This window comes from Myotis lucifugus, unplaced genomic scaffold, assembly GCF_000147115.1.
Source record: "Myotis lucifugus unplaced genomic scaffold, Myoluc2.0 scaffold_79, whole genome shotgun sequence".
Lineage (NCBI taxonomy): Eukaryota > Metazoa > Chordata > Mammalia > Chiroptera > Vespertilionidae > Myotis > Myotis lucifugus.
The window spans coordinates 4,045,965-4,118,053 of record NW_005871127.1 but is presented as its reverse complement, the minus strand read 5'-3'; the positions used below and the strand labels follow the sequence as shown (position 1 = coordinate 4,118,053).

The window sequence follows — 72,089 nt, the reverse complement described above, 5'->3', positions numbered from 1 at the left end:
ATCGTAGCGTGAAATTTCATAGCCAAAATTTCGGCATTAGCTTCATAAGGCAGGAAACCCACAAATTCCTCTCTCAGGTTATGAGCTTCGTCAATAAACCTCACCAACACGGGCAGGTGCTCTTCCCCTGCTAGGTCCACTACATGGTCAGTGGTAACCGAAAAGAAGTGTCTCTCACTTCCCTGGGCGTTTCTTCCCGAATGCAGCTCTCGCAGATCTCTAGCACCTGCTTCTGCTGTGCTTTTGAACAGAACAGTGCGTTGACTGCTGTTGTCTCAAAGTGCTTTCTCAGAACCTCTTCACCAGAATTTATCAGGTGCTCCAACAGCGCCTGAACGTTATCAGCAGTAAAGAGACCTTCTGGCATTTCATCAGCTTATGTCCATCTAGAGAGGTATGTTTTGTTTTCCCATAAGAATCAAAATTTCAAATAAAGATTGTAAGTATTCTTTGTTTTCCTTCTCTTCAAGGGTTAAAGGTAAAATGTCTTCATCCTGTTCTTCACCCCTTCTGTATTGGAGTTCCGAGCATTGCTGTTGTTGATTTATGTTTTTGTTCCTGTTCAGCAGTTTGGTCAATTGTTTTCTGTTTCAGTGTCCTGACTTCATCTTCATTCAATTCTTTTATTTGTTTTCTGTGTCTACTATGTGGATTGTTCAAATGATGATCAAATATTGTTGGTATTGCATTATCTCGAAGAACTGGCCTATAAGGACTAGTTCTGCAGATCATAGAGCTCTCAAAGTGTTTGGCCCATAATCAATAATGTTTATTTAGTGGATCAGGTGTTTTCTAATCTGCTCTCCTACAATTTTCCACCCACTTCTGGCATCTGGCCAGATCCCTCCGGAACCTGAAGAAGGCCAAATCCCACTGCGCGCTCTTCCACTGCAGTTGGGGGCCTCGCAGAAGTTCGACATCATCGCCGCCCACGGGTTGGCCCAGCGCTCCCCTCCCCACCTCCTCAAGGCAGTCCACCCGCCTGTCAGGGCTGGGGAGGGGAGCCTGGCCAGCTGGCTTGGCAAGGCAGGCTAGATGAGATGTTTTGGACGGACAATGGAATTGTGTGGTGCACAATGTGGGTAAAGGTTGATTCCACACTCTGTTCTTACAGCATATCCTGCCCTTCCTAAAAGTTGTCTAGCGTCCATGCACAAAAACCTTTTGTACCTTAAAATTCCAGAGTAGATCTGAGGCAAAGGGTAGAAACATCACCAGTGCATGGGTCATAATTGAAAAAAAATGTTTTAGAACATCCCCATGCATGAAGCTTTTATACTTTAAACTCACCTTGTTTTCAAAAACATTAACCAGACATTTTTTATGTCAAATACTGAAATTGTAACTTGTATTGTTTACAACAGAGAATAGATCCTATTAAAACACTGAATAAATGGGATTTCTAAAAATATGTTTAGTATAGACACCTTAAAATTCCTTAAACATATAAATATAGCATTCATGATAGAAGAAATATGTTTTAAAGCTATTACTGATGAAGTTGGAAGGAAAATTACATTAATCGAGCATTTACTATGTAATCATAGTGTCATCATTTATGCAAATATCTTCTGATTTAATCATCACAATAACTCTAAGATAGTTATCATCATCAAAAATCACAAAACAGAGGAGGGAATAAAGCACCACAAGTGAGAGTCAGAAAAAGATTAATAAAACTACAGCATCAAACCTCCCAAACTGAAGATACGGCAAAGGAACAAAGTGCCAAAAACTTGTAATGAAAAAAAAAGCAACAAGCTCAATAAATAGGGTATACGTTCAGCACATTCGACACTTTACAGAAAAAGAAATAGGGATGGGCACTAAAAGATGAAAAGATATTCACCTTCATCAGACATCAGGGACATATGTGTTTAATCCAATGAGATACATTTTTAAAAATCCATCAGATTGGCATAATTTTGCAAAGTCTAACAAAATTAATTCAAGAATATAAAACAATAAATGGCTCCTATAGTGCCTATGAGAATGAAAACTAAAATAACAACTTTGAAAAAATAACTTGATATTATCTAGCTATTTATATCATGGACACATACATATATATACATAGGTATAAACCCTAGGGCGTGTTTGCAAATATGCCTCAATAATGTCCAAAGTAGCCTTGTTTGTAGTACATAATGGAAACAATCCAATTGTCTGTCAATATGAGAAGTCTAGATAAATTGAGGCATGTATGTTTAATACTACACATATCAACATGCATGCATTTAAAAACACCATTTAAAGTAGAAGAAAAATAAAATGGAAGAAAAGTATATATAGCATAGTCCTCATTATATCAGTGTCAAAACATGATAGAAGTCAGGGATGCTGCTAAACATTCTAGTAGTCAAGACATAGCACAGCCTATGCCACAAAGAATTTTCTAACCTAAATGTCAATAGTACCGAGATTGAGAAAACTTCTCTAAAGAAACTTAAAGCATAATTAATACAAATTTCAGGGGGAAAAAATAAGTAAAGAAACTATCACATTACTGACTTTTTTCTTCTTAATTTATATTTTTACTGACACCATCTATTTAAAATTTTGGCATGTTTTTCATCATAGCATGTTTCTCATAAATTTTGCTTATGTTAATATGTTGCATTAAAATATTATTTATATTGATTACTGAACTTTTTGGTGCCACCTTAAATTTTGGGTCTGAAGAATGTGACTTACTGCTTCACATTAGTTCCAGCCTTGGGGAGGGCTGCAGGTAGAAGGAAAGACACACAGAGCTTCAAAGACACTCATATCCTATTTCTTCTACAGAGTTGTAGGTATTGAGGGATTTTTTAAATTATTTTTCTTTGAGCTGTACATATAGATCATATACAATCTTTGTATCCATAATAGAAATTAAAACAAATGTAAGTGATCAACTAATTATGGTTAAATTATATACCAGTGATGGCGAACCTATGACACGCGTGTCAGAGGTGACACGTGAACTCATTTTTTTGGTTGAATTTTCTTTGTTAAATGGCATTGAAATATATAAAATAAATATCATAAATATAAATCTTTGTTTTACTATGGTTGCAAAGATCAAAAAATTTCTATATGTGACAGGGCACCAGAGTTAAGTTAGGGTTTTTCTAAATGCTGACACGCCGAGCTCAAAAGGTTCGCCATCACTGTTATATACTATAAATATTTATTATTGATGTATAAAATATTAGAAATCTACTTTATATATGCTAATTAGAATAAGCTATTATTTAACATATGAACTATATATATTTGTTTGGGTCAAAATCAAGAGGACACTAAACTGAAGGCAAATAACAATGTTTACTCTTTAAATCCACAAATATTATAAATTTATTCAAATACTCAACTTATTTCTGCACAAAATAGAGCTTCCTTGATTTTTTTTCTGATGGATTTAGAAATATGAGGAATAAATGTACTCCAACTGTGGTTTATTAATTCCTAAATTCTTGAAAGCAGTGACTTGACTTGCAAATGTAATATTTCTACCTCTCCCTCTATTTCATTATTAAATTCTCCAGTCATCTTGTTCATTAGAGGGATGAAAGTCATTCACTCAATTTCTGCCTTCCATGGGGGTGTTCATTCCAGCAATAGCTTCACATTCTTTCCTCCCACTGTTTATTCTTTTTAGGTAAAAAAAATAAACATCAAGGACACATTCACAATACAGTTATTTCTTCTTTAGTATTAATGGCCACACAACTGTATTATTACAACTTGGAAAATAACTATCACAACAAAGGGTTGCCTTTCCTTCCTCAATTAATTGACTGTGTTGTTCCTTATTTCTATTACCTATTATTTCTGTTATTATGTGGCATTGAAAGATTTTTCATTACTGAAACTGGCTTTCTACCAGATTTTTCTTTGCTTTATTCCAAAAGTCAGTACAAATTGCATTTGCTTTTGAAAATCATTTAAATGGGTTGAATTTAAGTTATACTCTGCTACTGGCTTATCTGGTGTTGGCACTGTATTTTACTATTCCCTTCCAAGCCGACATATACATGCATATACACAAGCACATACACACACACACACACACACACACACACACACACACACTCCACAAAAGTTAGTCTCTAAGATCTGAAAACAAATTAGAAGCTCAACCCAACCTCATTCTTCAAACTTCAAAGCAGGTTAGTGAGGGCAGTGTGAGCCCCACAAAGCAGAGGACCTGGAACAGGGGTGTAAACAGAAGGCAAGTATATTTCTGTTAACCTTTTTCCACCATAGCAAACACTGAAAATTGATCACAGTACTCTTTCCATTTAGCCATGAAAATGCATCAAAATACTTCTCAAAAGAGCACAGCAGGAGGTCACTACCGATTCATCTGAGTTAGTACTTGACAGAGTCTAATTGCCTTCTCTGATCCATGAGAAAAATGGCAAAGGCATTGCATTACATATCCTAAGTCTCCTGGTCAGATCAAGTCAAATCTTAATAGTAGCCATCACATAAGAAATCATAATATTGACATATTATATGTCTAGGTCAGTGGGATTAGCCAATACAGGTATCCATTTAGGAAGGGGATTCAAGGGCAGTATAGATGGCAGAAAATGCTATAACCAAGAAAGTAGGGCGGCATAAAGAGCTTCCAAGATCCTTTATTGGTCCTTGGAAACTTATTTTTTAAGCAGAAATGGTTCCCTAGTAGCAGTCAAGTGGTGTGAAAAGCTGACTTTCTTCATGGATGTTCATGTTTATAAGATTTATTGTATGACCACGTAAGATGTACCAGTTCTGTGGGTTTTTGTTTGGTTTGGTTTTGATTTTGGTTCTGAGGTGTTATATTCTATTGTGGCTAGAAATGATTCGTTTTCATTATACACAATGGAAAACAGGGAGTTGGTACTTCTGAAAGTACCCTTTGCATAACTTTGGACACTCTTCTTACATATAAGGTATTTGCAAAGCAGATTTTTAAAAATATTAACAGTGGAATAGATATGTAAATCAGGCAGACAAGCAAAAAACAGAAAACCCAAACAGTAACTGAGGTCTTCTCTGAACTTCCCTATCCCTATACCTACTCTTCTCTTAATCGTCACAACTCAAGAAGTTTGAAAGCAAAAGTTTGGTCACCTTTATTTTTAAAATGTTGGTTAAATAATTAAGATTTTAAAATGTGTTATGTCCCTTAAGGAAGCAGTTTAATATTTTACTTTTAAGTTTCAAGCTTTTATTTCTTTTAATTGGGCAATGAAGTTGATAAACTTTATCCAATAGAAAAGCCATTTTATAAGGCTTTAATTAAGCAAAGCCAATCACTTTTAGAGATATGGTGTTAACAACTTTGCATTAAAGTGAATCACTAGAATCACACCAGAGTATGTAGTCTGGATCTATTTACAGAATAATTAGAGTTTATCTATATACACACAGAAATGTCTGGAATGATGATTATGGCACAAACTCACTGGTTACTTCTGGATAGGGATTCTTAGAGATTTGTAACATATTTTCTTGTTCTTTTCTGTGTTGCTTAAATCATTTATAATAGTCGCATATTCATTATGAAAACAATAAGGTTGTTCCTAAAATACAATGTGTTAACAGCCAAATCTTGGTGTTAAATAATATAGTAAGAATACTGCATTTGACATAGCTAACCATATACAAAGAGAATGTTAAAAGTAAATAAAAAAATATTGCTGCATTTTATTTTCCCACTAACCTTGTGCTCAATAACGAACTAGGATACCACATGAAAAATTAAAGCTCAAATTAAAATCTGTACCAGAAACTGAACTACTTAATCAAAGATGTTTCCAAATAATGATATCTTAGAAAAGGGTGAAGAGAGTTCCAATAGGCATCTTCACTTATCTCTCAAGTGGGGAAAAAAATGGACGATGTGTAAGAAAACTCAAACAAGGCTGTTCAAGTGAATTCTCCAATAAATAAAACTCTCAATATTGTGTAAAGATTTATAGTGAAAGTAATTTAAGATAAAAATCCATTTCAAATAGTCTACCCCTAATTTTACAGCACATTTTCTAAACATTAACATTATGAGTTCCTGCTGCAAATATTTATTTGTGCCTGCTCTTACAGCAATGTCCCTTATTTATGAGTCTGTCTGAAACTCTTTTTCCAGCCGCCTGAGATGTGGGAGCTAATTTGTATTGATGCTGAAATCACTGACATTAATAGAGTTTACCCCTTTCTGACTTCTGTGCTGGCAAAGAAATATACGTAATTTACATTCTAGGAGGAAGGAGAGGCCTATTTATGCAGCGTTAACTCCTTCAGGGTAAATAAGTGGGAGGGAAGGCTTCTGCAAATTGTGTAGCAAACTTTTAGAAAAGGCTTTCCTAAATTGGTTCTGTATTTTTTATTAGTCAGATAAATTCTAAAAAACAACTTTCAATTAAAAAATATTAATTATGTAGTTTTTTAAATAAAAGAACAAGTAATTCCAAATCTCTATCTAGTATTTTAATGACTTTACTACAGTTTGTAAACTTTTGCTAAATCGACTTTTAAGAACTACACTTCACTTCCCTTATTCAGTAAAACCAGAATGCTCATTTTATTAGAAACATAGAATCATTTTAATGTGGCAAAAGAGCCATGTCTTAATACACAATCTGGAGAGAGGCATGTCCTATGAATCAAGTAGACATTATTCCTCAAGAATCTACACAGAAGTAACAAACTTTCATTTATTTTACAGTTCATTGGATCTTCACAGAATATTATTCAAATATACCTTATTATAAAGATCATGATGCAAACAGGATTAAGATATTATACCCATCCTTCTTGCTAAGTTATTGGTAGTTTTCTAATCAATCTTAATTCCTCCAAGAATCCTTTAAAAACACCACCCTGTTTTCCTATTTTCCGGCTTTTACCACTCCACCTATTCTCAAAACTGAATTTCTCTTTTACTGTGATCTCACAGTGATTTGGGAAAAAAACACAAAACACTTGACATTGTGTAATTTTTTTCTTATGCATCTCATACACCAGATTGAAAGCATCTTGAGAGTACGCACAGTGCTCACCAGTCTGAATCCTTAATTTTAGCATAAGAGAGGTTACAGGGTAAGCATTGGATCAATTTTTTTATAATAATGGAACATATGAATACAAAATCAATTTAAACAATCGAGAACGTCTGGTTGACTCCTAGGACTCAACATGGCCAAGAATACTCCAATGACTTCCTCATAGTCAGGGCAACCCCATCACACATGAGCTATCCTGTCAGTAGCAAGGTAGCCATTGGTAATGGTGTAGTATGGATTGGTTAGTACAGGATTGGCCCAATGCAGAAAATTCTAAGACTTGAAGACCATGTTTTTATCAGTCTGGGACTCATCTTTCCATTTTCTCAACTATGTCATTATTCCAGATGAGATGTGATGTGCACTGCTTATAAACCCCAGCATTCAAAATGAGACTCCAACAGTCAGTGTAAGAATTGTGACACTTTTATTACCCTGGGATTTGAAACACAAATCAATCTATTCTCTAAAACCATAAGGTTAAAAAAAAGTTTCCCAAAATATATCCAAAAAGATCTTTCATAAAAGAACAAAAGATACGTGTAAAAAAAGATAAAAATATGCAAAAGCGATACTTTTCAATTTCAAAGGAGGATAAAGAAATATACAGAAATGTTCAACATCAATTTATTTCTAAATATTTACTAAAGTTAAGTTAGGTTGTCATTTTAGAAGGAGTCTAGACATGGTCTCCAAATTATTCATATCTTAGTATTTGCTTGGACATACCATTTAGCATAAATATCTTTATTCTAAATAGGACAATTTGATTTTATCTATTCAACTCTAGAGCATTCATGAACTAATTACTATTGTTTGGATATTTCATGTCTTGGATTTCTTCTCCTGCTCCATTTACCTTTGTTTAGGACCTATAAATTAATTACAAATTCACTGCACACTATTGTCAATAATTAACTTTAAAATATTACATTTGGGTCTTCTGGCAGCATTGATATTTTTCTTAAGCTTTGATGAAACTGTGTGGTGAAATTATGCACAAAAATGAGAAGGTTTTACATAACTCTGGATTACACCTATCATATACTCCAGTTCCACCAGGAACTTACAGAAACAAAAACATGGCTTTTATTCAATAAAATTATTGGGTAACTACTTCTGAAAACATACTAAAAACTTGCAATAAAGCCTAAACCTTTAAACAATATAAACTCAATATACTAGATTTGTTGAAAAAGCCTTTACATTATTTATGAAGTATGTAAATGATTCTCATAATTATGAAAACATATATAGAACCGAAAGATTCCCAATGGTTTTTAATAAATTATCAGTAAAAATGCATGCAGATAAGCTGCAGGGCATTTCATCTTTATTTGATCTACATTTCTTTAAACTTTATTTAGAAAAACTGTTCTTTATAAACTAGAGTATTTACTTTTCATATTATAATAGTTTTTTGGTTGAACAGAATATAAACAACTAATATTTTGTTGGGGTTTAGACAGATAATATTGAACTTTCATATATTCTCCACACCTAGGGTTACATATTCCAGGCCGCCACAGTATCTGGCATCTAAAACATCAAGTGAATGAATTTCCACACTGATAGGCATGGCATACACTGCCTACATTCCCTAGTTATTCTTCACTACATCTTCTCTATTTTCCTACATTCTTTATTCTTTATTTTGCCCTTTAGGCCAAGAAGATATTTGCACTGTGGATCTTGTTCTAGATCCCAAAGATCTGGCTTTTCTTATTCTTTGAAAACAAGCACAGAATTTTAGAGTTGAGGGAAACTCTACTTATCAAATAATCTAGGTAGTGTAAAGCCACTGGCCAAACAAATTAAATAATATCAAAATGCTTCTAAAAACACTTGGAATTATATAGTCCTCTACATTTACTGTAAACTCCCATTTAATTTGCATCTTGTAATTTTAAAACAACTGAAGAAAGTAGAAATAAACTAAAATCAAAAGAAAATGGTTCATATCCACTGAACATTTTATTGGAAGATAATTTTATATAATCTACAGGTATCCTTTTTGACTTGTATTTTTCTTAAATAGTATTTCAATATAAAGAAATAAAAATGTACTTTAGCATTAGCAATCACTAATTTAAATATTGACTTTAAGATTTCTCCTATTTAGAGCATTATGACTAAGTGAAATAAGCCAGTCAATGAAGGAAAAATACCACATGATCTCACTCATTCATGGATAATAAAGGCCATTACAAACTTTTGAACAATAATAGATACAGAGGCAGAGCTGCCTCAAACTGATTGTCAAACTGCAGTGGGAAGGCCAGGGAGGGTTGGGGGGCAGAAGGGAGGGGAGTAAGAGATCAACCGAAGGACTTGTATGCATGCATATAAGCATAACTAATGGATATAAGACACTGGGGGGTAAGGGAGGGCAGGGGATTGTCAAGGGCGGGGGGTGGGGGAAGGACACATATGTAATACCCTTTGTAATACTTATTATAATATTTTTTTAAAAAAGAATAAAAAAAGATTTCTCCTATTTGTAATTGTACTGAATAATAAATTGTAATACAACTGGCCACTGGTCAAACAAATTAAATACTGGAGCATATTTTTATATTCCAAGTAAAAAAAATAATAATGACAATAAATTAATAGCATTTATTGAATGTTTACGACATGACAAACACAATTATTGATTTTGCATATGTTAATAATTCAAGGCCTCCTTCCACCTTACGAACTATTTATTGAAATTATGTCCATTTTATAGATTCGGAAAGTGAAAGCCTAATACTTTAAGTCACTCACCTAAATTTACATCAGGAGTAATTGGTGGAAACACAAAGAGCATTCAGACAGTGTGAATCTAGAGTTCAGTTTTTATTAATTCTGAAAAAGTAAACACTGGCCTGATCGGGTAGCTCAGTTGGTTGGCGCACCATCCCAATTCTCCAAGATTTCAGGTTTGATTCCCAATCAGGGTACATACAAGAATCAACCAATGAATGCATGGATAAGTGAAACAACAAATCAATGTCTCTCTCTCTTTCTCTTAAAGCAGTAAAAACATAATAATGATAATAAAGTAAACACTGAGAAAAAATTGACCAAATAACTAGTAAATTCCAAGTTAGATCCATCTTGCAACTGCCTAAGACATAAAATATTCTGGAACTTCATAGAAACAATAATGGTGCAGTGTATATATTTTTATGACATATTACTATAAAATATATAATTATGCTATACACAATATTAAATACACAAACACATATAATTATATTTATATGTGTGTGTTCATATATGCACATAAACATTTATTGTCTGATACTCTGAGTTTCCTTTCTATTGAATTTATACATTGAAGGGGCATTTAGATTTACATAATTTTGAAGTATGGCACGACACCCAAGCATTGGTGAGCACTTAGAAAATAAGCGAGAAGGTTTAGACCACAAGGAAGCAGTGGACAAAATAAACAAATAATTTATTTATTGAAATATATTTAAAAAGGGGTAAGGGAGGGCAGGGGCTTGTCAAGGGCGGGGGGGAAAAAGGACACTTATGTAATACCCTTTGTAATACTTTTAGCGAAAAATTAAAAAAAAAGAAATATATTTTAAAAAGGAAAAAAAACAGTACACACAAAGGCACTACAAAGAGCAGGTACAATGTTAAAAGTAAGAAGAGTTAGAGAGCATCTGAGATGCTATGTTCTTTCCCTCCACATGGATTTAATAAGATGTGCAAGCCAATGTAATCACAGAGTTGAAACTCGTCAGGAAAAGACATTGGCAAAATATTTCCCTATCAGTGCCTTTGGACACAAACATGCAAAACTCAAATGAGTATTTTGTTACATTTGCTATTTTCTCCCACCAATGGGTATGCAGTAATAAATCAAAGAATTCACAAATGGGAGGTCCGACACACACAAACACACAAACACACACACACACACACACACACACACACACACCACTTATTAATTCCTTGAGGGATTCTGTCTTAATTTTTCTTTGTATTATCAGCTCCTAGAAGTTTGATTATCCTATGTTTAGGTTTGATTCTGAATACATCTTCTTGAAATAAAATTGATAAACGGGAAAGCCCAAAACAGATCACCTGACCCAAAAGTTACTGTAACCCAACTCACCTCACATTCTGCTTATTTTTATGTGAAATCATTTTTAAATGTACAATGTAAGGTTCACTGAAATTGTACCTTTTAATAGCATAAACTTAAAGTTAAATATAAGTCTATTCTTAGTGAAGGGAAAACTTTCAACTCCAGTCTTTCTCTAATGATTATTTTTCTATATATGATCATATGGTTTCTATGGAAACTTTAACTCATTTAAATATAAGAGACTTTTGGGACTTAGGCATCATGATAAATTTAACAATTTTTCCTCTTAAGAGAGTTGATAGCAAGATTTAAAACTTTTAAACTTACTGCTTTCAAAGCAGTCTTAGCCATACCAATGCTCTATTTTTTATTTGCATTGTGCTTCTTCTCTCATGATTTTTAGACTCTATTGCTTCTATTTCTTGTTCTCAAGTGGAATAATTTATCCATACCTTAGGGACCCACATTTCATACATGGCCCATGAATACTAGTATACATACCATAAATATGCAAAAAAGAGAAAGGAATTGCACTGTATACTCAAGTTGTACATTGTGCGAAGAATATTTAGAGAAGTCTATAAAACATGGATTCCAGAACAATCTTTTCCTCTAGGAGAGTTTTTAAGCTCCTGATTTTCATTATCATTTCCATTTCATTTTCATGTCAATAAAAGTGAACATGTTGAACACCAAGTTTTTAAGGTTTTTCTACAGTTCTGAAATGGTAATATACAATTTACTATTCATCTACTATTCCTTAGAGTCCCCAAGTCCACTGGTATACATTTATTTTTCTGAATACATTAAGAGTAATACTGCATATAATGTCTTTATATTAGAGTTAAGGGATTGCTCCCTTCTGCTGTGTATAAATAGATATGTTTTTAAGAAGCATTAAATACAACTACATTCCTTTTAAACAGATTTTTTTCTAATCTTTATAAAGCAATATATAACAACTAAGTTATTAGTCCAGTGTTCATGATTGCCATCAGTTATTTTTTCTTTATCTCACCTCCCACCTGATATATCTGTATAATACCAGCAATTTTGAAAGCAAATATTGAGTAGTAAGACCATAAACACTTTGATTACCTTCATCTATAAATGTTCTTTTTATATTAAACTTGGAAAATCCTACACAATTAGAGATGACAACAGTGTTCTCTAACAAATCAAAAATTATTTATAGCAGGGATATAAATTTGTGAGAAAAAAAATACCTACTCAACCTTCAGGTTAGAGAAGTTTAAATTTCCCATTATCACAATGCATAAAACCACAGCTTGTAAAATCTATTTTTCTTTTATTACTGGAATTGACTATTTTGAGAGTTAAATAGATCAGAAAATATTTGTACTAAGTTATTTTTAACTCAGACTTTTTCCTCTTATCTGTGACAACTTTTCAGCTATGAAAAATTCACATATGACAAAGGAATAGTCTTATAGAAATATATTTGCTATACTTTGTTTATATAGAGTAATTATAAATCTATGTGTATCATAATATTAATGGAACTTTCATCCTGTTTGTAAAACAAAAACAAATCAAACAATAATTTTGGTCACCTTTACCTAATTTTTCTAAGCATTTTAATAGCATTCTATATGTTCAATATCAGTCTTTATTTTGTTTCAATAAAGCTGGCTGTCAAGCATTTTAATGTAATGATATTCATTTGAAAATGTCTTACAATTTATAATATATTTTCCTATTAATTATGGCATATCATTCTTACCAAACTGTATTAATATTTTTAATTTATTTTGTAAAAATCCAATGCATAGAAACCATAAGAGATTTACCTAAAGAACTCATCCAGGAAAAGGCAAGTATGAGTAAAAAAAAAAAAAGTGAGCCCTACCAATTTGGCTCAGTGGATAGAGCACCGGTCTGCAGACTGAAGGGTCGCATGTTCAATTCAGGTCAAGGGCACATGCACAGGTTGTGGGCTCAATCCCCAGTGTGGGGCATGCAAGAGGCAGCCGATCAATGATTCTCTCTCATTATTGATATCTCTATCTCTCTCTCTCTTCCTTCTTCTCTAAAAATAAATAAGAAATAAATAATCAATCTAATATTTAAAAAAACAAAGTGAAATGATTTTATCCAGTTCCTAATAGGTGTACTTCTGCAATGTACAAAACACTTGGTAATTCTGTGCTCTGACATAACAATAAACTTGCAGTTTAGGAAAGGAAAGGAGGAGAGGGGAGGAAGGATACTTCCTTCCATTAGGATACTATTCACCAAGCTTTGGAAAATCTCAAGCAAAGGTAAAAATGTGCTGTTTTTATATGTTTGTATTTGGTTGTTTTGGCCAGGCTTGGAAAGGGTAGAAGATGTCGAAAAGGAAGTATCAGGGTTATATACCAGGCCAGAGGGAGAATAATTAAAATCTGAGACTGGACAGAGAAAAGAAGCAATTGTGGGAAGAAAAGAGGCTCATGTTTATTTATTTCTTTGTTGTTGTTGTTGTTGTTAATTCTCGCCCAAGGATATTTTTTCCACTGATTTTTAGAGAGAGTGAAAGAGAGGGAGGGAGAGAGAGAGAGAGGGAAGCATCAATGTGAGAGAGACACATCTATTGGTTGCATTCAGAAAGCACCCTGATGGGGAGAGAAGGGGTTGGCACCTGCAACCCAAGTATGTGCCCTTGACCTGGAATTGAACCCATGATCCTACTGTGTATGAACCGACACTCTACCACTGAGCAACACCAGCCAGGACTCATTTTTATTCTTTTTGAAAAAAATTTCTGCTCCATTCAATTATTTTGTTTGCTTTTGTTTCCTTCTTTTCCTCATTTATTTTCCTAATGTGGTTTATCTCTTTCTAGTCTATTTCTTCTTTTTAAAATGCCCTTTTTTATTTCCCATTCCCCTTGTTTTTTATGGGTCCATATCCCAGCATTAAACTAATACTAGACTGAAAATTATAACCACCTGGTGTTCTTAAATTGTAAGTTTTGGTTATTACAGCAGTTAATCCAATTTATTCCTTAAACAAACAATAAAAAATCTAGATAGTATATGCAAAAGCAAATTGGAATTTATTTGTAATAATAATCAGCTCCTATGTTCTTGCAAATCCTATAAAGAGCTAAAAGCAAATATAAACAATTTAATCTTCCGCACTAGTCTTAATCACACTAAGTACACACTGATTTAGATTTTATAACAGTTTTGCATAAACCAGAATCTTCTTACTCCAGAACTTATTAGCACATGGCTAATATTATTCGTTTGATTTGAATGTTACTATAAGTTAAATCAGACCTTCTGAAGCAGGCAACAATAAATGGCAAAATCCTCATATAATGGTAAGTGTATAATGTGGCTTTAGATACCTCTTGGGAATAATAAAACCAATAAAAATATTAAGAAGAAGAATCTCATACTTTATTCTATTTGTTGAATGCACATTATACCAAGAACTCTCTACATTATCCCACTTACAAAACTCCTCTGAGGTATATATGATGATAAGTTATTTAAATAAAGAATTTTCACGTGTGTTCAGTTCAGTTATATGGATTATGAGTGTCAGAGGACAGATCCATACCAATATCTAATTAATTCCAGAATTTACCATTGTCTACTTGTAAATAAGAGTCAGGATCAAACTTTAAAATTCTATAAGGCAGCATAGTTTAGATTACCATGTAATTTTCTCTCCTTCAACCTTCATTGAATAATCAAAAATCATGCCATGCCTTTCCATTTGTGATATTTTAAAATCTGAAGTTATTTAACCACTTTTTCATATAATATTGATAGTTTCATTTTAGAGGGAATACTGTAACTATTCTATAGCATGAATCTATAGCAGCAAGTCATAAAAATGTTAATTTCAAATTTGTCTTTTTTTCAAAACACATTGTCACATATAATTGAATTTTATTAATACTGTATAATGAATAGACATTTTATAAAACTTCGTTTGTAAAAAACACACACAATAATTTGATTTTATATGGTTATAAATTTTAAATATACTGATACAGCAAAATAAGCTACTTTATACAGGTCTAAAGTGCTGACCATCATAATTTGTTTCCCAGGTTTAATATAGATAGCCTTCCTAAGCATGATAAAAGAGGTCATATTAATTGGAAGTCCCCTTCTAATGACTGTCTTCAGAGATAGCCAATTAATGACTAGTGAGCTTGTGTTTCTGGTGTAAGAGCTATGGGGGTTCAATAGGCAAGCACCACTTTGCTGGCTAGGGTATGGAGCATGAGAAGAATGGACATCCCATGGACAGAGATTGTTGTGACATTAACCTGCCTATTGGTTGGTTTCATTAAGACCTGATGAAATTCTTTCCTTATTCCTTTTTTAAAAGGTATTGAATATGGGGGTCTAGAAGCAGTGAAAAACATGGTCCAAGAGTAACATCATCCTACACATTTACTGTCATATTCATACTGAGGAGAAATGCCTGCATGGCAAGTATTTCTTAAGTGTATCTTAGGTATTAACCAATTTCAATAAATAATATCTCCTTTTAAAAGCTAATATTTATGATTTTCAATTTAGGCATCACATGGGAATGAGTTTGGGTAGATTGGAATAAAAAATTTTACACGTTTAATACAGATATGGCTAATGTATTAATGGAAGCAAATAAGTAAAGGAATGACTTTGGGAAGAATGTCTTTACTAAGAACCTCTTTCATGCCAGTCATTATTCTAAGTATTGTATATGTATTTTGTTTAATTCCAACCACTGTTTAAGTTTTGCATGATTTCCATTCAGGGCCTGCACCATAATTTGTGGGTTTCAGGTCAAAATGAAAATGCACTGCTCCAGCTGGGGCGGAGAAGTCCATGTCCCCTTTTCACTTGTTTGACACAGGAACCCATGGTGGGCTGATGACTTCAAAAGGAACTGTAACCTCTGCATGGGAATGCACTTGGTGCCTGGATAAGAGCGGGTGAGAAGTCCCTGTCAATCACCTGCTGACTGTTTACTCTTGCTGCCAGCCCACCGCCATGCCCTGCTCTGAAACACTATTAAGTACATGCTCAACCCCTCCCTGCCCAGCACCCATTCCTAGATGCCCTTTGAGAAAAGAGGGCAGTTAGGGGAACTTGGATCTCCCTTCAGTTGCCATCAGAGGTAGAAAGTGGCAGCAGTTACATAGCAGGGGCCACAGAAGGAGGGGGTGAGTACAGATGAGGCAGCTCAGAAGCCATCCCAGAATCTAGGAAGCCTGGATGCTGTAGGAGTTGGACCAGAGCACGTTTCATTTCCAATCAGATATTAAATGCCCATGGAGTCAGCCCTGTTCCCCTTTTACAGATGGAAAAATTATCCAGTGACATTTGTCAGCAGGAGATAAAAGGCATGTGTGCATAGGGTTAGGGGTGTGATTGGTAGCTAAAACTCTAACCTACGTTTTTCCCACTAGAGTATATCTAATCACTCATAATATTTATTACTACCCCCTCCAATTAATGGAATATGTTTTACAGTGTATTTCTTATAGTTCATATATTTGGAATAAATAAAAATGTTAGAATAAGAAATAGATATCAATAATATAGAGTGTGTTTTGGAAAAATGATAAAACATAAAAACACTTGGCCAACCTGTCAAAACTTTGTCAAATCAACAAATAGGCAATGATAACATCTCTTTTTATTTTTCATGTGTTATCAAGCTCAATACAGACAACCATGAGAAATTTAAAGGAAATGTTACAAGATGGAAGCTAATGTTTTTACTTGTCAAAATGTTTCCATCATATCTGCAGAGATATTTTCATGGGGAAATCATTTATTCAGATTTTATTTACTATCATCATCATCACTGGTCTAGTCTGACTAGAAAAAAAAATTGAAATTTTGCCCTGGCTGGTGTGGCTCAGTTGGTTGGAGCCTCACCTTACATACAAAAAGGTGGTGGGTTTGATTCCTTGTGAGGGCACACACCCAGGTTGCAGGTTAGATCCCCAGTCAGGTCACATGTAGGAAGCAACCAATGAATGTTTCTCTCTCACATTAATTTTTTTTCTCTCTCTATCTCAAAGCAATTAAAACAAAAAGAAATACACGTAAAGATAAATAAGTGAAATTTCTAGAAGTAGTCCACAGAAAAATGGTATGATAGAAAGTTATAGCTTCCACAAAGTCACTGAAGTAATAACAGGTCAAGAATGAAGTTGGATTAAAAACATGTTGTAAGACATTACACACATAAATACATCAATGGTCCAATACTCCTCAGACGAGCCTGACAAATAATTTAAATCGGTTTTATGATGACTTTCATATTTATATCAAAGTTGATTTAATGTTATGATTAAAATACATTCTTTTTCTCCTCAATAAATTATTGTACAATCCCTCAGGGGTAAAGCTCTCCGAGATTTGGTTCAAAGATCACGCTCTCTTTACTTGAAGCATGACTCTCCACTTCCAGAATAAGAAAGGTGCTTGTCGCCCTAACCGGTTTGGCTCGGTGGATAGAGCGTCGGCCTGCGGACTCAAGGGTCCCAGGTTCGATTCCGGTCAAGGGCATGTACCTTGGTTGCAGGCACATCCCCAGTGGAAGGTGTGCAGGAGGCAGCTGATCGGTGCTTCTCTCTCATCGATGTTTCTAACTCTCTATCCCTTTCCTTTCCTCTCTGAAAAAAAAAATCAATAAAATATATTAAAAAAAAGAAAGGTGCTTGTCCTCCATGTTGCCTGGGAGTCCTGTGCACACCTTTCACTCAGTGTTAGCACTCATTGTTTTGCTGCTCATTATCCTCTTTCCTCCTCCTAGATCTCAGCCACTTCAGGGAAAAGATGATCTGTGGTTTTTGTTTGTTTAGTTGCTTGTTTCTCTTCCATCCGTGCTTCTTAGTATGTCTGGGAAATGAACGGATGCATGAGAAATGGGCATTCCTTTTTCTGCTTCAGTCCAGAGTTAATTTTTTACTTGTTTCAGCCTGCATGGTTGAGAACTTACAAGACTTTTCCCTCCATATCATCAAATCTCCACCATCCAGAAATAGTGTAAACCCTTCCTGGTCATTCAGAGAAGTCTGGGAATTGTTTATGTTGCTATAACCACCTACAGGTCAGAACAAAAATTCTGGTTGTAACATAGGTGGACATTTGCTATACTTCTAGACTCGCTGTAATTAAATAAGATGTTGGGTTCCTCAAAACAACTACTAAATCTACATCTAAAACAAAAAAAAAATAGAAAAAAAATATCGCAAGTCCAAAATAACTTGCTTTCAACTGAAATCTTGGAAGATGACTCATTCACAAGGAAGAGATGAGCTTTGTCCCGCTATGGAAACTGCCATTCAAGTAATGGGTTCCTATCCCACATTAAACCTCAAGGAAGCTTTCCTGCTAATGCCTGGATATTTTGTTTTCACATTAAGTCAATAAGGGAAGACACATTCAGAATTGAGAAGGTGTGTTCTCACATCCACAGCATATTTGTTTATATTAAACACTCAACATAGCCACCCTTTAGGTTTAGTATTGATTGTTACCTGGATAATAATGTACATTAGTCTATTGCTTTGTCATAGAACTTCAACAACTATAATTAGCTCTAACCATGAAGCAAACCATGTTTGGTAGAAAGTGACTTTTCAAATATATCAAAATCCATTAGAGCTACTCTTAGAACACAGTCAATATCTGTCCTCAGCTACCTATTTGTCACAGTTTTTGTAGAGGTAGAATTTTTCATCAGCCCTATAATCAACTCTGCATTTCTTTTTGATTAAAGGGTGATTAAAAAACAATAAAAATCATTTAAAACTAAAGAGAATATATATATTCTATAAATGATATTCTTTTTATATAAAATCTATAGTATATATTTTATATATATTTATATGTAGTTTATGTTTTATATACAAAACATTATGTTTTATAATGTATAGATATATAATATATAAATGCATACAACACATAAATTATTTATGTAGAACACACATGCATTTACATAATATATACATAATATACACATGCACATATGTGTATATAACATATATTCTATATAATAAATAGGTAATATGCAAATTGACCCTCACGTCCTCACAAGATGGCTGCCTATGACCAAGCCAGTAGGGGGTTTAGTGAGGGACAACCAAACGACTGAACAAGCAGGCTGTGTGGGGCAACCAGGCCAGCAGGGGAGTTAGTGAGGGACGACCAAACGACTGAACAATCAGGCTGCATGGGGCAACCAGGCCGGCAGGAGGGTTAGTGAGGAACGACCAAACAACTGAACAGCAGGCTGTGTGGGGTGACCAGGCTGGTGGAGGGGGCCATGAGGGGTGACCAGGCCGGCCGGGGGGCAGTTGGGGAAGACCAGGCCAGCGGGTGGGGGGACAGTATGGGGCAACCAGGCAAGCGGGGGGGGGCAATTAGGGGTGACCAGGCAGGCAGGCAGGTGAGTGATTAGGAGCCAGTGGTCCAGGATTGTGAGAGGGATGTCCGGCTGCCAGTTTAGGCCCGATTGGAGAGGGTGCAGGCTGTGCTGAGAGGACCCCCGGCCCCTCACCCCTGTGCACTGGGCCTCTAATATATATTTCCAAATTAAATGGCTGTTAACTTTATATTTGCATCAGACTATTTTTGAGCTATAACAACTAAATAATGACTACAGTGGGGATATGAACACAGTAACAAAAACATTGTTCTTTACACATTTCCTCAGAAGTTGACATTTCAGAAAGACTGAGAACAAAGCTTGATGTTCTGAAAATATATGAGATCAGTAGTAACTAGTTTTAAGCAATGACTGTGATATCAAAAAAAGACAGATGTTCTTAATTGCACTCCATAAGCTTTAATATTGCCTAACTGATTTACTGGTGTACACTTTGGGTTTACCCATGGCTGGTGACCCGTTTTGTACCATAAAAATGCATTGCAATTCTCAAGTCATGCTCTCAATAATAATGGCTTTCATTTATAAACTGAAGCATTAGTCAACGTCTTGATGGACAGCACTCTTGAGGTGAGACTCATCAGTGTGTGCAGCTAGAGATACAAGCACTTGGATGCTTTCCCTCTCTGCTACGTGACAAGGTCTTCAGTGTAACTGCATCTACTACACTGGACTTTTTAACGGGTATATGGGAATCTATAGTTTGAATGGTGTCCTCCAAAATTCACATTGAGTGCCTAACTCCCAAGACCACAGGATGTGACCTAATTGAAAATAGAGTTGCTGCAAATTTTAATTAGTTAAAATGAGGTGATGCTGGAGTAGATTGAGACCCCAAGACAATATGACTGTTGTCTTAAAAGGGGAAGTCTGGACACAGGCATGCACACAAAGACCACCATGTGAAGATGAAGGCTGAGGCAGGGTGGTGCTTAGGAATGTGAAAGATTCCAGCAAACAAGCAAGCCAGGGTGGGGTTTGGAACAGATCCTCCCTCACAGCTCTCAGAAGGAAGCAACCCTGCCGACACCTTGATCTCAAGCTTCGGGCCGCCAGAACTATGTGACAAAACATTTCTGTTGTTTAAGACACCACTTGGCAGTGCTGTGTTATGGCAGCCCTAGAAAACTAATATGATTTGTAACCTTGAGAACCTCTCTGATCTTTCTCTTTCCTGCCAATAACATGGTTCTATTCATACAAAGCTTCAGGGAGCATTGGGATCTGAGAGAGAGATGGAGAGCTCTTTGGGCCACGAGGTTTAAACTTCTTTTCCATCTCATCAACATGTTCTACATACTGAGGGGAGCCAGATTATTTTCAGCTTTGAAATCCAAAACTTTTTTTTTTGTTGCTCTTTAAATGTTTATTCTATTTTGTTTTTAAATTAAACGATAGGATATGAAACCACTTTCAATATGTGTACCAAATTTTAACAAAACCTCTCAGTTTCTATAATTTTTACTTATTTGGATCAGTGGTGGAAGGGCACTGTTCAACCGATAGTGATTCTAGTACTAAAAGCTTTTTCACATATTCATGCTAGTAACTCCAGGCTGTCATGTGTCTTCGTAGGTAACCAGAGATCTATCCTGCTAGGTGCCCTTAGTTCTCTAGGCAGATTACAAAGAGTCTTGGGGCTGCTAGTGATTTGCCTTACAAAAAGTCCATGAAAGACAGAGAATACTTTGAAAGCTGGAGAAGCTTTAAAAGCTAAATCTGGTTAGTCTTAAAATCCCTGTAGAACATCAATTATAAATCAAAAGTAAGAGTGGAATTTAACTTGAATTATTTTATTTCCTAAAACAGGTGTAACTTAGAAATGTACAGTTTCATGTACAGTGAAAAAGAAAAAGAATAGAATTGAGACAAGAAGAGATAAAGAAGAGAAAGGAGAAAATGAACCAAGGCCAATAGCAAGTAGGAGAGAGAGAGCCTGTGAGGAGAAACACACTCAGAGAAAAAAGAAAAAATGAAAAGGATAATTAAATAGAGGTTGGGTAAGGTAGAAAAAGATGCAAAAGTTTAATGACTACAAAAATCAAAGCTAAGTATAAAAGGGCATATAACAGGTTATCACTCTGGTTGTAAGTTTCAGGGCATTATATACTCTCTGCTAAGCTAGGTTGTGAGTTCTTTTTTTTTTTTAAATCCTCACCAGAAGATATGTTTTTTGTGTTTTGTTTTGTTTTAAATGAATTTGAGAGAGAGAGAGTAAGGGGGGGGGGAGAGAGAGAAAGAGAGAGAGAGAGAGAGAGAGAGAGAGAGAGAGAGATGTGAGAGAGAAACATTGATCCGTTGCTTCCCATGCATGCTCTGATGGGAGAACAAACCTGCAACCTGGGTATGAGTCTTGATTAGAATCAAACCACAACCTTTTGGAGTATGGAATGATGCTCCAACTAACTGAGCCACTCAGCCAAGGCAAGCTAGCAAGTTCTTGAAGAGCAGAATTGATGTGTGGGTGGGTGGGGGAATGTAGGTGCAAGTATGCACATTTGTACATGCATGCGTGTGCCTAGCTGTTTCCCTTGGTATCCTCAATCAAACTGCCTGATAAATGCTGGCTGAATGAATGACCTTTGGTTAATCATTCAGTTATTCAATGTGTTCTTATTTGGCAATCAGAAGGAAAAATGTTCTTAATGAGATAACAGGAATGATCCACTGATCCAGAAATAATACTCTTCTCTAGAGCATTAGTAAAAACAAATGAAGACAGTGGGGCTGTATGACATCAAACCTCTTTCTAGATGTTTCACACTTCCCGTTTACTTTCTTAGAAGCAGAGCTGGGACACCATAGAAAAGTCTGGCACTTCAGGAATAAACAGTACAATAAAGAATGACTTTTACCAAATTCTTTTTTTTTCTCAGATCCAGGCCTTGCAGGTTTACAAAATATGCTCCCAGCAGATGGCGTTTTGCATAGATTATAAAAATGTTCACATCTCCAGAGTCTTCTAATTATATTAAGAATTGGGAGAAGGGAAATAGAAAAAGAGTAAATTCCTTCTGCTTCTCCTCCTTTTTAGTTCCATTATCATAATCTCTATCCCATTTCAATTTTCATTACTCTTGGAAGAGTATAACAGGCCGATAGGCAAGGGGAGTAGTCTGCACCAGAGAGACAATATAATTGCTCTTCTAAAACAGAAAGTCAGCTCCCACAAAACAGGGCCAACCTGTTCCACTGGATCTTACAGCTCAAATGTCAACCATGCCATACGTTTTATGTGATTTGAAAGAGCATAAATAGAAACAAAGATTTCAAACACTCTATTCTGCCTCGCTACCATTTTATCAATTTTAAAAAATCCTCAGTGCCATTTAACTAACTTAAAACAATCCTTGGGAATATGTCAAGGTCTCTACAATCTACTCTCCGGTATGTGAGGCTGGTTGACGTTTTCAGGTGAATTCATTGAAGGTGCTGTGTATTAAATTGCGGGAGTCTTTCAGAACTCTGGCTTGCAAAGCACATGGAAAATAAATACTGTAGCTACTGTTGGTGCATTCGTTTGCATATCAATGCCGAGCATTCTGTGGGTTCCATAGAAATGATAGTGATTGAGGTCTAAGAATAAAAGTGAGTGGTTTGAATGTGCACAGAAGTCACCAGAATTTGCTCTGCTTCCATGCCAGCATTTCAAATGCTTTTCCCAGTAGGATAAGCCTGGCCCTCCACTATTTTGTGTCTTCTGAGGCAGCATTATGGATGTCTGAATAGGGCTAAAGAGGCAGATGTTTTGAATTCTCATCCAACAAATTATTTTCAGAGAAAAAAATCTCTGCCAAAATTTCCAAGCCCGACAGCTTGAGATCTCTGTCTCTTCCTTTTTGGTTTCTTTCCTTTTTTAAAAAAAATCACATAAAATGAAATATGAACATTTTTTTTGTTCAAGAAAGCCAAGTTGTGAGCAATAATGTACCAAGAAATGGACAGATTTTTTTCATTATATTTTACTTGCCAAGTCATATTCTGCTGCCCATAAAAATCGACAGTTCTGTATATAGACCTTATTAGTTCTGTTACAAATATGAAAGAACATTGGGACATTTTAAGATAAAATTTTCAGATGACATCAGATTTAGTCTTGGAATGAGTATGGTTAAAAACCTAAAACACGAACTATTTTTAAATACTGAAAATTAAAGAATAGCATAATTTGAATCAATATCTCCTACCAAAAATGGGTGGCTCTAGACCAGGGGTGGGCAAACTTTTTGACTCGAGGGCCACAATGGGTTCTTAAACTGGATGGGAGGACCGGAACAAAAGCATGGATGGAGTGTTTGTGTGAACTAATATAAATTCAAAGTAAACATCATTACATAAAAGGGTACGGTCTTTTTTTTTTTTAGTTTTATTCATTTCAAACTGGCCGGATCCTGCCCGCAGGCCATAGTTTGCCCACGGCTGCTCTAGACAGAGGTCTCAGACACAAATAAAATGTTTTACATTTAACTGAAGTAATGCCTGTATGCATGTTCTAACTTCCCTCTTTCTTAATAACCATCTAGAATGTAAGCACCATGAAGGCAGGATCTAAGGCTCTCCTCACTGCTGTGCTGTGTCAGCGGTGCTCAGTGGGCATATAGTGGGGTTTAACATACAGCTGATAAATAAAGGAATGGATTAGTTACTAAAAACCCATCTGGAAAGAGATTCAATTTTGGGAACACATAGCATTAATGGACACCAAAGTGGCAGTTCCCAAATGTCCTTTAATTTCCCCCATTCTCCCAAGCTTCAGTCACATTAACTTTTTTTTACCTTATTTATTTTTTAAATCTTTATTGTTGAGAGTATTACAGATATTTCCCCTTTTTCCCTATTACCCCCCACCCCCGGGTTCCTCCCCCAGGCCTTCACCACCCTATTGTCTGTGTCCATGGGCAATTCAGATATGCATATAAATTCCTTGGTTAATCTCTTCCTCCTCCTCCCCCCCCCCTTCCCTCTGAGATTCCCCAGTCTGTTCCAAGCTTTGAAGGCTACCTCAGTGACTGCCTTATACAACCCTCCCTAACCCCTCACCCAAGCCTCTTCATTGTCTGGCTCAGGGTCTAATTTCTTCTTCCATAGACCAGAATTAACTATTCGCCCTGTCTTAAACTTCTTTCTCTTCTAATCCATTGTACATAAGAACAATGTGTGTGTGTGTGTGTGTGTGTGTGTGTGTGTATTTAATTGTCTTTCTTGCTTTGCCTCTCAAAACTCTGAAGAGTCCATACATTTCTACTGTTTTTCCTTATTATTGTTATCAAAGGCCTCAAAACTAGTTTTGAGGCATAAATCCAACTATTTCAGACATGAATTTCTATTTCATAGAACCTCATTCCTCGATTCTTTCCAAACACAGACTGCTTGGCTTTAGTCCCTCCCTTCCTTTGCTTATTCCCTATCCTCTCCCTGAAAGCCCTTCTCCAGTCGGTAATACCCCTCAAAATGCAACTCCATCTTTAGGCGTAATGGCCTTAGTTCAAATGGCCCTGCAGCATAAGGCAACTTAGAAGGTCCAGCTCAGCGTTTTCTCCTGTCTTCAAAGTCACACAGTTCATACACTGCCCGTATGAACTGTATCACTTTCTCCACATTATAGAGCTATGCATGCATATTTCATACCCACTACTAAACTCTAAGTTCTTGAAGACACTGATAATGCCATATTAATTAACTTTACAGCCACTTGCATGTTCACCTGCTCATAATAGGGACTTAATAATTATTAATTACTAAATGAATCTAACCCTTTATATTCCACAGAATAAAACTCAATGTCTATACAAGGAATTAAAAGATTTAATTAAAATATGATCCATTTTCACATTGTTATTTTGTACTTAGAGGTTAACTATTACTACCAGTGAAATATAGAAGGTGTTTTGCTGCTTAAGTGTTTAGATCATTTAAATTGTTGTTTTTTAATTTTTATAACTTTTTTTTTCAATTACAGTTTATTCAATATTTTTTGTATTAGTTTCAGGTGTACAGCATAGTGGTTAGCTAATCAAATATTTAACAAAGTGTGCCCCCTGATATTTCCAGTTCCCATCTGGCACCATACTTAGTTATTACAACATTATTGACTATATTTCCTGTACTGTACTTTACATCCCCATGACTATTTTGTAACTACCAATCTGTACTTCTCAATCCATTCACCTCTTTCAACCAGTCCCCTAGTACTCCTGCCCTCTGCAACCTCAGTAAAATTCAGGGTTCCCATTCAGAGATTCCCCCACCTTGGAACTTTAAGATGGTCGGAGTAACTTTCCCAGGCCTCTGGAAGACCCTGAATGGATCTCTCACTCTGAGAAGGCAAACTGTAAGTGTGATGAGAGTGAGTTTGATACTTCCTCTGTAACAAATGAGTACTGGTGGATATTACATGATTTTTTGATGCAATAATTATCAGTGCAGCAAACAAAATGTAGGTAGCAACATAATTTCTTCATTGAAATAAAGGTCTTTTAGAGCCTCAACGTTCAATTGACTGGAGAATTAGGAAATATCCACTGTGTTATTAGAATCCATTATAGATAGTGGTCAAGGCAATGTTAATTTTTAGTACACGCTAAAAATGGTCCTCAAAATTAGCATGCATTAGAACAGGGGTGGGCAAACTTTTTGACTCGAGGGCCACAATGGGTTCTTAAACTGGACCGGAGGGCCGGAACAAAAGCATGGATGGAGTGTTTGTGTGAACTAATATAAATTCAAAGTAAACATCATTACATAAAAGGGTACGGTCTTTTTTTTTTTTTTAGTTTTATTCATTTCAAACGGGCCGGATCCAGACCGCAGGCCATAGTTGGCCCATGGCTGCATTAGAATCATTTGTTTTGCAAGGTTGTTAACATAGAGATTACAAGCCCCACCCTCAGGGATTCAGTAGGATTAATGTGGGGCCCCAATATTTGGCTTTTTATCAAATCCTTATGTGATGTTGATACTGCAGGGACTGCACTTTAATTATCACTACAGTTTCTATACTGGACTAGACTAAGCAAAAAGAATGGCACCCGTTATCATAACTCTAGGAACACATGGGTTAAGGTTGCTGAAGTATACTGGACCTGTGAGGTAGAACCAGCATCTAATGGACAAACAAAATGGGAGTGTCCCAGCACCCCTTTGTTGTCAGGTTCATTCAACTTCCACTGCACTCGACATTTGAAATTTAGAGATCAATATGTAATAAAAAGCAAAGCTACTATAGTGCAGTGTCTTTTTCTGTCTTGCTAATCATTGTATTTCCAGGGTAATTCTGAGACATAGAAAGTTTTCAACACTTAAAAATATAAGAATAAAGTCAAAAGAGAATATAATGTTCAATCCTTCAATAGTAATACATATAAAAGCCTAAGTGACTGGCCGACCAGCCGGTAGCTATGACGTGCACTGACCACCAGGGGGCAAACACTCAACGCAGGAGTGGAAACCACAGGCATGGAAACATGAACAGACTGATGAATCTCAAAGGGAAGGGGGCAGGAGGAAGGCCTGCGGGGATTGGGCCGAAATTCGCTTTCTAACATTGCCCAATGTATCCCAGATCGTGAGAAGGCACAGGCCAGGCCGAGGGACCCCACCAGCGCACCAATCCATGCACCGGGCCTCTAGTTAGTAATAGTAATAATAATAAATAGAAACTGAATGAAAGTATGCATCATTATTTTAAAAGGCCTAAGAAATAACTTCCTTGAGGGAAAAGACCACATATGAAGCGGAAGCTTTTTCCATACTAGTAGTCTTCACTGAATCTCTGCTATGGGATGTGTCTTTCTCATAAAGCACTAAACTATTAACATCTAAATGTGTTGGGTAACATCTTCCTATGAGTGTCTTTGCTAGAGACAATGCATATTTTCCACTGAGAAAATATATTAACTGTAAAGTAAATGAAAATCCCCCTCAATCTTCAAATAATTGTCTTATATAATTATTTTGTAAAAGAACCTACAAAAACCACACATAGGGATATCCAGAACACATATTGTGGGAATATTCCAGTAGATTTGGCTGGTCCCAAAACAACCAAGCATTTTTTTTTTGCCTTGACATATATATTTTTCCCACCATCCAGATTATACCTGACAGGTAATTTTATTTTTAGCTCGTTGATCTAGGCTAGGGAATTAAGTCCTCAGAGGACTTAATGTTTACAGATTGTAAATTTATCAAACCTGTTAAAAAAAATTTAGTAACAAAAATTATAAACAAGGAACAAGGAACATTTTATACAATCACTCAAGAAATTTAATTGAAGATATAAATTACTGAAAGTGCCCCACTGGATTTCAAACTTATAATTGTTGTTAAATAAAATTTTTTTCTGAGTATTTTGATAAATTATTTAAATTGTGTTTAACTAGTCTTTAAATAAATGCATGATCAAAATATTTTCTTTTACTAGTACTTCTTGGATCAAGATGGTGTCCAGTGGAGAATGGAGTAAATACTGATTGTTTATCTCTTAGCAATAATAAGAGTTAAACTAAAATACACTTTAATTATCACTATAGATTTCTACATAGAGTTTAAGAGATCAAATAACTCACATTTGAAAGTCTGAAACTTTCATTTAATGGATCCTTTGATATCTATTTATGAAAACAAGATTATAATAGTTACAATTAGATCATTAAATACTTTAATGAAATATATATTATTATGTATATAGATCTATAGGTATATATAGAGAGATAGAAATAGACATAGATATATGGATACACATGTATATGTACAAAAGCATTTAGAGTTAAATATTACAGCCTATTTAAAATATATCTTTTGTATTGATATTATCAATAATTTCAATTTTCTATCTATCTCTTGCTTTTTCTATCTTATATTCTCTATTGTAACAGTGAACGTGTGTTACTTCAATGATAACCATGTAAGTGCTAATTTACACAGAAAGATTCAGTGCATTAAAAAGTATGGCTTACTGCTCATGTCAAAATGGGTTGGACAAGGGAGGTTAATATACCCCATTTGACCATTAACACTCATATGTGGAGAAATATAAAATCAGAAGACACTTGGTGATATCACTTAAGCTTATTTCTGGACTCCAGCAGAAAAACAAAAGCAGGCACTAAAGAGAACTACCAAAGGAGGCAAACACCAGCTGGGTCTAGTAGTCAACATTCATGAGCTCTTAGCATTTCATACCATGTCCTACATGTGAGAAAAATCACTTGTCATTAAACCCAGATTGGAAAGGGTGCAGGCTGGGCTGAGGGACACACACACACACACCTCAATGCATGAATTTCATGCACCGAGCCTCTAGTAAATTATATAACAGCAAATGCATCTCAACAATACACGCATACTTAAGTAATAAATGAATTGTTGCTCTTGAAAATTCAATTTAAAAATGCCCCAGAATAATGCCTCTTAATAGATAAGTAGGGACATCCCATATTAGTAGACTGGTTTATACCTGTAATATTATTCTAGTGTCTTCCAGATTATCAGGGTCTATATTTGTTCTCAATCACAGTGACTCTAGTAACTACCTGCCTAGAACAGCAAAAGGAAAGTTAAGAATCTTTTGAAGGTGCTCCATTCTTTAGTTAGGCTGAAAATGCATGACTTCTGACAGGAATGCCTGAAAAATAATTCACTTCTCTTCTTCAATTCCATGTTATCCCAAGGGTTTTGTTCAACAGATGGGCATATTTGCATACTTGACGACCACAGTGTTTTTAATTGCATTTTCCCAGCATATTCTATTCTATTTGCAGTCTATTAGGTTTCCCCAGAATTTCACTTTGAAAAGTTTATACACATTTATTAAGTTATTATTTTTTTCCTACAAGGTAGACCTCCCTACAAAATCTAGCACTTGAAAACTTTAGGCCTTTGGGATAGATTTATTAGCATAACCAATAGACACAGACACTGGGGTGGTGGGGGCTTGCCCGGGGTGGGAAATGGTCAAGGGGAGGGGGGTCAACTGGGGAAAAAGGAGACATATGTAAAATTTAAGACAATCAAAAAAAAATCTATTGCCACACTTTAAGCTCAAACTTATTTAATGCCTCTCTGGTGCAAGAATCCTTCATATTTTAGTTAAAAAATAATAATGTATTGTATGTTAGGATATTGTATAATTCTGTAATCATGTGTGATTTTTTAAAATATTTAAATGTTAATTCTATTAAAATCTATCATCAAACTCAAACAAACCCCTAAATGATTCACTAGTAAAAACTTAATTATTTTTTCAACCTAGAAATAAAAAGAAATATCCAGAAGAGAGCAAAGGGAGGTCGCATTGCCCTTATGGGGAAAGTTATATAACAGAGCCTGGTCATTCTGAGTTTGCATGTGCGATCAGACTCCTGAATAGATACAAATCATGTCTTAAAAGGTAGTTTATGAAGAGAATATGTGAGCTCATCACATTTAACAAAAGCTTGATTTTAAAATTATATTTCAAAAATGCGCATTTACAACATTACAGCCTATTAATTATAGAGAAGGGACTAAGTACTCTTTTGCTATTTTTAAAATCTACTTTCTTACTCTCAAACAAAAACAACTAGTACCCCAGTACTAGTATTTTGTATTACTTCACATAAGACAGTTGTTTTAACATTAAGTATCAAAACACATACTTTTCTTTAAATTATTTAAAATTTATTAGGATCCCTAAAGGGGATAATTCACTTACATTCATGAGGTTAATACATAAATACTTAAAATAATTATCTAAACATAGTAGATGAGAATATATAGCAAACTGTGTTATATCTAGAAATACTCTTCTCCAAACGCCATTTGTAAATTTTGAACTTTGAAGAAACTATTAAAACGGGCTAATTGAGTACCATAGGTTCAACTGTAATTTTTATCTAAACTTTATGCCAGTGATTAGCCACAGAAACAGTATGCCCTCCTAGAGAGGATTTGAAAACCTGGAGGGCAGTGTGTCTTGGTTATCGGAATGATGTAGGGCAACATGAACATTTTAGTCCAGAGAATCTGAAGAGTATTGCAATGTGCAGGACAGTCTTGCACAACAAAGAAGACTGCATACCCTATATGGCTTTGAGTTTCTGGCCTGGCATCAAAATACATTGTTACCTGAGTAACACGGCATGTTCTGTGGCCTGTGAGCACAGAGCATTTTTCACCTTTTGAATATACACTGACTTTCCACAAAGTAACCTGTGCCTAAATTAAAAAAGATTAAACATAGAAAAACTATTTTAACCTATAGTTCTATGCCACTAGGTATAATTATTTTACCTACATGGGAATACTGCTCATGCTTTTTGAGTTGCAATCTGATAAATCTGTATTAGTAGCTGACCCATTAGAGACATTCTATTGTAAATGCAAACAACTGATTATTTTATTAGGAATTTATAATATAAATTATAATATAAATTATAATAATATAAATAAAATTATTTCACTCTAAATTACTCACCCTTTATTTCTCCTTTCCATTATCATTATGGACTCCTAATCATGTATATAAACTTATATTTAATTTCCAGATAGTGAAAGGGAACTACAGAATATGTGTTTAAAAATAAAATGCATCAGATCAACCGAAGGACTTGTATGCATGCATATAAGCATAACCAATGGACACAGGACACTGGGGGATAGGGGAGGCCGGGGTAAGGTCAAGGTGGGGGGGGAAAGGAGACATATGTACTACTATTTGTAATACTTTAAGCAATAAAACAAAAATTTAAAAAATGCATCAAGTCTAATAGGGTTTAGGACAGCTGTTACAAAGGATACATTAAGAGCGTATTTAATAAAAATATATTCATTCATGATAAAAATTCTCAGCAAGCCCTAAGCGGTTTGGCTAAGTGGATAGTGCGTTGGTCTGCGGACTGAAGGGTCCCAGGTTCGATTCTGGTCAAGGGGATGTACCTTGGTTGCGGGCACACCCCCAGTTGCGGGTGTGCGGGAGGCAGCTAATCGATGTTTCTCTCTCATCGATGTTTCTAACTCTCTATCCCTCTCCCTTCCTCTCTGTAAAAAAACCAATAAAATATATTTTTAAAAAAATTCTCAGCAAAATATAAACAGAAAAATACATCCTCAACATCATAAAGGGAATCCATGAAAAAAAAAAAAACTTTAATCAGTAGCATATTTAACAAAGAAATACTGACAATAGGCAAGAAAAAGAAAAATACACAGGTTGAAAATAAAGATATAAAAGCATATTTATATTCAGACAATATGGTCATCTATGTAAAAGTCCCAAAGAATCTACCAGATTCTTAGATCTAATAAGTGAGTTTAGAAAGATTTCAGAATACAAGATCAATGCAAAAAAATCAACTTTATATCTATATGTTAGCAATGAACAATCAGGATTGAAATGGCAAAAGAACATAATTAAATAATCAAAAACTGAAATACCCATGGATAACTTTAACAAAAGACACAGATTATAGCTATGTTCCCCACAACAGACATTACAATAAATGATGGACTACATATATGAGAGCAGTCCTCTAAGACTATAATGAACCTGAAAAATTCCTAGGGCCTTGTGACTTCATAGATGTCATAACATTGTAGCATAAAACGTTACCCAAATACTTACCACTGTGTTAGAATTGACTACAGTATTCAATACAACAACATGCTGCACAGGTATGTAGTCTAAAAGCAATGGGCTATGACATGTAGCATACTACACACCTAGGTATGTGTTAACGCAACAACAGAATCACCTAATTACGCATTTCTCAGAAGATATCCTCCTTGTTAAGTGGTGCATGTATACTAGATACTATAGCCATACAATGCACCACTACTCAATAATTTAAAGTAACAGACTATTTCTACACAAAACAACTTAGGTGAATCTTAAAAAAACGGTGATGAAAAAAACTGTACAAAAATATAGTGCATACTGCATCCTCCCATTCATATCAAATTCTAGAAAAAGCAACTACTTTAAAAGACTGAAGACAGACCAGTGTTTTCCTGGGGACCGTGGTTTGGCAGGAAGGGAGATTATAAGAGATCACAAGGAAATGTACAAAGGTGATAGATATATTCCTTAGCATATGGTTCATAGATGAATACATATGCTAAGTCTCATCCAACTGTACACTTTAAATAGGGGCACTTTATTGTGTCAAGTAGAGTACAATAAAGTTATAAAATTGATTATGAAGATAAATTGGTAAGAACTCAGCTATTTGTCATATGGATGATGAATGAAACCATAGCTATGTTTCTCATTTGCAAATTGACTCACCTTGTTGGAAGTTTATTTAAAACACATGCAAAAAAATGAAACTAGACTACCAACTTACAACATACACAGAAAAAAACTCAAAATGGATAAAGGACTTAAACATAATATGGGAAACCATAAAAATATTAGAGGAATCCACAGGCAGTAAAATCTCAGACATATGCTGAAGCAATATCTTCACCAATACATCTCCTAGGGTAGTGATGGCGAACCTATGACACGCGTGTCAGAGGTGACACGCGAACTCATTTTGTTGGTTGATTTTTCTTTGTTAAATGGCATTTAAATATATAAAATAAATATCAAAAATATAAATCTTTGTTTTACTATGGTTGCAAATATCAAAAAATTTATATATGTGACATGGCACCAGAGTTAAGTTAGGATTTTTCAAAATGCTGACACCTTTCAAAAGGTTCGCCATCACTGTCCTAGGGCAATGGAAACTAAAGAGAAAATAAAAAAATGGGACTACATCAAAATAAAAAGCTTCTGCACAGCAAAAGACACCATAAAAAAAACAACAACAAGAAAGACCACTGCATGGAAGAACATATTTGCCAATGTTATCTCCAACAAGGGTTTAATCTCCAACATTTACAGGGAACTCATACAACTTAATAAAAGGAAGATAAACAATCCAATCAAAAATGGGCAAAGGACCTAAATAGATACTTTTCGAAAGAGGACACACAGAAGGCCAAGAGACATATGAAAACATGCTCAAAGTCACTAATTATACGAGAGATGCAAATCAAAACGTCAATGCGGTATCACCTCACACCTGTCAGAATGGCTATCATCAACAAATCAACAAACAACAAGTGCTGGAGAGGATGTGGAGAAAAAGGAACTCTCATGCACTGCTGGTGGGAATGCAGACTGGTGCAGCCACTGTGGAGAACAGTATGGCGTTTCCTCAAAAAACTAAAAATGGAACTACCATTTGTCCCAGTGATCCCATTTCTAGAAATATATCCCAAGAAAACAGAAACAGCAATCAGAAAGGATATATGCACCCCTAGGTTCATAGCAGCACAATTTACAATAGCTAAGATTTGGAAATAGCCTAAGTGCCCATCAGCAGATGAGTGGATTAAAAAATAGTGTTACATCTACACAATGGAATACTATGCTGCTGTAAAAAGGAAGGATCTCCAGCATTTGCAACAGCATGGATGGGCCTGGAGAGCATTATGCTAAATGAAATAAACCAGTCAGAGAAAGATAAATATCACATGATCTCACTCACTTGTGGAATATAATGAACAACATAAACTGATGAACAAAAACAGATCTAGAGACAGAGAAGCATCGGTCAGACCATCAAACCTTAGAGGGAAGGCAGGGAAGGTGGGGAAGGGGAGAGACTAACCAAAGGACTTGTACGCATGCATATAAGCATAACCAATGGACACAGACACTAAGGGGTGAGGGCATGAGCAGGGGAGTGAGTGGCCATGGAGGGATAAGGACACATATGTAATACCTTAATCAATAAAGAAAAAAAGAAATAAAACCCACTAAGTATGTGTTCATGTCCTCACTGAAGTGTAAAGCTAAAAGAAATTGATAAGAGAGGGTGGAGGGAAGGTTCTGAATTTAAGCCTATGATCTGTGAATAAGAAAATCTGAAAATATTAGACAGCACAAAAGGAAGATGATCTATTTACAATAAATATTGCTCTAAGATTAGCTTTCAAATTACTTCCCCACCCCCTGGAAACCTATGTCTGGTGTGGCAGAATTAAGGCAAGGATTATGCTCATATTTAGTTCCCTAACCTCTTTCAATAACAAAAGTGCTGCTTTACATTTGATTTCTTTAAATTCCCATATAAAATTTCATCTTGGCAGATAATGTTGGACTGAAATGTTGGAGCCATTTGACTAAGCCTAATGAGAGGTTAGAAAAGGGTAGTGCCAAGACTCATTTTAGATATGGTTAAGTATAATCAATCAATTCTCATAACAGATTAGGTACTGTGACTGAGTTCATTTATTCATGCAGCAGAAACGTATGAGTCCCTACTATGTGTCAGGCACTCTGCTGGATCCCGGGATACCGTGATGAGTGTAATTTTACTTAACCCAAATTTATCTTTGCATTGCTGAGTATAACATGCTGCTTCTTTTTTAAAAAAAAATTTATATATTTTTTTTATTTTTTACAGAGAGGAAAGGAGAGGGATAGAGAGTTAGAAACATCGATGAGAGAGAAGCATCGATCAGCTGCCTCCTGCACACCCTCTACTGGGGATGTGCCCGCAACCAAGGTACATGCCCTTGACTGGAATCAAACCCCGGACCCTTCAGTCCGCAGGCCAACGCTCTATCTACCGAGCCAAACCAGTCAGGGCAACATGCTGCTTCTTTAGTGTCATGTAAGTTAATCACCTGGAAGTCTTACCTGCTTTAAAAGAATATCTCACTGAGCACTTGGGTAGGATCAATGGATATGTTTCTCTCTGGTGGTTGAGGGAACCATATAATTAACCTCTAATTAAGTGAGTGGATGGCTATGTATTTTACAACCTTGCCACTGCTCTCTGGATGTGATCTAGAGACTTGACATAACATTTCTCTAGCAGAACATACCAAAATAGGCAAAATGTCACCACATCTGTGATGCTGGTAATAAATAAACAAACAAACAAACAGGGTGAGGAAGTCAAAGACATAGAACAAATGGTTCTGTTTCGAAGATTAAAAGTTGATGCAAATATACAAATTTCTGCCTCTAAGCTCAGGCTTCTGTTCTCACAGCCTGAGGCCATTCACTCCCCACTGTCCTTTCCCACTGTAGGAAGAGTCTCACCTGATACCTGTCAGAAATCCAGGATATTCACTCTTGGGGAGTCAGTGATTCAAAGGGATGTTTCTGCTTATGTCTTCCTGAAGTTACTGCTTTGAGGATAATAGCTTCCTTTGATTATGGAAACTGAATGGTTTCCACATTTATATGCTATCTTGTCTGAGCATTTGGCCAGAGCTGAAAAGGCTAGGGCTTTTGAGACAGGTTTAATTTTCTTTTCATGTTAAATGTTAATGGGGTTTTTTATGTTTATTTCTCTGTTTACTTTGTGTATCACAAAAGTTCCACTTGGATGTGGAGGTTTGATCACAAGGTACATTTTATTAGGCAGGTCTTGTATTCCATAACACCAGACTTGTGTTTGCTGTTTCAACCAATGCCCTCCCCTGTACAATTAGCACAGCTCCCTTGACTGACTTCAACCAACATGCTCTACTCTCTTCCCTGTAAGATCCACCCGTCACACTGTTGAACCGTTTCCTTCAGCAATCTCATAAGATACCAAAAAAGAAAAAAAATGATTTAGTATATCTTTTCTTCATCAATGAATATACACCGAGTAATAGTAATAAATACAAATACTCGGACTATAAAACCCTTCACAATATGGCCACAACCTCTAATTGATTTGCTATATTTACCTGCGAATTTTTAATCCCCAAAACTAAAGACCTTGTAGCCGCAGGCCTGTCTTTATGTCCTCAGTTTAGTGATTTTTATTTCCTGTCTGGAATCAGGCTCTCGTACCAAACTGCGAGATTTAAACCTGCAAAACTTTACTTTACAGCAACATTTAGTCACTTAATGTGTAACACTGGGTAATCTCCCTGCAGTTTGCTCGTTTCTAAGTTGGAATAATCACTATGCCATCTCACGGCTTCAGAAGGGTTAAATGTGGCAATATATGTAAAGTGCACAGAATAAGACTGACATATAGAGATCCCTCAATCATTGTTTACACTAATGCCTTTTCACTGTTGTAGTCTAGTGGTGTGCCACTCATATCTTAAGCCTCAGTTGAAACGAACCCCTCTGTGAACCACTACTTGCCCCTCCTTGGAGGGTCATTCATGCTATTCTTGCTGTTTTAAAGTTCACCAAACCTACATCTTCACTATCCCTTCAATGTTCTCTACTATTTCTTCCAAAGCATCCTCATTAACCTGCAATCTCCATCAGAGCAGAGGTATTGATTCATGCAGTTGTGCCTCCCCTGTGCCCTTTGCCATGCCCTGTACATGCCAGATGGCTAATAAATGTCTGTTAGATACGGGATTCTGGGTGCAACTTTACAAATATGATGTGCGTGGCAAGGGAGCACAGAGGAGTCAGTTTCTGCGCACATTAGAGATAGGCACAGAGATCTAAGTTTATGATAAATATAGATTTCTATTTTCTTACCAAAGCTGGTTATGAGATTAAATAGCAATAAAAATCCCTCTTGAATTCTGGGTATGAATATGGAATCATCCCATCAAAAGACAAAAACGGAACGTTTGTTTCGAACTAGTTCAAACTGTAGAGCCCCCAGCGAAAATGTGAGGGTTCCACATGAGTAAGGTTTGGGGGAAGAAACTGAAATTCAAACAAGTTTAAAACAGGAAGGGAAAATATGTTTGCGGCTTCTTTAATTGAAGAATGATTTTAGAATGCCTCCCTTCTTATCAGCGCTCTCCATTTATAAGCACTCTGCTTGCTAGCTGAGTCTTCATTGACTTGTCTAAGCCCAAAGCATAATCGTTAGACTCCAGACGTGTGCTTTAAGTCTGCTTGACAGTCCATTACACAATTTGATTATAAGTATATTGAGATACTCTTCTCATCCTCCTGTTTCTTATTAATTAATAACAGAAATGAAACAATTCATTAATAAAAGCATGTTACAACATTAGCACAGAGCACCTGACTCCCCAAACAGAAATATTATTTATAATCATGACCTAATTTAGGATTTGCCATTTTCCACTTTATTGACAGACATATTACCCTAAACATAGTGAAAAATGCAATTCCTTCATAACACGGCTGAGAAAATCATAAATTTCAGTATACTCTGGGTCAGTTTTCCTCCTCAGACACATTAGTCATAGGTCATAGAACCCTGTGTATAGCAGAGATATCTTTAAGGAGAATAAGTATATATTCCTTTTAGTACAGGATGATCTTAGGTTATAATGTAAAGTCATATGGCACACATTTAATATGAAAATTAAAATAGTTAATACATTGAAATATTTAAACACACCATGCTACCTGTGATTTTCTAAGTATTACAGCATTTTCAGTGAAATGATTGCTTACAAAGGGCATAACTGACTATTCAATTAATACTCATTGACAGCCTAGCAGGTCCAAATTTAAACTTCTATTCATGGCTCCTGTAGATTTTGAAACAGAGAAGCTGAGAGTTACCATAACTGTTAGTCACAGAAGAAAAAAAAATCAAGCACAGTAATGTCTATTTTTTCTGGGAAGAGATTTCTGATCACACAGGAGAGAACTACTTTACTTTCCACGAGGGGCACAATCACTTGATCTTTCCTTCACTGACTAACAGCTGTAAAGTTTTCCCTCACCACTCTTAGTGCAAGCTTAGCAGGAGAGAGAAAAGCAGAGAGGTCTTAAAATCACTTTTAATCTTTTCTCTGGTGGTGAAGATTTTTAAATGCAGGTTGAATTTGCTGACTTCAGGTTTGTAAGATTTGCAGAAGTAAGTAACATCTTGACTTGAAAAAGGGGTACTGCCCAGCCAGGGTGGCTCAGTGGTTGAGCATCGACCCATGAACCAAGAGGTTCCCCCGTTTTGATTTCTGGTCAGGACACACGCCCAGGTTGTGGGCTTAATCCCGGGGAGAGGGGGTATGCAGGAGGCAGCCGATCAAAATCTCTCTCTCATTGATGTTTCTATCTCTCTATCCCTCTCCCTTCCACTCTCTCTAAAATCAATAAAATAATATTAAAAGAAAGACAAAAGAGAAACAGGAGCCAAAAGCAGTAAGGATGCATTGCTGATTCGAAGGACCAAGTGTCTAGGCTGCCACACATTCCTATTCCCTCAGGAGTACAAATTCCCTGTAACAGGTGAAGAAATTGGATTTGAGTGGAAATTGAGTGTTAGCATTGCTAAAGAAAACCACGCACTTCCTACGGATAATAGTCGTGTTTTAGTCACCTTTTAATCCCCTGACACAAGCTTTCAGAACTAACCCGAACTCTTCAGACAATCTCACTAAGTGGGAGAAGAATGCACCCTTACTATAAGGAAGCTATGCCCAAAAGCATGTTCCACAGAACTCAGCAGTTCTCTAGTGAAGTAACCCTGACTTTGCTTAACCTACAATTTCTAAACAGATTTATTATGGGAGTCTATTTTTCCCTTAAATGCTCTTTGGAATTAGGCAGCTATAATGATTATCATTGCTCACATTGGAAAAGTTGTATTCCTTGTTTTAGTGAGTAGTTCATTTTTGCCCCATCCCCTATGTTTCTTTCTTTTTAAAAAAATATATTTTATTGATTTTTTACAGAGAGGAAGGGAGAGGGATAGAGAGTTAGAAACATCGATCAGCTGTCTCCTGTACACCCCCTACTGGGGATGTGCCCACAATCAAGGTACATGCCCTTGAACGGAATCGAACCTGGGACCCTTCAGTCCACAGACCGACGCTCTATCCACTGAGCCAAACCAGTCCGGGATCCCTAAGTTTCTTTTCTAAGAAGTTCTTCAGTAAGGTCTTTATCTGCCAAAATATCCTAACTTATATTTAGAGGTTGTGGTGGGGTCCGAGCTTAATTCTTTATGCATGTTTATAAGGCATAACTATTTAACATTTACCTAGGGCCCCGCCAGGAATTGTGACTCAGAGCTGCAGCCCCCTCCCTGCCTCCTCTTGATACCGCTTAACCTTGACTGCTGGCCTCCACTCTACTACTTTCCATCACCTCCTCGCTTTATGTCTTTGCCACCTTCCTTCCTCTAGCATCTGGAACACAATCCTCTTCTCGCTCTTGCCCTCTCCTTTCTTTCCTCTGGCTTCCGGAGAAGGCAACCAGGACAGAGTGCAAATAACTGTGAAAAACAGTGAGATGTATATATTTTTAATTTCTACCACCCCATAAACCAATGTTAAATGCACAAGTAATGTTAGGCCATTTAGGGAAAAATATCTGTGGAAATGACACAAATGTGACAGCAACTATAACGGGGAATAATGGTGAACCCATAAAAATGTTGTCTCATAAAACGTTCAGAGTATATGGTAATGTGTGTGTAAATTGCGGAAATAAAAATTCCACTAAAACATTGTTTAAAAGTTACTCTGTAGAAATAGATTTTTGTGCCCAACTTACTGTTTTGTGATTAACTTTTCAGAGAATTAATCGAGTTTTAATAGGGATCTTATTATTTTAATTTATCTAGGAAAATATGCATAGCTTTCCTTCAATTTTCTGAAGCATGGATCTTAATCATTGCTGATTAAGTTCAAGTTGCAATTCAGTGAAGTCTAATTCAGGAAATATCATTTAGACATGAAAACTGCAGATGCCATTGTCTCTCTAGGTATATGGGTTTCTCATTAATAAGGACAATTGATGATAATGACTGATGAAACCACTTTTAATTTATGTGATGCATTTTAATCAAAGATTAAAATGGTTAATTTTCTAGTAACATTTTAGTTACATGTTATGCCTGCAAAGAGAAATTTTCCCTTTAGAACAGTGTGTCTCTACGGAGTGCCCGTGCAGTTAATGAGTATTTATTTTGTGCTCACAGTGGATCTACGAGCATTTACTGCCTAAAGATAAATAGTTGAAATAGCTTTAACTCCTGCCTAGTGCAAATAAATAACTAATAAGAGCAGAAAGATTGTTAAGTGATGATGACAGAAGAAAAAGGAGGAGGAGGAGAGCAGGGAGGAGGTGGGGGGTGGGGAGAGGAATAGGAAAGAAGGAAAAGAGAATGAAATGTAGCTACATTTTTTTAAAGGTTTTAGTTTGTGCCAGAAATGGTTCATGTGTTTTTCAGATAATCCTTTAAACAACCAAGTGAGTTAAGTATTAATCTTCCACTTTATAGATAAGGAGGCTCACACTGAAAAAGATTAAGTAAACTTCCATAGCTTACAAGCCTAGTAATTTGCATAGTTGTGTTTCAAACTTAGGTTATTCTTTAATTATTATTGTGGCCACATCATTGTTAGAAGGCTTAGAAAGCAGAGTCAGTGAGAAAGATGCTCAGGAAACCAAAAGAAGTACAATAAAGGGAGTATCCATTTCTATTGTAGTTTACATTTCTTTACTATTCAATGCCTGCTTTTGACAGAAAGTATTACATTACTGAATTGGCTTGTAATAGTTGTTAAAATTTTATTTTTGCCCTGGGCAGGTGGCTCAGTTGGTTGGAGCATAGTCCCGCACACCAAGGTTGTGGGTTCGATTCTGATGTTAGTACATACCTATATTGCAGGTTCGACACCTGGTCCAGGTGCATACAAGAGGCAACCAATCTCTCTCTTCTCTTTTCTCTCTCTCTCTCTCTCTCTCTCTCTCTCTCTCTCTCTCTCTCTCTCTCTCTCCCTCCCTCTCCCTCTCCCCCTTCCCCCTCCTCCTCCCCCCTCCCCCCTCTCCCTCTCCCTCTCCATCTCCCTTTCCCAAAATCAATTAACATGTCCTCAGGTGAGGATAAAACAAAACAATTCTTTAAAATATTTCATATACTGTATCATTCTCAAAGTCTTTTTTGATTTTCTGACTCGATATTTTATCTGCCTTATTTGAGCTTACATAACTTTAGCCCCTTTATATACCTGAGTACTTAATGAATCTTCCTGGCTCATTTCACTCTCCCCACCCCTCCAACCCCTTACAAGGAAGATACAGTACTTGCATTAATCGCATACCTTTAAAAATCAAAGCATTCCTTTTTCTATGAAATTGTCACAATGGTTTGACACCATTAAGCAAGAGCAAGCTGTCCGGGTAATCACTTTGACAAGAGAAGAGGATGACCTCTTGAAAATTGGACACTTGGCCAGATATAAAGTAGGTAGAGGAACTTATCTAAAATCAAATGCATGAACAGAGTTAGAAATTAATATTTTATTTTTAAGTTTCATCCAATTATTTCAAATACATTTGTTTGTTCTATGACAGTGATGGAGAACCTTTTGAGCTCAGCCTGTCAGCATTTTGAAAAACCCTAATTTAACTCTGGTGCTGTGTCACATGTAGAAATTTTTTGATATTTGTAACCATAGTAAAACAAAGATTTATATTTTTGATGTTTATTTTATATATTTAATGCCATTTAACAAAGAAAAATCAACCTAAAAAATGAGTTCATGTGTCACCTCTGACATGCATGTCATAAGTTCGCAATCAGTGTTCTATGAGAAGAACTAACATAAATAACTTTCGTTTCTACACTTGGGCGATATTTAAATGATGGCACTACAAATGCAGTTGTCTTGCCCTAACCGGTTTGGCTCAGTGGATAGAGCATCGGCCTGCGGACTCAAGGGTCCCAGGTTCCATTCTAGTCAAGGGCATGTACCTTGGTTGCGGGCACATCCCCAGTAGAGGGTGTGCAGAAGGCAGCTGATCAATGTTTCTCTCTCATCAATGTTTCTATCTCTCTATCCCTCTCCCTTCCTGTCTGTAAAAAATCAATAAAATATATTTAAAAAAAAAACAAATGCAGTTGTCTTGCACTTTAGGGACTGCTAACAAACAAATATCAGATTTAGCTACCTAAAAATTCAAGTACATTTTGTATTAGCATCAAAGTCTATAAATAACAGGGCCTGCAATAAGCTATGGAAATTGGCTGCCACATTTGAAAAATAAATGCTTAAATATTTCCCTGTAAACACAGGCTTATATCTGCTAATCCAGAAAAATGTCGATTTTGATTGTTGATGTGCATTGTAAAAAATAAAGGCCCCATCAAATTCTTCCGTGGAACCCTAGCCAATTTGGTTCAGTGGCTAGAGCATTAGCTTGGGAACTGAAGGATCCCAGGTTCAATTCTGGTTAAGGGCGTGTACTTCGGTTGCAGGCTCCATCTCCTGCCCTGGTCTGGGAGGCAACCATCGATTTGTCTCTCTCACATCAATGTTTCCCTCTCTCTCTGTTTTTCTCTCTCCTTTTCACTCTCTAAAAAATCAATGGAAAAATATCCCCAGGTAAGGATTAACAACAACAAAAAATATTTCATTGATTTGGATAAAAAGAATATTGTTGTGGGGGGGGGTTGGGGGGGGGACAGAGCCTCAGCTTTTATCTAGTTACTGCACTTGTCAAACTCTATTTGAATAAAAGTACTTAGTATCTATTATTTGAGAACTATGATAGCTTTACTACAGCATAAAGTGAACATTTATTGTTTTAAAGCATTTACATCAAGAAATGGGAAATGAAGATCCTGATAAAAGAGACTATAAAAAAGTGAAAAAACAAGTCATTTCCTTCAAAGTTCAGGCTTTGGTTAATAAAATATATGCCATGTATGTTCTCTGACCTCTCATTCATTTATATAACCAAATTTTAAATTAACCTCAATAATTTTATAAGACATCTGACCAATTTTTACATTTTTGGATTCCTGCCAAGAAAAGATGTACTGGGACCAACTTCTGTAATGTCAAAGGCCTAGAAAGCCTGCATAAGGTTTAGATTAGCACCAGAACAAAATTTCAGTCTTAAATAAGGCTTGGTTATTTTCAAACTTTTCCAAAATTGACATTTAGCAAGAGACAATTAAGAAATAATCCCTCTTTAAGCTTAATCTCAGACCTAAAATCCTTTGATCAATCAACAAATACTTATTGAACACACAACACAGGAGACTAGAAAAACTAAGTCAGGAAAAAAAGAAAATAAATTTTTCATCTTGAAGTCAAAGCACTTACAGTCAGTCGGCCACATGCTGGCTTACTGCCCTATGTGAAAGAGAGATGAAGATGAAACAGTGTGGAGTGTGTGTGTATGTGTGTGTGTTTTTGTATAAATAATATGTATACGTATTTATATATGAGAAATATAATAATTTACCTAATCACATATCATATGTTATACTAGGAGCCCAGCGCGCAATTCAAAATCACGTGGTGTCGCCCACCCTTGAGTCGCCTGCCTGGCCCTGCCTTGCTCTCCGGCCCTTGAAGCAGCCAAAGCCACTGCTGACCAGGCCCACCCCCAGCGCAGGCACGCGGAGGCCCCTGCCACTCCGCCCCTGACGCTGCGCACGCAACCTCCTCCTGTCTGGTTGACCCGTTATGGCATCCTGGTTAATTAGCATATTTCTCTAATATATATATATATAGATAGATAGATAGATAGATATAGATATTAAAATTAATTATATATATATAAAGGCACAATGTGTTACACTTATGAGTCTAAAAGATATCAAATTATAAAACAATGTACTGCAGTTTAGCGCTAAAAATATCTCCTCATTTGTCAGAAATGAAAATGGTCATGTCATCATTTATGATATTTATCTATAACAATGTAAATCAATGAACAGGGTTAAATAGGCTTTAAAGAAAATGAAGGTGTTTAGTACTGTCCGTATCTATAGCAAATGACTTGAAACTAACAGGGGGAAAAAACATTTAAAAAAGAACTTAATGAAAAAATAAAATTGAAGAAATAGCATGTTCATAGCATTCTATTTTGGGCAAAACTTATGTGCCCAGCACTATGCTTGGTACTTTTTTCTGCACATTATAAGTTAACATTGAGTATCATCCTAAATGTCCAGTATCTCTATTCAGATTTTTAAACATGGATCTCTATGGTTCACAGATGGAAAGTGGTAAATCAAGGATATATGGTTAAACTGCAGGTCCTCTAAATTCAGACATTAAACCTCTCCCAGTCTATTTTTGTTGTCTAGTGAAAAGCAGTATAAGATAGAGTTTAAGGTCTTAGTGTATATATCTACAGTTCAAGCTGTGCAATCTCGAACATGTTAGCTCTGTTTCTAACCTTTAAAATGGGGAGAAACAATAGTATTCATATTAAGTGAATGAATGTTGTGAGATCTGAATGGCGATACACATAATCCTGCAGAACTTCACAGAGCACGTGGTAAGTATACAAGGGAGGTTATCTAACATTTCTAGGGATTCAATCTTTGGTACTTAGGGAGCCACTGTGGCAGATTACATATTTTTTAAATGACCATAACAATAATCCCCTGGCTCATCTCACAGTGCGACCTTGCCATCAAAGAATCATGAAACTTGGTGACAGTAACAAGAATAGAACTTGATGGAAATGAAGTTATGTGGCTTCCAAAATTAGATAAGAAAATGTGATAGAGCATATGCCTCTCTCTGTGTTCCTCTCTTTCTCTCTCTGTCCATGCTTCCTATTGGAATCCAGTCACCAGGCTGCCAGAACCACCAAGCTGAGCCAAGCCACCCACTCCCCCAAATGACAAGATATATAAAAAAGCCATTGGTATTGTTTTCAGCCACTGCTCAGTGGGTGGTTTATTATACAGCATTAGATAAACAGCACAGTCACCAAGATTTTTTGTTTTTTGTTTTGTTTTGTTTTTTTCTTATTTTTACTAAAAATAGGCCAATTGAGCATATTCCTGAATTTGATTTTTTAAAATGTGCTTATGGAGCTGAAACATTGGCTCTTTCTTCTAAATAAACATCTTATGCAGACACAGAGAGTCACAATTATATTTAATGAAAGTTTTCATTTTTCTGCTACCCAGAAAGAAAAGGATGAAGCAGCACTAGTTTGAGAAAGATCTGGCACAGAAAGGGGTGAACAATACGGGGTTTAATCCTAAACTCAAGAGAAGAGGAGCACTTCCATTATCAATTGCCATAGTACAGGGATTGGGGATCCTTCCTCTTAGGGGGCTAGCTGGAAGGATTTCCGACTCTTATAGAGGACAAGACATGTAGTTGCCAAAGTGCCCAGAGATACTGAGGTTAACCATTCATTTAGGAGCTGGATGCTGGTGGAAAAGCAACCAACCAACTCTTTCAACACATAAAAATACCAACTCTTCTCTTTCAAATTAAATATAATAATATTATCTGAATTCAAACTGGTGAATTATACTTCAGTCTCATCACCCAGTTTTATATGTAAAGGCAAGAAGCTTTAACTGTTTCCAGAATACTCTGTTGAACAAAGGAAGAAAACTATCTCCATGAGTGGGATTTTCTTGACTAATATCAGGCCCCATAAGTGGACTTCTATGAAGAGAGAAGCTTATGCATTAAAGACAATGGCGAGAAAAGGAAGGGAGATATTCCTTGAGTGTAGGGCTGTGCAAACACTATAATTTTCCCAGGGAATGAAATGGGATCATTCTCCTCTCCCTTTGAGAACATGTTTTTCCATCAGAAAAGAAGTCCCTGAGAACTCTACAAAACAAAATATCACCGCCGCCAGCAATTTGGCTTTAAAAATGTCAACGGGAAGAAAATAGAACTTTAAATAAGATAAATTAACCCTAATTATATAACTATAGGAATGTAATTATGTTGAAGATAATAAAATGTTGCCATTTGAGCTTAATGTTAAAGAAAGCATCTTATCTCAGCAATTTTTTTTAAAAATGTTTCTACTTAATCATCCCACTGTCCACTGAGAACAAGTACAACTCACCATCATATCTTCAGTGTTGCTGGTAAATCATTTGTCTGATCAGATAAAAATAACAGTAAGTAACCAAATATAAAATTAGTTCTTTTAAGTCCTAAAGTAGTAACAAGGTCTTGATTTAGCAAAATGCACGTAATAGTGTTTTGAATCATTGTGAGTTACATAATGACATATATTTGATTAATATGTGAGCCAATTTCTTATTATTCAGGGGTGACTGTTTCAGTTTGTCATATAGCCAAACTTCACCTATTGCTACTGTTCCCAGGCGGAGGGCCATCTCTATGTATGTTTTAACATCTTTACTACGTGGCAAATGAATAGAGCATACAAGTGGGTTAGCCCCAACAGTGCTCTGTTTCAAGGAACTTTTGTTTGGTGACAATCAGGATGACTGAAGACTTTAAATTATTTTTGTGGTCCTTGCATTGCAAATAGACTAAAAGATTCACAGAAGAATAGGGCTCCTTTTGAATGGCAGATATAGGGAGATGACGAGGTTAGAGATATCCGTCTGAACACATACCCTGACACATTTTCTCTCCATCTCTCGAGTCACAAGGACCCACATGTGGGCAGGATTTCTGCCGCGTACATGTGCTCCTCTGGCAGGTGCCTGTCTCCCGGAGACTCCTGACAAGCATCACAGAACGTGGTCTCTGGTGATTGAAAGGACCAAGCCTTTGTCTTCCTCTGAGGACTTTAAAAAGCGTACGCATTACAATCTTTCCACTTGCTTTTTCTATGCTCCGTTATTTAATGAAGATATCATTTATGTATTTAATTCTTGGTAGCTGTAGCATGCCTTGAGAAAACATGACTGTGTAGACATGATACAAAGAAAAGGAAGGAGAAACAACAATTAATAAGAATCTCTAATTCGCCAGAGAAAGAAGCACTTTTCCATCTAGTCCTGCTAGCCTCAAAGTGCTGGTACTTCAAATGAAGTGATGCTTTTAATGGTACTTTGTCAAGTGTTTCTTACTTCCTTTGGGCTCTCTTTGCCTCAAACTTTATGTCAATTATAGGAGAAATTCAAGTAATCAAATCAGTTATATAAGTGACCAAGCCTCCTTCCCACTTAGGGGTCACCACTGCCCCTATCATCCATGACAGAATCCAAATATGCCCTATCTACTTCGCCAGGCTTACTATTCAGTATGTCCCTCTTGAAAATGTGACAGCACTCTCGTACTTGGTGTCTCCTTCTCCAGTCATGTTCAGGCCTAATCCTTTTCCCGGCAAACACTCCACTTCACTTACTTAACCCAGACTCACTTCTCACATCTCAGCTCAATCCCCTCCTCAACCATTTTTTCCTTGCTATGTTCACATTATGACAGATACATATCATACACAGCATTATACACTGTCATGTGAGTACATTTCATACATTACCACATCCATATTACAGTAAGTTTGGGTGAGTACTTGTCTCCTCAAAACTACAAGCTCCATAAGGAGTGAAAATGTCAATAGTTCTCCAATTAGCAGAGTGGCAGGCATTATGCTTGGTAAATAATACTATTAAAATAAAAAAGATAAATCGACAAGATAATTTCTGTCAATAAATTATAAAATTATTTCTAAAGATAAATTGTACTAACTGAAAGGAGTATCACACACTGATTTTAGACATGTTTTGGCTTCTTAGTGAACTGCCGGAGATACAAGGACAGAAGCAGTTTATCCCTCACTCCTTGCCTGAATATATAGGCGCAAAGCACAATGTTCCTTTGCTGGTTCCACCCAAATCTTTACATAACTAAGTTTAAGTCTCCAGCTGGGGAGGAGGTACTGGTGGAGAAGGGCTCCCAGGCAGCTACAGAAAACCAGGGGCATCCCTCAGGGCAAAATTGCTAAGGCAAGGAGTCATGGTCACCATCAGAGAGATGAGTTCATAGCCAGGAGGAAAACAGCATGCAGCACATCCAGCTAGTTAGGCAAGCACAGAAATGCGAGAAAGAGAAATAATATGCATGCCCCAGAGCATTATAGGGAGTACAGTTTGGGCTGACTGCCTAGTTCAAAATGACTTATATAGTGCCATTATCCACTCTTCTATGCTCCTGTCTGCTGGAATAGCTGAAAGATCTGAGGGGATACCTCACCTGGACCAGCCATTGGCCTTCAAGTGCCTAACCACCTTGACTAGTCATTGAAAAATATACAAAAGCACTTTCTGCTTCCTATAGTAGAAAATAACAAAATGGGTATGCATAGAAGGGGAGGGTCTGCATGTTGGTGGGGATGTAGAAAAAAGAAAAAAAGATAGAGGGGGGGTGGGAGAGAGAGAGAGAGGGAGAAAATATTTTAATTCCCCTTAATACCAGCCATGCTTCAGCCTGTTCCATGCCTGCCCTTTCCAGGGACTGGATATGTGAACCCAATGATGTATCTCCCTTCTTGCTTAAACCAGTTGTAGTTGGGTTAAGAGAGAACAAAAAGGCCAGAGTGGGATACAAATATTAACGGAAGGACTTGATCCAGGACCCAGTTTCTGATGAATTTCTACTCAGGCAGCCCTTCTACTTAGTCCCCTGTGTAGCTGAAGGGCGAGCAATGTTGAATTAAGGTGCTTTCACCAGGATGAACCATGAGAAAGCCTGACGGTAGAGTATTATAATGTAAAGGAACAGAGCAACAGGGTTACAAGAGTCTGCCTTGATCAAAGAGCACTGACCACGAAATGTTTTTAGATCATCATTAAGTGATGCAATTTATGTAAATGATCTATGCTGTTTTATGCACACACTTTCGTTTAGCAATGGTTATAAAACCAGCAGTAAAGTAAGCAGTAATTTTTATGCGTCATATTGGCGAGCCAACAAATAATCATCTGGATAGTCACTTCAGAATGTTTATCTGCACCTACATCTTTTTCTTTATGCCAAATTTGTACAAAGTATACAGATAGGCAAATGAGTGTGGCCTCAGTATTGTAAAGTGTTGACTTTCTTCCTTTCTCCCTCTCTCTTTCATGCACTTAAGAAAAACAATTTGCGGTTAAGAACTTATAGAGTAGAACTACAACTGGATAGACCACAGTTTTGGGACTTTATGCTTAATTGATAATTCATCAAGATCATTTACTGAATGATGGAGAATGGATTACTACACATAAAAAGATGATAAATTCAAATTTAAAACAGTATTATTTGTTTTGGTGTGTCTAGATTATTGAAAGAATCTGTTTCTTATCGGTAGGACCACATAATAGGACTGACCTTCCCTGTCCTCCTCACCAGTGTGTGGTAATCATTTGATTGCTGACTTCAAACTCTCCTTAACATGGAAGCCACGGATCATGCCTTTTTATATACAAAGCCCTCACCATCCTCTGCTGCAATCTGGACTCCCTAGACTTAGCAAGCCCTTCAAGTGGGAGCTTTGGTTGTTTTCCCCCTTGAGGCACAGCCTCACTCAGCTCCTGAGCCAATCTAAGCGAAGAGGCAACTGCCAGAAGTCCACAGTGCCAGCCACGGAGGCTTTTTATTTCAATCGACGAATTCACAGCCTTTCTCCATAACTCTACTTTACTGGTCATACTTTTGACCTAAGTCATAAAACGTGGGCATCTACCTTAGTGCCCCACCCGACACTCCTGTTCATCCAGTTAGAAAACTGCCCAGCAACTCAGCCCCGTAGCCTGTGTCCTGATCTCATGCCCACCGCCTGTTAGCTCTCTTTTCCAGACACTCAGGCCTAATACATCTCAAGGCTACCTGTTATAATATGGCAGGTATTGGGACAAAGTGATACTAAAAAATATGTATCTGAAATGCAAGTTTAACTAGGTACCTGTGATTTTTTAAAAATATATTTTCCATTGATTTAAGAGAGGAAGGGAGAGAGATAGAGAGACAGAAACATCAATGATAAGAGAGAATCATTGATTGGCTGCCTACTGCACATCCCCTACTGGGGAGGGAATTGAGCCTGCAACCCCGGGCATGCGCCCCTGGCCGGAATCAAACCCAGGACCCCTCAGTCCTCAGGCCAACGCTCTATCCACTGAGCCAAACCAGCCAGGGCTAGGTACCTGTGATTTTATGTGTTAATCTGATTTGTTATTGGCAAGGGCAGTTGGGGCCAGAGTTTAAAGGAACACCTATTAAACAGAATGCTTGGGCAGTAACAAAACCTTATTCAGCCCAAGAAAGCACTTTGGTTTGATGTCAGATACCGCAGTCCCGTTAGTCCTCCTAATTGAGTCTCTCTTTTACTAGTAGCTACCCTTGATGTTTGGTGAAACTTCTCTCTACACAAAATCTCAATTCTTTTATTTTTATGTTTTCATTAACAGATATAGAGTTTCAACTAGGTGGTTTCAAAGATGTCATTTAAGTCTAAAATTCTACCTCACACTAAGATTTATTTCTCCCTTAAATCCTAGTGATCCTAAATATAAATCCAGGTTGTATCACAGGAGCCTAAATCCCTGAATCTGTCATTCCCAGGACATCAAGAGTTGAGCTTTTAAAGAATGCCAAAGTCTGGAGTCATGCATTAGTATGTCTGTGAATGTCACTCCAAGGCAACACCCTGGAAATACGAGAATATTCTACACTCCCCCAGATTTTCATAACAGAGAAAGAGCATTCAAGCTCCTATTAAGATTATTAACAGAAGGAAGGTTGTACTTGCACTTGAAAATTTCTTTTGAGGCAGCATTATCCTGCACATGATTACAAGTCTATACTAATATAGCCTTGTTTGTCCCTTGCCAGCCGTTTAAAAAACAAACCTAAGAATTTAAATGTGATTTCCTTGCTTCTATTTTTTTAGTTCTTAGGTATTCAAGGGAATTGTATTACTCTTAAGGCATACATGTGGTCATTTTTCTAAATAAGCCATAGCCGCTGTTATTAAAATGAAACTAGCTCTTTAAAGACCAATTTCAAGTTAATCTAAACAGCTGGGAAAAAATCTAGAGCTCCCAGAAACTAGACATGTGTTTGCAAAGTTGTCTTGTAGTTCACATGTCACATGCTTACTCAAATCAGAACACAATTAAAAGCCAAATGTCCTTGGAAATAACATGTCAGTGACCTCAATGACTGATACTGGTCATTTCATGAACACCTGAAACTGCATTTCCTCAGCAGAGTATTGAAACTGGAGCACCAGAATCAGATATAGACTCAAATACAGAGAAAGAACATTACAGCGTAACTTTACAAAAAATAAAAAAATCTAAAGACAGTAAAATAACTGGGAATGTTGACCTTGATCCAATCTAAGCTATCATGAAAATATTACTGGTATATTTATCTTTTTTTACCCAACTGTATTAATGGTAGGTGTAATTTTTAAAGTTTAAAAATCAAATCAGAGAATCTAAAATAATAATATTGTTTGGCATTGTAAACAAAGGAATGAGATTCACTGCTTGATCTAAATTATTGCATAATGACAATAATGCAATAGTGAAGGTATAGGAACAACAAAACAGATCTGATATCTTCACCAGATATCAAAGTAAATGGGGGGCCTTGAGGTTACTGGCCTGCTCAGAATAAGGAAATAAACTGTACCTCCTAGGCCCCAGAGAAGTCAGGAGCTTCCTTGGAAAACGTTGAGGTTAAATATGCAGCTTTAGAGAATTGATCTGTCCAACAAATAATGTCTCCTCTCTAGAAAATGTGCGATGACCAAATAGAGAAGACATTCAAAGGCCCAAAATGCTACTTACTATGGCAAGGCCACCTGTTATATACATACCGGAGCATTTAATTGACAAACTAGGATCTAAAAATTAAAACCTAAGTTACTTAAAACATCGGTGGTCCAGAAAGGAGAAAGATAAACCAATTTTGGAGTTTTAAAGGAATATTGAAAAACTTTAAAGAACAATGTATTTCATATTAAAAGGGACAATGAAATATTAAATGGGAGAAGAACAATGATGTAATTAGCACTTTTGAGCACTTGTACTGATTTGATACTATAGTAATACCTTACATAGCTCATCTCACTCATCAAACATGCTTATGAGGTAGGCTGTTATCCTTATGTGCAGAGAGAAATATATTCGGAAGATTTGAGTCACTTGTTCAAAATCATCTAGAGTAGTGAGGGCAAGATTAAAACTGAAGCTTGAAATCCAACTTAATATCATCAGCTGTTGTACTATACCACCCCTGTGGGCTACGTAATTGTTTACCGATAATGAGCTGAAGGACATTTACAAAATAATAAAAGAAATAGATGCATTGCTACTGGAAATCAGGAGATTTGGGGTTAAGTACTGGCTTAAACTCTGACGAGCTGGCTTTCTGAGCATGGGCAAGTTGCTTTATTCCTCTGGGCTTCATTTTCCTCATTTGTGTAACTAGGAAACTGACTATGGTATATCTTTGCAGTGATAGCTCCCAGATTGTTCATGACTCCTATGTCCATACCTTTGCATAGATCCCTTGCACGCCGATGCTTAGCCTACCATTGCGACTTGCTTTGGCAGATGTGACAGTAGGAAATGTGACAAAAACAGAGTCTTGAAAACTCCTTGTTCACCCGGGCTTCCCTACCTTGCTGCTTCTGGGAGTCCTGCAAATCCCGGTATCAGTAATTCCAGGCTAGCCTACTGAAAGCATGTGACCCAGCTGACTGACAGCAGCCCCAACTATCAGATATAAAGGAGGCCAGCGGATCACAGCCACATGAGTGACTCCAGGAAACACCATCAGAAGGACTGCTTGGACGGGCCTAGCTCACATTGCTCAGATTTACACCTGTAAGCTAACAAATGACTGTTGTTTTCTGCCAGGGGTCAGCACACTTTTTTTGTATAGGGCCAGACAGTAAATGTTTTAGGCTTTTTGGGTCATACAATATCTGTCACAATTGCTCACTCTGTTGTTGCAACACAAAGGCAGCCATAGTGTAGACAGATGGGCATGGCTGTGTTGCAATAAAACTTTATTTACAAAACAGGCAGGAGAGAAAAAAAGTGTAGCACCTGGATTTGGCCCCTCGGGTCAAATTTATTAAACCGATGAAATTTGGGGTGGTTTGTTGTACAGGAAAAGCTAAGTAATACCTTGATCAAGATGAACTTATTAATAATGAGAAAAATCAACCAATTCTGTAAATAGAATTCACATTGTAAGTTAAGCAGCACTGCATTATTCCAATTAAAATCTGCCACAAAAATCACAAGATTTTGTCACTGAATAGAATAGGAAATGCTTGTTTTTCTCCAATTCAAATTCATTATTGGTGCAAGTGCATGCTTACAGCTTTGGATATGGTACTAAAATCATATTAACTAGAAATATAAATATAATTGAAATTTCACCCAATACATCTTCCTTGGCCCTATCAGATCAACACTCTGTCACACAGTTAGAATACAAATTTTAAACTCATTAGTTAAGTATGCTTTAAAGAGCACAAATGCTAAGCCAAATTATAAACCCACTGACCTAAGGAATGTTAAGGAGAATTGAAATAAGAAAATCAAATTTGCAAATATCTTATTATGCATTATGTATGTATTATGTAACACAAAATGTCAAATGTGGTCCTTCATATGATGTGCCAGTTGTGAATGCAACTCTAAAGTATGAGAGTGAAGACTAGCCCTACCTGGGCAGCTCAGATGGGGAGAGTGTTACCCCGATATGCCAAGGTTGTGGGTTTGATCCCAGTCAGGGCACATACAAGAAACAACCAATGAATACATAAATACATGGAACAACAAATTGAGCTCTCTCTCTCCCTCTCTAAAATCAATAAGTAAAAATAAAATAAAAAGGACAGTGAAGAGAATGGTTGCTGTTGAGGAAGATGGAGCCCTGTGTGCTTGAATGGGAAGTGAGGATAATTTTGATTCAAATATGTCATTTTTAATTTATGCTGAATGTATCTCATAAGAAATCCAGTTAATCTTATTAACTGAGAGAAATATTTCAGTGTAAAAGTGAACTGGTAACATCAATAGTGCTTACATATGGTGAACAGAGGATGGTGCTGGATGTGGCTAATACTTATCCACAGTGTCAAGTAGAGGAAGAATAGTTCTGCACTGAAGATTAATTTTAGCAACAAAACACACACACACACACACACACACACACCTACACAGAAACAACAACAAAAAAAAGCTTCTACCTAGTTAAAATGTTGCTATAACCTATCTGAGTCAAAATATTCAGAGTATTAGGACCATTAAGAACTTTCTAGAAACTTTCAAACTATTGTCAGAATTCACAAAGAAACTAGGGGAATAATCTCTACCTTTATGAGTAGTCAGGAATCAGGCAGATGAATTTAGACCAAGTTTTTAGAAATAGATTGAATATAAATTTTAAAAATATGTACAAATGATAAGGTTCTTAGTATCTCAAAAACATTAGCATGTTAACACCAGGTATTGAGATCAAAATTATATAAGGTCTGAATATGATTTAAATAATGAAAAATTGTATATTAATTTCTTAGAGTTGACATTTATGAATAAATGGATTCATAATTTTTAATGGTTAAGTATTTTAGTCACAATTAGAAAATGATTAGAACCTATCAGCAAAATCTAGGAAAGGAAGACAATTCTTGCCCAGGGCATTCCTTGGTTAAGAATTACCTTCAGTTTTAACAATAACCAGGAGTTATTTTTATGGACTACCAAAAGTAACATAAATTGTGCAATGTTTCTTAAAACATTTTGGCATCAATTATCAAGAGTGTAAAGTGTTTATCTATTTCATCTCATTCTACTCATAACAATAGTATTATTACATTTCACACAAAGATATTCATTACAGTCTTATTTAATTTTTTCTAAAAAACAACAAAACAAAACACAGGAAGGCCAACATTAAGTAAATGGTTAAATAAAATATGGCTTATATAATTAATATACTTTGTATGGTAATTATAATTTCTAAAGAGTTTTAACAACTGAGAAACTTATTATTAGGTGAATAGGATAAACACAAAGATCACACATCTATAATGATCTGCTGTACATAAAATTTTTACTGGTAAATAAAAATCTGTCAGAAAATACTCCAAAGTAGTAACGTAATTATACCTGAGTGGTAGCATTTACTCCTTTACAATTTTGAAATTTTCTACATTTGTAACCAGAAACTAATATTTTTATGATGATTAAGAAATAAGGTTTCAGGAAATACTTTTCCCTCTAGCTCTAAAACTCTTGAATGCCCTTAGGCTGGTCACAATCTGTTACCAAGTATATTTTTAATTTTTAAAATTTTATCCAACTCCCCTGTTTTTTTCCACATAACACAGATTGATAATACTTTCTAAGTCTTAGGTTTGTCTCCAGTCAAGAGCCTTTTCCTCAGTTCTGTTTACCTAGAATACTCATCGGTTTCTCTCAAGCTGTCTCTTTCTTGTTTTGAAATCCTTTCTAGTATCCTCACATCCCAGAAGCCCTATATAACCATTGCTCTAAACAGTACTCAACTTCTATTGACAGTTACATGTCATCTGTTCAACGATGACAGAAACACAACTTAAACCAGCTTCTAACTAAGGAGAATAAAAGAGGGGGAAGTTAATATGTTTGTTCATCTCAGACAGGTTTTTTCAACCTCAGTATTATTAACATCCTTTGCTGTGAGCTTTGTGTCCTATGCATTGGTGCTTTGTAAAATGTTTAGCAGCAAGCTGCCTCTACCCGCTGAATACCAGTAGCGCCCCCCAGTGTCACATTCAAAAAAATGTTTCCAGACACTGCCAAGTATCTCCTGGGGGAGAAATCACCAAAGCTGAGAACCACTGATTTAGGAAGAAATATAAAGGCCTGTTTTGTCCTAAAGATTAAAATCACATTTTCAAAACTCTTGTGTCTCCATTGAAAACACTCCCTCAGTCCACAAGCTGACCAATGTCAACCGTAAACTTCACATCTACTAGCTAAAACACTTCAGGGGGGAAAAACACATTGTTCAAAATAATAACTTTGGTAAGAAATCTGAGGCAATCTCTAATTACCCTAACTATGATCTAATCTCTTTGGTCAGTGTAATAGACTATTTGAATCAACAAGAGGTAGGACCCATATTAAACTGCCCTGCAGGAAAGATATTTAATTCTAAGAAGGGAGAGGTTATTCAGTTGTTCTTACAGTTTCTTCTTTGCTTACTTAGTAAGACTGTAAGCTCCTTAAAGGCAAGCAATGTGTTTCCAACAACTTTTATCCACCCACAGATCTCAAATTCTCCTGTAGCAAGTTCTGTATATAGTTCCATATTACCTGCCACTTTAAAAAGGATAACATAAGTTTACCAAAATTTTTTAAATCACTGAGAATAAACTCTGCTCTTTTGTTGTGTTTCACAAAAGAATCTTTACAATCTCTATAAAATATGAAAAGCATAAATTCAATTTGTTCTATAAAATTCAAATCCTTAAAAAATCTTTTAAAAATGAAAAACTGCTTTAATATTTTGGTTAATTTGATGCCAGGGAACGTTAAATTTTCCATCTAGATCCAAAAATGTTTCTATTTTTTTTATAAATATAGTTAATAAAAAATATTACATTAGTTTCAGGTGTACAACATAATTATGCAATGTTCACCCTAGCCCGTTTGGCGCAGGGGCTAGAGAGCATCGGCCTGCAGACTGAAGGGTCCCGGGTTCAATTCCGGTCAAGGGCATATGCCTGGGTTGTGGCTCCATCCCCAGTAGGGGGCGTGCAGAAGGCAGCCGATCAATGATTCTCTCTCATCATTGATGTTTCTATCTCTTTTTCCCTCTCTTTCCTCTCTGAGATCAATAACTATATTTTAAAAAATAATTATGCAATGTTCACAGACCTAACAAAATGATCACCATGATAAGTCTAGCAATCATCTTACACCATAAAAGTTATGATGATATTATTGACTATATTCCATATGCTGTTACATCCCCAGACTTACTGACTTTATAACTAGAAATGTATACCATTTGCTCCTTTCACTTTTTTCACCCTTTCCCTAATCCCTTCCCATCTGGCAATGATCAGTTTGTTCTCTATGTCTATGAATCTGTTTCTGTTTTGTTTGTTCATTTGTTTTGTCTTTAAGACAGAATTAGAAAAATATAGATGAAAAGATTAAAAATAAACTCTTTGAGAAAAGAAATTATGTTACACTTATGCTAAGTACTTTGCTGATATGTAATATGGTACAAATTACATTTCTAAAAAGTAGTATTTATGTTTGTATTTGTGTATGTGTGTATATGTTTTAAATAGTGGTAGTATCTGGCAACATCCATAAACCTATGGAGAGTTTTGTAACTACACATTTATTTTAAATGCTTTAATTTACTTAATAAAATTATTCATAAGGTTTATTATACTAAACTTTTTTAATTTTCACAACATTTAGGAAATAAAATGTATCATGCTGATCTAGCACTCTCACTGCATCATACTTTTAAAAGTGGAATGAGATAAAGCACTGGATTTCAGGTTAAAGATATGAATCTCAAGTAAAAAAACAACACAATTTCAAATTAGATTTTAAAGAGTTTGAAAGCAAATAAATGAGCCTTGTTGTGTATATGTTTTTTACTTCCTATAATTTTACAAAGCAATTTTTATCTGCCAGAGAGATGTGTCAAATATTGAGAAAACCTAATTTGAATAAGATGTAAACGCAGAACTGCCACACAAAATCCAAAATAAGAGCCTGACTTTCTTACCAGATATGTTATTTGATCTTCAACTCCGTGGGAAACATTTCAGTCCCAATAATGACAACTTACTTTCAATGGGTGTATTTTGAAGCATTAAAAATGTGTATTTAATGCATATTGAATCTATCTTGGATGCATTTTTCTTTCAAATATACTGCTAGACTGGAGACTACTTTATGATCCTAAAAAAATTCCCCAAAATTTACATTTTAAAGTTTTCTTCTAAAATTTCTCAAGTTCTTGGGCTTAATATTTTAATATATAAAGCTAAGAGTAGTAATATGCCTTGAGTCATATTTTTCAACACTTACATTTCAACTCTATAAATATTTGTTGTTTAATTTGTTAAGTTGTTAAATTTTACAAATTTCATATATGATTTTACAAAAAATAATGTTTTTAAAGTTTAATTGATATATTTAGCAGTCATAATCACTATTTTACTCTTGGAAAATTACCCAAAAGGTACATTTTGTCTACTGTTGATTTAAAAGTAATTAAAATATAAAATGCCTGTTACAATTTTGATCATTTATTCATTTATTTTGTTCTTTAAATTATAAGTAACATCAGATGGTATTTGTCTTTCTCTGATTGACTTACTTCATGAGCATAATACTCTTCAAGTCCATCCATTCTGTTGCAAATGGTAATATTTCTGACTCATAGACATAGGGAAAGTTGGTAGGTGCCAGAGGGGGAGGTGGGTGTGGGGAACTGGGTGAAGGTATTAAGAAGTAAAAATTGGTAGTTACAAAATAGTCACAAGGATGTAAAGTACAACATAGGGAATACAGTCAATAATACTGGGAACGTATGTATGGTACCAGGTGGGTAACAGAAATATCAGAGGGAACAATTTGTAAAGTATATGATTATTTAACCACTATGCTGTATACCTGAAACCAATACAAAATAACATTGAAAGTAAATGATAGAGAGCCAAGATGGCGACAAGGTAAACACCTATACTTGCTTCCTCTCACAACCACATCAAAATTACAACTAAAAGGCAGAACAACTACCACCCAGAACCGCGGGAAAGCTGGCTGACTGGAAGTTCCACAACTAGAGAGGTGAAGAAGGTGCATTGAGACTGCTAAGAGGTGCAGAGGCATTGAAAGTGCTGGCACCTGGATGTGCTGCTCTTTTAATCGGGAGGGAGATACAAGCTCCCGCTTGCTCTGAACTCCAGTTCCTGGCGAGACTCTGGGGGACCCAGGCACATACGGTGAGAAACTAGACTGTCTGGCATCAGGACAGGAATGTGAGGGCAGCTTTCTCTCACAGGTGCTCACAGCGATCATTGTTCCTGCATGGGGGCACGGGACCCGGAGACCCAGGGACCTCTCCTGTGCACGGCTGGCTGGCAGCCATTGCTGTTTGCTCTGCTCTGGTAATTGATTCCCAGAGACCCCGCCCCGCCCAATTTACAACCCCACCCAAGCTGTGCGCATCGGCTTTTGCATATGAATGGCCTGTCCTATCTCCACCTAAAACCTGTCAAACTGCAGCTGGGTCAGAGAGCCCCAGAGCTCCCAAAATAAGGCCCAAGACCCAGCAGCAGCAGCCTGCCTTGCTTCACAGCTGAGCCTCATCTGGGCACTTCCAAAGCCCATACAAAGAGGAGGAATCTGAAGATGTCTCTGTAGATCCTGCATGGGCAGCCCCAGACAGTGGCTGACCTTGCACCTCCTTGGAGATCCAAGAGCCAGTTACCCAGTGATCAGAGTGAGACCATCCAGATTAAAACTCTTCACATCCATAAGAGACACACTCAAGGGGAAGACTCAGTGAGCACCAAAGCTGGCTCAGTGAGCACCAAAGTCCTGCCCCATAAGGGTGTCTCCTGAACAACAGATCTTCCAGTGTAGACACAACTGGTCATCACAGCCAATTGGCCTGGAAGTCATTTCCTCCCAGAGATCCAACAGCAGTCAAGGATTAACTAGAACAAGACTGTGCAAACAGCCCACAAAGGGATGCACCAGGAGTGTCTACCTCTGGTGACTGGGGAGGCTGAACCACTGGGCCCTATAGGACACCTACCACACGAGGCCACTATATCAACTCAAGGAGACTTAGCAGCTACCCAGTACATAGACAGAAACACAGGGAAGCAGCCAAAATGCAGAGACAAAGAAACAAGTCACAAATGAAAGAAATGGATGAAAGCAAAATACCAGCTATAGATTCAAAACCATGGTTATAAGGTTACTCAAGAATCTTCTAGAAACCTCTGAGAAATTTAGTGAGACCCTCAAGGATATGAAAAAAGACCAATCAGAAATTAAGCATACACTGACTGAAATAAAGAATACTATACAGAGATCCAACCGCAGACTAGAGGATCCCAAGAATCAAGTCAAAGATTTGAAATACGAAGAAGCAAAAAACACCCAACCAGAAAAGCAAAAAGAATCCAAAAATATGAAGATAGTATAAGGAGCCTCTGGGACAACTTCAAGCGTACCAACATCCGAATTATGGGGGTGCCAGAAGAAGAGAGAGGGCAAGATATTGAAAACCTATTTGAAGAAATAATGACAGAAAACTTCCCCTACCTGGTGAAAGAAATAGACTTACAAGTCCAGGAAGCGCAGAGAACCCCAAACAAAAGGAATCCAAAGAGGACCACACCAAGACACATCATAATTAAAATGCCAAGGGTAAAAGACAAAGAGAGAATCTTAAAAGCAGCAAGAGAAAAACAGTTAGTTACCTACAAGGGAGTACCCATAAGACTGTCAGCTGATTTCTCAACAGGAACTATGCAGGCCAGAAGGGAGTAGCAAGAAATATACAAAGTGATGAGTAGCAAGAACCTCAACCAAGATTACTCTACTCAGCAAAGCTATCATTTAGAATTGAAGGTCAGATAAAGAGCTTCACAGACATGAGAAAGCTAACAGAGTTCATCATCACCAAACCAGTATTATATGAAATGCTGAAGGGTATTCTCTAAGAAGAGGAAGAAGAAGAAAATGGTAAAGATAAAAAATTATGAACAACAAAGTGACAACAAATACATATCTATCAACAAGTGAACCTAAAAATCAAATGAATAAAAAACCTGATGAACAGAACAGACTGGTGAATGTAATAGAATCAGGGGCATGGAAAGGGAGCAGAATGACAATTCTCGGGGGGGGGGGGGGGTGTAGAGGGTGTGGGAAGAGATTGAACAAAGAGCTTACACCTATGGATGAGGTCATTGGGGTGGGGGAAAGGCCTGGAGTGGGGTGGGAACTGGGTGGAGGAGAGCTATGGGGGGAAAAAAGAGGAGCATTTGTAATAATCTGAACAATAAAGATTTTAAAAAAAGAAACTATAATTGAAAAATGAAAAAAAAAAGAAATATACAGACCAACTCACTAAGAACAGCTTCATGACTTTTGAGAATCCCATACTTTTATGAACATGAACTTCCCAAGAGTAACAATAAAAATATTCATAATTACCATCTCAAGTGTTTGCTCATAAATTAATTAGAAATTACTAGCCAATACTGATAAACTCAAATGTTTCTTATGATATGAAATACTTCTTTACTTTTGTTTTTGATTTTATGAACTTGCCTCCAGACTTTTGTCTGTAATATTTTTATTGCAGCTTTATTGAGATATAACTCATATACCATACAATTCACCTATGTAAAGTATACAATTTAATGGTTTTTACTATATTCACAGAGTTAAGCAACTGTTACCTCAATCCATTTTAGAACATTTCATCCTCCCAAAAGAAATGTTACATTCTTTAGCCCTTGCTCATCATTTTCTCTCTTTTTTTTAAAAAAAAAATATATTTTATTGATTTTTTACAGAGAGGAAAGGAGAGGGATAGAGAGTTAGAGACATCGATGAGAGAGAAATATCAATCAGCTGCCTCCTGCACACCTCCTACTGGGGTTGTGCCCAAAACCAAGGTACATGCCCTTGACCAGAATCGAACCTGGGACCCTTCAGTCCACAGGCCGAGGCTCTATCCAGTGAGCCTAACTAGTTAGGGCAACATTTTCTCTTTTAAATCCTTTCCAGTCATAGGCAACCACTAATCCAGTTTTCCATCTATATTTTTTACATATTCTGGACATTTCATATAAAAGGAATTATACAATATGTGGTCTTTAGTGACTGACCTCTTTTACTTAGCAGAATGTTTTTAAGGTTCATTTGCATCATGGCATTTTGTTTTATTACCAAACTGGAGGCCCAGTGCACGATAATTCGTGCAAGAGTAGGCCTTCCTTCCCCTGGCTGCCGGCACCGGCTTCCCTCCAGCACCCTGGACCAGGGCTTTGCTCCAGCCACTGCCGGCAGGTGCCTGGACCCAGGCTGCTTTGCTCTGGCCCCAGCTTCTTCTGGAAGGACGCCCGGAAAGACGGTCATTCTAATTAGCATATTACCCTTTTATTATTATAGATACTATTCCATTTTATGACTATACCACATTTCATCTATCCATGGCATTTGCTGAATGGACATTTGAGTTGTTCTGACTTCTTGGCTATTGTGAATAGCTCTATTGAAAACAGATATTTTTGTAGACATATGTTTTCATTTCTTGTGGGTATATGCCTGGGAGTGGACTGCCTTGTTTTTCTGAAAACAGAAGACTCTACTGCTAAACACATTGTTTGTATCCTATTACCTTCATGTGATTTCTATTTTCTTAATGTCTAAGAAAAAACTATTGTATTTTTTTAAGAGACAACACTGCACTTTGTTCTTGTAAAGTTTGTAAGATATACTTTCAGATGACTTTTGCTTTCCATTTTACAAATTCTACCAATGTTTCAACTAAAGTAAGTAGTGGATTAGCTCCTATTTTTAATTTGAGACCCTATTTAAATGTCAGTAAATTAAGAAAGTTTCTATTCAACCTGACACTTCTTTATAAACAGGAATATTGGCTATTTAAAATTTAACAAATGGTTAAGAAAATGAGAGGGTATCACATGGCATGTGCAAAATCTTTAAGCTCTTCCTATCTTAACTTGTAATAAATGTCTTTCTTCTATTGGGTGAGCAATTGAAATGTTATCCATCAGTATTCTGTTTCAATTCAGTAGAAATGAAAATTGCCTGATGTCACTGTCAAACCTACTCAGGAAGATTTGATGAGCAAGCCCACAGGAAAAATTGTCTTTCCTCAGAAATGCTCTGATGATTGGCACAATTTATGTGCAGATGTTTTCCTTTAATTTACAATTCCGATAGTCAGAGAAGAACTTACCTTTTTCAGATGATGTACCCATAATGTAACGATACAGAACTCCACAAGGGACTCATCACTAAAGAGCTATGACATATGTGAGAGCTGGAAGTGCCCTTTTGGGACCAAATAGAGCCCTAGAATATATTTGTGTCCTTATTGGCTCATCGGTTTATAGATTCCCTGATTTCATATTGCCACACCATGGAGCACATTAGATTTTAAGTAAATATCTACTGAACGAATATTGAGGGAAATACAGTTTTTAATAATCCTATATGGAAATTACTTTAATATGACATAGAAATTGGATCTTTTAAAGTGGCAGACTACTTAGATGTGGTATATTAGAGGTAGATAAAAATTAAAAGAAAAAAAAAAGCAGAAGCATACAAATTAATGTTTAAACTCCATGAATTTCAAACAAAAAAAATTCTGATTCAGTATAAGTGTTTCTATTTTGTCAAAAACATATCATTGGGGCTCCTAGGTGTACATCTAAATTTTACAGAGGTCATTCACAATCCGCAATGTCTGGTCCATTACAAAGTAGCTGTAGTGAACTGATCAAAATGCAGATGGTTCCTCTACCTAGAGAACCACTAAGAGAATGAAGTGCTAAGCTGCCTCAGAAAGGCTGCTGATAGCGAGTGTAGGAATGATTGTGTGATTGACTGTGTTATGGAAATGAAATTCCTTGGTAGCACCAATAATGGACACTAGTTAGTAGCATATTATAAAGAGTTAAACATAAGCAAGTTATGTTGATATAGTTAATTAAGGTAATAAAGTATTATTAGAGCTATCACTATTTACTTAGACATATATTGTGCTTCTTTTCGAAAATTAAAGTCTTAGGATGACTCATTGTAACAATAGCAATGTAATATGATTTTTAAAGTCCTATGCTTTAAGTAAAATCTCTGATCTTTTGCAATTATTTTTTTTCTGATATATCGGCTCAGACAAGGGAAACAAAAGAAAAAGTTAAACAAATGGATAAATCAAACTAAAAAAATTACACAGCAAAGGAAACTATCAACAAAACAAAAAGACAATTTACTGAATGTGTCAAGATATTTGCCAAGAGTACATTTTATAAGGGGTTAATATCCAAAATTAATAAAGAACTCATATAACTCAACAACAAAAAAAGAAAACCAATTCAATTAAAAAGTGGGAAGAAGTTCTGAATAAACACTTCTCCATAAAGTATATACAGATGGCCAACAGGCATATGAAAAGATGTTTAATGTCACTGTTAACCAGGGAACTGCAATTTAAAACCACAATATGATATCACCTCACACCTGTCAACAGACAAGAATGTGGAGAAGAGTGATTGGTGCAGCCACTGCAGAAAACAGTGTAAAGTTTCCTCAAAAAATTAAAGATGAAACTCCCTTATGACCCAGTAATTCCAGTTTTAGGTATATATCCAAAGAAACCCAAAACACTAATTCAAAAGAATATACGCACCCCTATGTTCATGGCAGTGTTGTTTATAGTAGCCACAATATAGAAGCCAACTAACTGCCCATCAACAGACAATTAGGTAAAGAAGAGGTAGTACATATAAAAAATGGAATACTACTTTGTCCATAAAGAAGATGGAAATCTTACCTTTGCAACAGTATGAATAGACTAGAAGGTATCATGCTAAGTGAAACAAGTCAATCAGAGAAAGACAAATACCACATAATTTCACTTATATGTGGAATGTAAAGAACAAAATATATGAACAAACAAAATAGAAGCAGACTCAGATACAGAGAACAGAATGATGGTTGTTAGAGGGGAGGGAGTATGGGGACTGGGGATAAAAAAGGTGAAAGGATTAAGAAGTACAAACTGGTAGTTACAAAGCAATCATGGGGATATAAAATACAGCATAGGGAATATAGTCCAGAATATTATAATAACTATGTATGGTGCCAGATGAGTACTTGAAATATCAGGGGGATCACTATGTAAAGTATATGCCTAACCACTATGCTGTCCACTTGAAACTAATACAAAATAATGAATATAAACTGTAATTGAAAAATAAAAATCGACACAAATCCTATGTTTAAAGTTATGAGACAAATGTTCTACTTCTAGTTGTGCCCTCCTAAAAAAAATTAGCCTTGAGAAATTTATTGAATTTCTCTGACTTTTTGTTCCTGCAATGATAAAATGAAAGCTCTGGCCGCCAGTCAACTTCTAAAGTATCCAATTCTGACATACACCAACCACAGGGAACAGCATGGTATAAAAATGGATGGCATGCAAGTCATATTGAGATTTGATCATTCCAGACAGAAATGCAATATGAACTGTTTATGAATAACCTTTGCATAACCTTTGGGGGCAATAAGCATGGACTGCCTTACCGGGAATTTCCACTGAGGCAAAGTGTTATGGGTAACATCTGACTGACTTGTTTGGTGGTTATAGTCCAATCAGAGGTGCTATGACAACAGGAGGCTATAACTAAACACAGTGCCTCAAAACCAACATTCTCTAAATAGTTTTCTGTGACCATCTGTCCATGTGCATTCTTCAAGTTAAAATAAAGAGAATATGGTTCAAACTAGTATGAGCTACTTTGATGTTCAAATCAGCTAATAAGTGTGGCTATGGCAGAAGTACAAACATGCCACATTGAATAAATATTGGGACATTGGGCTTGTGTTTATCCCCTTTTTAAGAACTCTCTATCTCCAAATATTGTGGCTCATAGTTACAAGTATTCAGTAGCTTCAAGAACAATGGAGTTTGATTCTGTTTTTATTTTGTCCTACTTTGTGCTGATTTTTGAAGAAAAGGCATTCCATTTCAAGTTTTAAAATAACTTAGAAGTCAGACTTCCATTTTGTCCCAATTTAATTAATTCTGTCATCTCTCCTTCTACAATTCCTTTTGTCCTAACATTCAGGAGGTAGAGAGCAACGATGGAAATGTGTCCTCATGGTGAACTAGGATGCACCTGTGCATTGCAGTGACCTGGGATGGGGACAGAAGCATGAAACAGTTTTACATAGGAAATTTACATTTACAATGTGACTAGGTCTTAATTAGATATTTCTGAGTTTATGGCACAATTAAGCAGAAGGGCTCTGAACCCGGAGCACTTGTTTTCACATCCCAAAAGGGCTGCCATGTATGTTTGTGCAGATTCTTGACTTCACAAGGAGAGCGCATCTAAGGAGACACCACTATGACATAACCAACATAGATTATATGTTACCATAAAACTTCCCTGCAAATGACAGTGAAGTGTCTTATTGCTTTAAAAATATATTTATTTTCTGCTAATGTTTTGGAAAGATGGAAGCATTTTGAGTAAAGAGAACTCTTTTTTTTTCTTATTTGCACTAAGATGCCATTTGGACTAGAAGTGGCCCTTAATCTGAGATATACTATTTTCAAGCAACAAATCTTTAGAAAATTTATTTATTCTCTTTAAAACTTATTTTTTGTCCTTAGTTTATAAAGGGAGTTAATGTTCTTATGCTATAGTTTTCTTTTGAAGATTAAATCATATTGCCTGTATAAATACTCCATAAACGGTTTTATAACCAAGAATAAATAGTGTTATTCTTGGTATCATTTTGGGAGAATGAATAAAGGCATGATTCTATTGCACAATAGGAATAGACTGCCATAAAGAAGGCAGCATCCCTTCTCTCTCTTTCAAGGTCATATAGAGGTAGTAGGATCTGCCAGCACTTAGGTCAAGGTCACCTCTCCCAGAATTACAGGGGATGATTGATAGAAATATTAAAAGTACTCTTTTGACAAATCAGAGAGACGCAATTTGAAGTTAGGAAATGGCAAAGCCAAACGTACATGATTTAGGAATATTTAAAAATAGTCCACATATAGAACATCCATGAAGGATATTAAAATTAGAGAAGAGAACCTCAAAATCAATATGGCACTTGGAGCTTTGGGGCCACTGTAATTTGGGGTACATAAAATTAAGTGGCTTATTTTATCTCTCAGGCTATAGATCTGAGTATGTTTATCAACATTTGACACAGTTCCAGTTATCTTGCCACTTTCAATTGGACCCTAGTGACCGTATACCAATGCTTGGCACAGGCTCGCTGGGGACACATAAACTTTTGAATAACCTTATACAGCAATGCCATCTGGATGAGTAACAACAGTGAAAAAAATAAATATTAAAAAACAGTACTTTTAAAAAAATAATTTTTACAGAGAATCTCACATCAAACATATGGAAAGGCTTTAATGCAGCCACTGCTTCATTTGTATATTTAATTGTCCTTGGGAAATGTCATGGGTCAGCTCATTAACAGCTACAGGACAAAATGCACAATTCTGCACTTTCCTTCCTTCCTTTGATGCCCCTCTCACTTACCCCCAAGGACAAGGCAAGAAAAGAGGAGCTAATTTTCCCATTAAAAGAGAATGTAGGTGAAAGTGAAAACTAATTCTAGCCATTTGAGAAATGATCAGCTCTCTGTATGCATAGTACCTTGGTAAATCAAGACAAAGCCATTAAAATTATTATAAAAAAATTCATTTGAGTAACAAATCTTTCAACACATTCATTGCATTAGCCTCTAGGTATTTCTATAATTTAATATAAAAATTCATAGCAGATAAAGGTATGAATTTTCAGACTATAAAGTTAACTCTTGTATATCATATACCTACTGAATTAACTAAAAAGCACATCCTATATAATAAAAGCCCAGCGACCAAGCCCAGCGACCAAATGGCAGAACAACCAGAACAGGTCGACCAGTCACTATGAGGCAACTGACCACCAGGGGGCAGATGCTCAACTCAGGAGCTGCCCCCTGGTGGTCAGTGCTCTCCCACAGTGGGAGCGCTGCTCAGCTGACCAGGATGAGCGGCCCTCCCACAATGGGCAGATCCCCACAGGCCACACCCCCACCAGTGCATGAATCCCGTGCACCGGACCTCTAGTATATTATATCAGGCATATGTCTAGAAAATAAAGTATTCCCATCATTGGAAACAGTAGACCTAACTGTTTAAGAATTGGAACCAGGTCACCATAACTATCTCTGGTCTTCTTTGCTCTATCTTGGCTCTCCCTTTTTATTTTATTTTTTTACAAAGTTAAGTCTAATCGGAATCTAAATGCAATATAAGCATTTATCAGTGGTAGAGTGAAGAATAACAGTATTATATTGCCCTTGATCCTTTCAGCATGTCATACTTAAGAGATGGGCATAAAGGAGCAGAAAAAAGAAAAGCAGAGAGCTGTCCTTCAACCAGCTGCAATTCAAAGTCTTCATTTCATTGTGTTCCTATTCCTTTTATAATGGACCCAAAGTTTAATATCCCATACAATGTCACTTTTAAATTTTATAAACCTGAACTTTGTAATGGTTTATAGAAATCTTTAAAAGCAGCAACAAAACCCTGAATTAGAAACATACTGAATGATATATGATAATGGACATTTCTATTATTTCAAAATTGGATCTCAGCTAAAGTCCCAGAGATATCAAGCAATGCATTTTCTGCCATTTATTCAGCTTGTTAGTTAAATCCATGTTTCTTACTTATTTCCCATCAGAATTCAGAATTTCAGAAGACAGAAAACTACAGTGATTAATGGCAATCGTGTGAGGCCAGCCTGGACAATCTGGCCCGCAGTCTGATTGGTTTAAGTTTCATAAAATCAACATATAAAATGAGTATCTGTGTGTCTAATAAAGAATGCTTTATACATGTCAGCTATCACTACTATGATCATACTGGGGAGTTAAAAAGTCTCCTGGTTCTTGCACAGGTGCTGCTATCTGAGTCTCCTTGATGCCATCTTCCTGATCCTAATCTGCTTCTGATGTAATCACCTATAGATCACTACTCATTTTTTCTGAGATTTTCTTTATCTTTCCAGCATAAAGAATCAGAAACAATTTGTGAACGTTTCAATGCTAAGAACCTAAGTAGAAACAACTTTCTGTTTTATTCAATTTTAAAAGGGAACAAAAAAGTGTAATAATCTAAATTAATGTTTTGATGTTTTACATTTGATGGCATTAAACCTCGCCACTTTCTCTTCTGCTTCTTCCCCAATCTGGGCAAACAAAAAAGAAAAGGTGTGGTTGCGCCATCCTTTGGCACCAATGGATGTTTCAAATCGCACAACCCTGACTTACAATCGCAATAACCCTCACCTTGACCCCCTTCCTTACTACAATGAAAACCTATGCCCATCTCCTTTGTGGGCTCTCTCAAGCCAGTTTGGGCCAAAGAACCAGCCCAGCTCTACCTTACCTCATTCTTCAAGTAACAAATCCTTTTACGCGCATTTGGTGTATGTGTGTGGTCTCATCAGTCTTGACACCTGAACCAAATGTTGGGTGGGGTGCATCCTGTGTCTGGTGAGCATTCCCAGCAACAAGCATACCCACGTGGTGAAGCTGATGAATCTGTAGGTATTCTCACATATCGAAACAATACATTTTAGGTAAGTTGTCCTAGCAATCTTTTGTGTTCATATTTTGAAACTCTGTTTTAAAAACCATGTATTTCTCCTACAGAATATAGTAAAACAAACTTTGTGGGGGATAAAACCTTGACAAGAACTTTTATTTAAACTGGTTTCACACTCAGAGGAGGGGGGGAAGCCATTTTAGTACCTCAATATAAAAATAGATTATTTTAATGGCTTTGTTACAATTTTTTTTTTATTTCAGTCACAATTAAATGCTGGAATGGGCATTATATAAGAAGAATATTTAAAATAGTGTCCTAGAAGTAAATATGCACAAGACTTGTAAGATAATATATATTCTACCATATGTTCCCCTACACAACTACATCCAGGCAAGAAGTTTTATTAACTTTTATAAAAGGGGCACTATTTAAATTAATTTGACTTACAAAACTTTGATTCTCCCAAATCTTAGGAATCTATATATTGTTAAAGGTGAGAGATAGGTGTATATCCCCACATCTGTAAGCTATAAATTAAAAATTTTAAATAGTATTTTATACTTATCATTTCAATATAAAAATATCTATACATTTATAATGGACAAAAAAGTGGTGATATGATATTTTGTTAAACTCTGAATCATTTGTTTATTGCCTCCACTATGCAAAATCCAGTGTTACATGGTGAATACGAAGGTAGGGATGAGAAGGGGGCATGATTCTCACGGAACTAAAACAATTGTGGAGCAATACTGTCTCACTCCAGGTTCATTTTACTCACCCTGCACTTCACATTTCATCCCCACAGTAGAAAAATCCTCATGATTAAACTAAAATACACTCAGGAGTTAAATGAAATCTACATCCCTCTCCAAGATGATTCTGGCAACTGGTCCTCAGGCAAAGTGCCTTAGAGGTACTTTAAAAGGGCATTTGGATTCCTTTAACCCCTAGACACAAATATCACAAAAGTTATTTAAAATATATGAGAAAATAATTGCAACACACTTTACATATCTCATACAAGATTTTTGTTTCATTGGTGTAGAGTAGATAGAATCATCTAGATATAAATTTTAATCTCAAAGGTCATAGTCAAGAAGTGTGAGAAATTTAACATTACTATTCCTAATTTGGTACTTTTATAATTTTATTCCTATGCCCTTTTCTAGGAATGTTCTTTTATCTTCAGCTGTGGAGATTCTTATCATCTTTTGAAGTGCAATGGGAATTCCATCCCATCCAACAATCCTCCTATTGATGACATCCTTCAATCTAATTATCCACTTTTTCAATCCTGGATTTCAGTGTCTTATAGTACTATGAGAAGGAAGGCCACATTCTATACCTAATATAATTTTCATTGTTACATGGATGTTGATTACAATGAACAGTTATATAGACATAGCTAAGGGAGTCAAATGAACCAGGAGGTCCAGCTTGAAAAGCCTTGAATTTCTTATCTCCAGGTGAAGTTTTCTTTCAGAACTATAAAAAGAGTTTTTCTAATGACAAGTAACTTAGTTAAATCCACTAGTTATTGGTCATCTGAAATTTGGGATTTTTTCCTGCTTCACAGAAACATAGTTGGAAAGATGAGAAGAAAATTAAACAGGAGAAAATATTACATATTCTAAGATGCCTAGAAACATACAGCAATGCCAACAGGTAGACGAAAAGTTGCTCAACCTGATTGGTCATCAGAGAAATGCTAATCAAAACCACCATAAGATATCACCTCTTGCTTATTATATTGGCTACCATCAAAAAGACAAGAGATAACAAATGGATTGATTGCATAAAGAATGGAACCCTTGTGCACTGATTTTTTGTTTGTTTTTTTTTTAAATATTTATTGTTGAAAGTATTACATATGTTCCCTTTTCTCCCCATTGAACTCTCCCAGACCACTCCTGCTCCCCACCCCAGGCCTTCACCACCCCATTGTGTATGTCCATGTGTTATGCATATATGCATACAAGTTCATTGATTGATCCCTTCCCACCCACCCACCCACCCTCCCGTGCCTTCCATCTGAGGTTTGACAATCTGTTCAATGCTTCTATGTCTTCGGATCTATTTTTGTTCATCAGTTATGTTGTTCATTAGATTCCACATATGAGTGAGATTATGTGATACTTATTTTTCTCTGACTGGCTTATTTGCTTAGCATAATGTGATCCAGGTCCATCCATGCTGTTACAAATGGTAAGAGTTCATTCTTTTTACAGCTGCATAGTATTCCATTGTATAGGTGTACCACAAGTTTTTAATTCACTCATCTGCTTATGGGCACTGAAGCTGTTTCCAAATGTTAGCTATTGTAAATTGTGCAGCTATGAACATAGAAGTGCATATATTCTAGGAATATATCCTAAGAAATTAGAAACACCAATCAGAAAGAATATATGCACCCTTTGTGCACCATTAATGAGATTACACACTGGTACAGTCATTATGGAAAAGAGTATGGAGGTTCCTCAAAAGTTAAAAATAGAATTTCAATA

General features: G+C 36.2%; 1 pseudogene; it reads right to left on the bottom strand.

The window, feature by feature from the left end:
- LOC111826447 overlaps positions 1 to 920 on the bottom strand; it is a 2,261-nt pseudogene extending 1,341 nt beyond the window's left edge.
- Positions 921 to 72,089: the final 71,169 nt, after the last annotated feature.